This window comes from Lonchura striata, chromosome 26, assembly GCF_046129695.1.
Source record: "Lonchura striata isolate bLonStr1 chromosome 26, bLonStr1.mat, whole genome shotgun sequence".
Classification (NCBI taxonomy): Eukaryota; Metazoa; Chordata; class Aves; order Passeriformes; family Estrildidae; genus Lonchura; species Lonchura striata.
In genome coordinates this window covers 2,905,618-2,975,192 of record NC_134628.1, presented here as the reverse complement: position 1 = coordinate 2,975,192, position 69,575 = coordinate 2,905,618, and the positions used below count along the sequence as shown (strand labels likewise).

At 52.4% G+C, this 69,575-nt stretch overlaps 1 long non-coding RNA gene across 1 annotated transcript; it reads left to right on the top strand.

Annotated features, from left to right (window-relative positions):
• Positions 1 to 35,688: 35,688 nt before the first annotated feature.
• On the top strand, positions 35,689 to 38,244 carry LOC144247530 (uncharacterized). The gene is made up of 2 exons (XR_013341188.1): positions 35,689 to 36,426; positions 37,385 to 38,244. It is a non-coding gene; the product is annotated as an uncharacterized LOC144247530 (long non-coding RNA).
• The last annotated feature ends 31,331 nt before the right edge of the window (positions 38,245 to 69,575 follow it).

Here is a 69,575-nt window from a genome sequence, read left to right as displayed (position 1 = left end):
CTCCCTTGGGTCTATCAGGGCAGCAAAAGTTTGAGGTGGGGACAACTTCGGTGTTGGGTCCATCCTTCGATATAAGGATTTTTTTCAGTCAGGGCCAGGGGCCCCTGGGCACATCCTTTTTCCATTTTCCCTGGGAAAGAAATCTCAGCAGTCCAGGTTACTGATGTCAGTTTGTAGGGCTCCCTTGGGTCTATCAGGGCAGCAAAAGTTTGAGGTGGGGACAACATCGGTGTGGGGTCCATCCTTCGATATAAGGATTCTTTGCAGTCAGGCCCCAGCCCAGGGCCAGGGGCCCCTGGGCACATCCTTTTTCCATTTTCCCTGGGAAAGAAAACTCACCAGTCCAGATTCCTGATGTCAGTTTGTAGGGTTCCCTTGGGTCGATCAGGGCAGCACAAGTTTGAGGTGGGGACAACTTCGGTGTGGGGTCCATCCTTCGATATAAGGATTTTTTGCAGTCAGGGCCAGGGGCCCCTGGGCACATCCTTTTTCCATTTTCCCTGGGAAAGAAAACTCAGCAGTCCAGGTTCCTGATGTCAGTTTGTAGGGCTCCCTTGGGTCTATCAGGGCAGCACAAGTTTGAGGTGGGGACAACTTCGGTGTGGGGTCCATCCTTTGATATAAGGATTCTTTGAAGATAGGCCGCAGCCCAGGGCCAGGGGACCCTGGGCACATCCTTTTTCCATTTTCCCTGGGAAAGAAAACTCAGCAGTCCAGGTTCCTGATGTCAGTTTGTAGGGCTCCCTTGGGTCTATCAGGGCAGCACAAGTTTGAGGTGGGGACATCTTCGGTGTGGGGTCCATCCTTCGATATAAGGATTCTTTGCAGTCAGGCCCGAGCCCAGGGCCAGGGGCCCCTGGGCACATCCTTTTTCCATTTTCCCTGGGAAAGAAAACTCACCAGTCCAGGTTCCTGATGTCAGTTTGTAGGGTTCCCTTGGGTCTATCAGGGCAGCACAAGTTTGAGGTGAGGACAACTTCGGTGTGGGGTCCATCCTTCAATATAAGGATTTTTTGCAGTCAGGGCCAGGGGCCCCTGGGCACATCCTTTTTCCATTTTCCCTGGGAAAGAAAACTCAGCAGTCCAGGTTCCTGATGTCAGTTTGTAGGGTTCCCTTGGGTCTATCAAGGCAGCACAAGTTTGAGGTGGGGACAAATTCGGTGTGGGCTCCATTATTTGATATAAGGATTTTTTTCAGTCAGGGCCAGGGGCCCCTGGGCACATCCTTTTTCCATTTTCCCTGGGAAAGAAATCTCAGCAGTCCAGGTTCCTGATGTCAGTTTGTAGGGCTCCCTTGGGTCTATCAGGGCAGCACACGTTTGAGGTGGGGACAACTTCGGTGTGGGGTCCATCCTTCGATATAAAGATTTTTTGCAGTCAGGGCCAGGGGGCCCTGGGCACATCCTTTTTCCATTTTCCCTGGGAAAGAAAACTCAGCAGTCCAGGTTCCTGATGTCAGTTTGTAGGGCTCCCTTGGGTCTATCAGGGCAGCACAAGTTTCAGGTGAGGACATCTTCGGTGTGGGGTCCATCCTTCAATATAAGGATTCTTTGCAGTGAGGTCCCAGCCCAGGTCCAGGGGTCCCTGGGCACATCCTTTTTCCATTTTCCCTGGGAAAGAAAACTCAGCAGTCCAGGTTCCTGATGTCAGTTTGTAGGGCTCCCTTGGGTCTATCAGGGCAGCAAAAGTTTGAGGTGGGGACAACTTCGGTGTTGGGTCCATCCTTCGATATAAGGATTTTTTTCAGTCAGGGCCAGGGGCCCCTGGGCACATCCTTTTTCCATTTTCCCTGGGAAAGAAATCTCAGCAGTCCAGGTTACTGATGTCAGTTTGTAGGGCTCCCTTGGGTCTATCAGGGCAGCACAAGTTTGAGGTGGGGACATCTTCGGTGTGGGGTCCATCCTTCGATGTAAGGATTCTTTGCAGAGAGGCGCCAGCCCAAGGGCCAGGCGACCCTGGGCACATCCTTTTTCCATTTTCCCTGGGAAAGAAAACTCAGCAGTCCAGGTTCCTGATGTCAGTTTGTAGGGCTCCCTTGGGTCTATCAGGGCAGCACAAGTTTGAGGTGGGGACAACGTCGGTGTGGGGTCCATCCTTCGATATAAAGATTTTTTGCAGTCAGGGCCAGGGGGCCCTGGGCACATCCTTTTTCCATTTTCCCTGGGAAAGAAAACTCAGCAGTCCAGGTTCCTGATGTCAGTTTGTAGGGCTCCCTTGGGTCTATCAGGGCAGCACAAGTTTGAGGTGGGGACAACTTCGGTGTGGGGTCCATCCTTCGATATAAGGATTCTTTGCAGTCAGGGCCAGGAGCCCAGGGCCAGGGGCCCCTGGGCACATCCTTTTTCCATTTTCCCTGGGAAAGAAAACTCAGCAGTCCAGGTTCCTGATGTCAGTTTGTAGGGCTCCCTTGGGTCTATCAGGGCAGCAAAAGTTTGAGGTGGGGACAACATCGGTGTGGGGTCCATCCTTCGATATAAGGATTCTTTGCAGTCAGGCCCCAGCCCAGGGCCAGGGGCCCCTGGGCACATCCTTTTTCCATTTTCCCTGGGAAAGAAAACTCACCAGTCCAGGTTCCGGATGTCAGTTTGTAGGGTTCCCTTGGGTCGATCAGGGCAGCACAAGTTTGAGGTGGGGACAACTTCGGTGTGGGGTCCATCCTTCGATATAAGGATTTTTTGCAGTCAGGGCCAGGGGCCCCTGGGCACATCCTTTTTCCATTTTCCCTGGGAAAGAAAACTCAGCAGTCCAGGTTCCTGATGTCAGTTTGTAGGGCTCCCTTGGGTCTATCAGGGCAGCACAAGTTTGAGGTGGGGACAACTTCGGTGTGGGGTCCATCCTTTGATATAAGGATTCTTTGAAGATAGGCCGCATCCCAGGGCCAGGGGACCCTGGGCACATCCTTTTTCCATTTTCCCTGGGAAAGAAAACTCAGCAGTCCAGGTTCCTGATGTCAGTTTGTAGGGCTCCCTTGGGTCTATCAGGGCAGCACAAGTTTGAGGTGGGGACATCTTCGGTGTGGGGTCCATCCTTCGATATAAGGATTCTTTGCAGTCAGGCCCGAGCCCAGGGCCAGGGGCCCCTGGGCACATCCTTTTTCCATTTTCCCTGGGAAAGAAAACTCAGCAGTCCAGGTTCCTGATGTCAGTTTGTAGGGTTCCCTTGGGTCTATCAGGGCAGCACAAGTTTGAGGTGAGGACAACTTCGGTGTGGGGTCCATCCTTCAATATAAGGATTTTTTGCAGTCAGGGCCAGGGGCCCCTGGGCACATCCTTTTTCCATTTTCCCTGGGAAAGAAAACTCAGCAGTCCAGGTTCCTGATGTCAGTTTGTAGGGTTCCCTTGGGTCTATCAAGGCAGCACAAGTTTGAGGTGGGGACAAATTCGGTGTGGGCTCCATTATTTGATATAAGGATTTTTTTCAGTCAGGGCCAGGGGCCCCTGGGCACATCCTTTTTCCATTTTCCCTGGGAAAGAAATCTCAGCAGTCCAGGTTCCTGATGTCAGTTTGTAGGGCTCCCTTGGGTCTATCAGGGCAGCACACGTTTGAGGTGGGGACAACTTCGGTGTGGGGTCCATCCTTCGATATAAAGATTTTTTGCAGTCAGGGCCAGGGGGCCCTGGGCACATCCTTTTTCCATTTTCCCTGGGAAAGAAAACTCAGCAGTCCAGGTTCCTGATGTCAGTTTGTAGGGCTCCCTTGGGTCTATCAGGGCAGCACAAGTTTCAGGTGAGGACATCTTCGGTGTGGGGTCCATCCTTCAATATAAGGATTCTTTGCAGTGAGGTCCCAGCCCAGGTCCAGGGGTCCCTGGGCACATCCTTTTTCCATTTTCCCTGGGAAAGAAAACTCAGCAGTCCAGGTTCCTGATGTCAGTTTGTAGGGCTCCCTTGGGTCTATCAGGGCAGCAAAAGTTTGAGGTGGGGACAACTTCGGTGTTGGGTCCATCCTTCGATATAAGGATTTTTTTCAGTCAGGGCCAGGGGCCCCTGGGCACATCCTTTTTCCATTTTCCCTGGGAAAGAAATCTCAGCAGTCCAGGTTACTGATGTCAGTTTGTAGGGCTCCCTTGGGTCTATCAGGGCAGCACAAGTTTGAGGTGGGGACATCTTCGGTGTGGGGTCCATCCTTCGATGTAAGGATTCTTTGCAGAGAGGCGCCAGCCCAAGGGCCAGGCGACCCTGGGCACATCCTTTTTCCATTTTCCCTGGGAAAGAAAACTCAGCAGTCCAGGTTCCTGATGTCAGTTTGTAGGGCTCCCTTGGGTCTATCAGGGCAGCACAAGTTTGAGGTGGGGACAACTTCGGTGTGGGGTCCATCCTTCGATATAAGGATTTTTTGCAGTCAGGGCCAGGGGCCCCTGGGCACATCCTTTTTCCATTTTCCCTGGGAAAGAAAACTCAGCAGTCCAGGTTCCTGATGTCAGTTTGTAGGGCTCCCTTGGGTCTATCAGGGCAGCACAAGTTTGAGGTGGGGACAACTTCGGTGTGGGGTCCATCCTTCGATATAAGGATTTTTTGCAGTCAGGGCCAGGGGCCCCTGGGCACATCCTTTTTCCATTTTCCCTGGGAAAGAAAACTCAGCAGTCCAGGTTCCTGATGTCAGTTTGTAGGGCTCCCTTGGGTCTATCAGAGCAGCACAAGTTTGAGGTGGGGACAACTTCGGTGTGGGGTCCATCCTTCGATATAAGGATTTTTTGAAGTCAGGGCCAGGGGCCCCTGGGCACATCCTTTTTCCATTTTCCCTGGGAAAGAAAACTCAGCAGTCCAGGTTTCTGATGTCAGTTTGTAGGGCTCCCTTGGGTTTATCAGGGCAGCACAAGTTTGAGGTGGGGACAACTTCGGTGTGGGGTCCATCCTTCGATATAAGGATTTTTTGCGGTGAGGCCCCAGCCCAGGGCCAGGGAACCCTGGGCACATCCTTTTTCCATTTTCCCTGGGAAAGAAAACTCAGCAGTCCAGGTTCCTGATGTCAGTTTGTAGGGCTCCCTTGGGTCTATCAGGGCAGCACAAGTTTGAGGTGGGGACAACTTCGGTGTGGGGTCCATCCTTCGATATATAGATTTTTTGCAGTCAGGGCCAGGGGGCCCTGGGCACATCCTTTTTCCATTTTCCCTGGAAAAGAAAACTCAGCAGTCCAGGTTCCTGATGTCAGTTTGTAGGGCTCCCTTGGGTCTATCAGGGCAGCACAAGTTTGAGGTGGGGACAAATTCGGTGTGGGCTCCATCATTTGATATAAGGATTTTTTGCAGTCAGGGCCAGGGGCCCCTGGGCACATCCTTTTTCCATTTTCCCTGGGAAAGAAAACTCAGCAGTCCAGGTTCCTGATGTCAGTTTGTAGGGCTCCCTTGGGTCTATCAGGGCAGCACAAGTTTGAGGTGGGGACAACTTCGGTGTGGGGTCCATCCTTCGATATAAGGATTTTTTGCAGTCAGGGCCAGGGGCCCCTGGGCACATCCTTTTTCCATTTTCCCTGGGAAAGAAAACTCAGCAGTCCAGGTTCCTGATGTCAGTTTGTAGGGCTCCCTTGGGTCTATCAGGGCAGCACAAATTTGAGGTGGGGACAACTTCGGTGTGGGGTCCATCCTTCGATATAAGGATTTTTTGTAGTGAGGCCCCAGCCCAGGGCCAGGGAACCCTGGGCACATCCTTTTTCCATTTTCCCTGGGAAAGAAAACTCAGCAGTCCAGGTTCCTGATGTCAGTTTGTAGGGCTCCCTTGGGTCTATCAGGGCAGCACAAGTTTGAGGTGGGGACAACTTCGGTGTGGGGTCCATCCTTCGATATAAGGATTTTTTGCAGTCAGGGCCAGGGGCCCCTGGGCACATCCTTTTTCCATTTTCCCTGGGAAAGAAAACTCAGCAGTCCAGGTTCCTGATGTCAGTTTGTAGGGCTCCCTTGGGTCTATCAGGGCAGCACAAGTTTGAGGTGGGGACAACTTCAGTGTGGGGTCCATCCTTCGGTATAAGGATTCTTTGCAGTGAGGCCCCAGCCCAGGGCCAGGGAACCCTGGGCACATCCTTTTTCCATTTTCCCTGGGAAAGAAAACTCAGCAGTCCAGGTTCCTGATGTCAGTTTGTAGGGTTCCCTTGGGTCTATCAGGGCAGCACAAGTTTGAGGTGAGGACAACTTCGGTGTGGGGTCCATCCTTCAATATAAGGATTTTTTGCAGTCAGGGCCAGGGGCCCCTGGGCACATCCTTTTTCCATTTTCCCTGGGAAAGAAAACTCAGCAGTCCAGGTTCCTGATGTCAGTTTGTAGGGCTCCCTTGGGTCTATCAGGGCAGCAAAAGTTTGAGGTGGGGACATCTTCGGTGTGGGGTCCATCCTTCGATATAAGGATTCTTTGCAGTGAGGTCCCAGCCCAGGTCCAGGGGTCCCTGGGCACATCCTTTTTCCATTTTCCCTGGGAAAGAAAACTCAGCAGTTCAGGTTCCTGATGTCAGTTTGTAGGGCTCCCTTGGGTCTATCAGGGCAGCACAAGTTTGAGGTGGGGACAACTTCGGTGTGGGGTCCATCCTTCAATATAAAGATTTTTTGCAGTCAGGGCCAGGGGCCCCTGGGCACATCCTTTTTCCATTTTCCCTGGGAAAGAAAACTCAGCAGTCCAGGTTCCTGATGTCAGTTTGTAGGGCTCCCTTGGGTCTATCAGGGCAGCACAAATTTGAGGTGGGGACAACTTCGGTGTGGGGTCCATCCTTCGATATAAGGATTTTTTGCAGCCAGGGCTAGGGGCCCCTGGGCACATCCTTTTTCCATTTTCCCTGGGAAAGAAAACTCAGCAGTCCAGGTTCCTGATGTCAGGTTGTAGGGCTCCCTTGGGTCTATCAGGGCAGCACAAGTTTGAGGTGGGGACAACTTCGGTGTGGGGTCCATCCTTCGATAAAAGGAGTTTTTGAAGTCAGGGCCAGGGGCCCCTGGGCACATCCTTTTTCCATTTTCCCTGGGAAAGAAAACTCAGCAGTCCAGGTTCCTGATGTCAGTTTGTAGGGCTCCCTTGGGTCTATCAGGGCAGCACAAGTTTGAGGTGGGGACAACTTCGGTGTGGGGTCCATCCTTCGATATAAGGATTTTTTGCAGTGAGGCCCCAGCCCAGGGCCAGGGAACCCTGGGCACATCCTTTTTCCATTTTCCCTGGGAAAGAAAACTCAGCAGTCCAGTTTCCTGATGTCAGTTTGTAGGGCTCCCTTGGGTCTATCAGGGCAGCACAAGTTTGAGGTGGGGACAAATTCGGTGTGGGCTCCATCCTTCGATATAAGGATTTTTTGCAATGAGGCCCCAGCCTAGGGCCAGGGAACCCTGGGCACCTCCTTTTTCAATTTTCCCTGGGAAAGAAAACTCAGCAGTCCAGGTTCCTGATGTCAGTTTGTAGGGTTCCCTTGGGTCTATCAAGGCAGCACAAGTTTGAGGTGGGGACAAATTCGGTGTGGGCTCCATTATTTGATATAAGGATTTTTTTCAGTCAGGGCCAGGGGCCCCTGGGCACATCCTTTTTCCATTTTCCCTGGGAAAGAAATCTCAGCAGTCCAGGTTCCTGATGTCAGTTTGTAGGGCTCCCTTGGGTCTATCAGGGCAGCACAAGTTTGAGGTGGGGACAACTTCGGTGTGGGGTCCATCCTTCGATATAAAGATTTTTTGCAGTCAGGGCCAGGGGGCCCTGGGCACATCCTTTTTCCATTTTCCCTGGGAAAGAAAACTCAGCAGTCCAGGTTCCTGATGTCAGTTTGTAGGGCTCCCTTGGGTCTATCAGGGTAGCACAAGTTTGAGGTGAGGATATCTTCGGTGTGGGGTCCATCCTTCAATATAAGGATTCTTTGCAGTGAGGTCCCAGCCCAGGTCCAGGGGTCCCTGGGCACATCCTTTTTCCATTTTCCCTGGGAAAGAAAACTCAGCAGTCCAGGTTCCTGATGTCAGTTTGTAGGGCTCCCTTGGGTCTATCAGGGCAGCACAAGTTTGAGGTGGGGACAACTTCGGTGTGGGGTCCATCCTTCAATATAAAGATTTTTTGCAGTCAGGGCCAGGGGCCCCTGGGCACATCCTTTTTCCATTTTCCCTGGGAAAGAAAACTCAGCAGTCCAGGTTCCTGATGTCAGTTTGTAGGGCTCCCTTGGGTCTATCAGGGCAGCACAAGTTTGAGGTGGGGACAACTTCGGTGTGGGTTCCATCCTTCGATATAAGGATTTTTTGCTGTCAGGGCCAGGGGCCCCTGGGCACATCCTTTTTCCATTTTCCCTGGGAAAGAAAACTCAGCAGTCCAGGTTCCTGATGTCAGTTTGTAGGGCTCCCTTGGGTCTATCAGGGCAGCACAAGTTTGAGGTGGGGACAACTTCGGTGTGGGGTCCATCCTTCGATATAAGGATTTTTTGCAGTCAGGGCCAGGGGCCCCTGGGCACATCCTTTTTCCATTTTCCCTGGGAAAGAAAACTCAGCAGTCCAGGTTCCTGATGTCAGTTTGTAGGGCTCCCTTGGGTCTATCAGGGCAGCACAAGTTTGAGGTGGGGACAACTTCGGTGTGGGGTCCATCCTTCGATATAAGGATTTTTTGCAGTGAGGACCCAGCCCAGGGCCAGGGAACCCTGGGCACACCCTTTTTCCATTTTCCCTGGGAAAGAAAACTCACCAGTCCAGATTCCTGATGTCAGTTTGTAGGGTTCCCTTGGGTCGATCAGGGCAGCACAAGTTTGAGGTGGGGACAACTTCGGTGTGGGGTCCATCCTTCGATATAAGGATTTTTTGCAGTCAGGGCCAGGGGCCCCTGGGCACATCCTTTTTCCATTTTCCCTGGGAAAGAAAACTCAGCAGTCCAGGTTCCTGATGTCAGTTTGTAGGGCTCCCTTGGGTCTATCAGGGCAGCACAAGTTTGAGGTGGGGACAACTTCGGTGTGGGGTCCATCCTTTGATATAAGGATTCTTTGAAGATAGGCCGCAGCCCAGGGCCAGGGGACCCTGGGCACATCCTTTTTCCATTTTCCCTGGGAAAGAAAACTCAGCAGTCCAGGTTCCTGATGTCAGTTTGTAGGGCTCCCTTGGGTCTATCAGGGCAGCACAAGTTTGAGGTGGGGACATCTTCGGTGTGGGGTCCATCCTTCGATATAAGGATTCTTTGCAGTCAGGCCCGAGCCCAGGGCCAGGGGCCCCTGGGCACATCCTTTTTCCATTTTCCCTGGGAAAGAAAACTCACCAGTCCAGGTTCCTGATGTCAGTTTGTAGGGTTCCCTTGGGTCTATCAGGGCAGCACAAGTTTGAGGTGAGGACAACTTCGGTGTGGGGTCCATCCTTCAATATAAGGATTTTTTGCAGTCAGGGCCAGGGGCCCCTGGGCACATCCTTTTTCCATTTTCCCTGGGAAAGAAAACTCAGCAGTCCAGGTTCCTGATGTCAGTTTGTAGGGTTCCCTTGGGTCTATCAAGGCAGCACAAGTTTGAGGTGGGGACAAATTCGGTGTGGGCTCCATTATTTGATATAAGGATTTTTTTCAGTCAGGGCCAGGGGCCCCTGGGCACATCCTTTTTCCATTTTCCCTGGGAAAGAAATCTCAGCAGTCCAGGTTCCTGATGTCAGTTTGTAGGGCTCCCTTGGGTCTATCAGGGCAGCACACGTTTGAGGTGGGGACAACTTCGGTGTGGGGTCCATCCTTCGATATAAAGATTTTTTGCAGTCAGGGCCAGGGGGCCCTGGGCACATCCTTTTTCCATTTTCCCTGGGAAAGAAAACTCAGCAGTCCAGGTTCCTGATGTCAGTTTGTAGGGCTCCCTTGGGTCTATCAGGGCAGCACAAGTTTCAGGTGAGGACATCTTCGGTGTGGGGTCCATCCTTCAATATAAGGATTCTTTGCAGTGAGGTCCCAGCCCAGGTCCAGGGGTCCCTGGGCACATCCTTTTTCCATTTTCCCTGGGAAAGAAAACTCAGCAGTCCAGGTTCCTGATGTCAGTTTGTAGGGCTCCCTTGGGTCTATCAGGGCAGCAAAAGTTTGAGGTGGGGACAACTTCGGTGTTGGGTCCATCCTTCGATATAAGGATTTTTTTCAGTCAGGGCCAGGGGCCCCTGGGCACATCCTTTTTCCATTTTCCCTGGGAAAGAAATCTCAGCAGTCCAGGTTACTGATGTCAGTTTGTAGGGCTCCCTTGGGTCTATCAGGGCAGCACAAGTTTGAGGTGGGGACATCTTCGGTGTGGGGTCCATCCTTCGATGTAAGGATTCTTTGCAGAGAGGCGCCAGCCCAAGGGCCAGGCGACCCTGGGCACATCCTTTTTCCATTTTCCCTGGGAAAGAAAACTCAGCAGTCCAGGTTCCTGATGTCAGTTTGTAGGGCTCCCTTGGGTCTATCAGGGCAGCACAAGTTTGAGGTGGGGACAACGTCGGTGTGGGGTCCATCCTTCGATATAAAGATTTTTTGCAGTCAGGGCCAGGGGGCCCTGGGCACATCCTTTTTCCATTTTCCCTGGGAAAGAAAACTCAGCAGTCCAGGTTCCTGATGTCAGTTTGTAGGGCTCCCTTGGGTCTATCAGGGCAGCACAAGTTTGAGGTGGGGACAACTTCGGTGTGGGGTCCATCCTTCGATATAAGGATTCTTTGCAGTCAGGGCCAGGAGCCCAGGGCCAGGGGCCCCTGGGCACATCCTTTTTCCATTTTCCCTGGGAAAGAAAACTCAGCAGTCCAGGTTCCTGATGTCAGTTTGTAGGGCTCCCTTGGGTCTATCAGGGCAGCAAAAGTTTGAGGTGGGGACAACATCGGTGTGGGGTCCATCCTTCGATATAAGGATTCTTTGCAGTCAGGCCCCAGCCCAGGGCCAGGGGCCCCTGGGCACATCCTTTTTCCATTTTCCCTGGGAAAGAAAACTCACCAGTCCAGGTTCCGGATGTCAGTTTGTAGGGTTCCCTTGGGTCGATCAGGGCAGCACAAGTTTGAGGTGGGGACAACTTCGGTGTGGGGTCCATCCTTCGATATAAGGATTTTTTGCAGTCAGGGCCAGGGGCCCCTGGGCACATCCTTTTTCCATTTTCCCTGGGAAAGAAAACTCAGCAGTCCAGGTTCCTGATGTCAGTTTGTAGGGCTCCCTTGGGTCTATCAGGGCAGCACAAGTTTGAGGTGGGGACAACTTCGGTGTGGGGTCCATCCTTTGATATAAGGATTCTTTGAAGATAGGCCGCATCCCAGGGCCAGGGGACCCTGGGCACATCCTTTTTCCATTTTCCCTGGGAAAGAAAACTCAGCAGTCCAGGTTCCTGATGTCAGTTTGTAGGGCTCCCTTGGGTCTATCAGGGCAGCACAAGTTTGAGGTGGGGACATCTTCGGTGTGGGGTCCATCCTTCGATATAAGGATTCTTTGCAGTCAGGCCCGAGCCCAGGGCCAGGGGCCCCTGGGCACATCCTTTTTCCATTTTCCCTGGGAAAGAAAACTCAGCAGTCCAGGTTCCTGATGTCAGTTTGTAGGGTTCCCTTGGGTCTATCAGGGCAGCACAAGTTTGAGGTGAGGACAACTTCGGTGTGGGGTCCATCCTTCAATATAAGGATTTTTTGCAGTCAGGGCCAGGGGCCCCTGGGCACATCCTTTTTCCATTTTCCCTGGGAAAGAAAACTCAGCAGTCCAGGTTCCTGATGTCAGTTTGTAGGGTTCCCTTGGGTCTATCAAGGCAGCACAAGTTTGAGGTGGGGACAAATTCGGTGTGGGCTCCATTATTTGATATAAGGATTTTTTTCAGTCAGGGCCAGGGGCCCCTGGGCACATCCTTTTTCCATTTTCCCTGGGAAAGAAATCTCAGCAGTCCAGGTTCCTGATGTCAGTTTGTAGGGCTCCCTTGGGTCTATCAGGGCAGCACACGTTTGAGGTGGGGACAACTTCGGTGTGGGGTCCATCCTTCGATATAAAGATTTTTTGCAGTCAGGGCCAGGGGGCCCTGGGCACATCCTTTTTCCATTTTCCCTGGGAAAGAAAACTCAGCAGTCCAGGTTCCTGATGTCAGTTTGTAGGGCTCCCTTGGGTCTATCAGGGCAGCACAAGTTTCAGGTGAGGACATCTTCGGTGTGGGGTCCATCCTTCAATATAAGGATTCTTTGCAGTGAGGTCCCAGCCCAGGTCCAGGGGTCCCTGGGCACATCCTTTTTCCATTTTCCCTGGGAAAGAAAACTCAGCAGTCCAGGTTCCTGATGTCAGTTTGTAGGGCTCCCTTGGGTCTATCAGGGCAGCAAAAGTTTGAGGTGGGGACAACTTCGGTGTTGGGTCCATCCTTCGATATAAGGATTTTTTTCAGTCAGGGCCAGGGGCCCCTGGGCACATCCTTTTTCCATTTTCCCTGGGAAAGAAATCTCAGCAGTCCAGGTTACTGATGTCAGTTTGTAGGGCTCCCTTGGGTCTATCAGGGCAGCACAAGTTTGAGGTGGGGACATCTTCGGTGTGGGGTCCATCCTTCGATGTAAGGATTCTTTGCAGAGAGGCGCCAGCCCAAGGGCCAGGCGACCCTGGGCACATCCTTTTTCCATTTTCCCTGGGAAAGAAAACTCAGCAGTCCAGGTTCCTGATGTCAGTTTGTAGGGCTCCCTTGGGTCTATCAGGGCAGCACAAGTTTGAGGTGGGGACAACTTCGGTGTGGGGTCCATCCTTCGATATAAGGATTTTTTGCAGTCAGGGCCAGGGGCCCCTGGGCACATCCTTTTTCCATTTTCCCTGGGAAAGAAAACTCAGCAGTCCAGGTTCCTGATGTCAGTTTGTAGGGCTCCCTTGGGTCTATCAGGGCAGCACAAGTTTGAGGTGGGGACAACTTCGGTGTGGGGTCCATCCTTCGATATAAGGATTTTTTGCAGTCAGGGCCAGGGGCCCCTGGGCACATCCTTTTTCCATTTTCCCTGGGAAAGAAAACTCAGCAGTCCAGGTTCCTGATGTCAGTTTGTAGGGCTCCCTTGGGTCTATCAGAGCAGCACAAGTTTGAGGTGGGGACAACTTCGGTGTGGGGTCCATCCTTCGATATAAGGATTTTTTGAAGTCAGGGCCAGGGGCCCCTGGGCACATCCTTTTTCCATTTTCCCTGGGAAAGAAAACTCAGCAGTCCAGGTTTCTGATGTCAGTTTGTAGGGCTCCCTTGGGTTTATCAGGGCAGCACAAGTTTGAGGTGGGGACAACTTCGGTGTGGGGTCCATCCTTCGATATAAGGATTTTTTGCGGTGAGGCCCCAGCCCAGGGCCAGGGAACCCTGGGCACATCCTTTTTCCATTTTCCCTGGGAAAGAAAACTCAGCAGTCCAGGTTCCTGATGTCAGTTTGTAGGGCTCCCTTGGGTCTATCAGGGCAGCACAAGTTTGAGGTGGGGACAACTTCGGTGTGGGGTCCATCCTTCGATATATAGATTTTTTGCAGTCAGGGCCAGGGGGCCCTGGGCACATCCTTTTTCCATTTTCCCTGGAAAAGAAAACTCAGCAGTCCAGGTTCCTGATGTCAGTTTGTAGGGCTCCCTTGGGTCTATCAGGGCAGCACAAGTTTGAGGTGGGGACAAATTCGGTGTGGGCTCCATCATTTGATATAAGGATTTTTTGCAGTCAGGGCCAGGGGCCCCTGGGCACATCCTTTTTCCATTTTCCCTGGGAAAGAAAACTCAGCAGTCCAGGTTCCTGATGTCAGTTTGTAGGGCTCCCTTGGGTCTATCAGGGCAGCACAAGTTTGAGGTGGGGACAACTTCGGTGTGGGGTCCATCCTTCGATATAAGGATTTTTTGCAGTCAGGGCCAGGGGCCCCTGGGCACATCCTTTTTCCATTTTCCCTGGGAAAGAAAACTCAGCAGTCCAGGTTCCTGATGTCAGTTTGTAGGGCTCCCTTGGGTCTATCAGGGCAGCACAAATTTGAGGTGGGGACAACTTCGGTGTGGGGTCCATCCTTCGATATAAGGATTTTTTGTAGTGAGGCCCCAGCCCAGGGCCAGGGAACCCTGGGCACATCCTTTTTCCATTTTCCCTGGGAAAGAAAACTCAGCAGTCCAGGTTCCTGATGTCAGTTTGTAGGGCTCCCTTGGGTCTATCAGGGCAGCACAAGTTTGAGGTGGGGACAACTTCGGTGTGGGGTCCATCCTTCGATATAAGGATTTTTTGCAGTCAGGGCCAGGGGCCCCTGGGCACATCCTTTTTCCATTTTCCCTGGGAAAGAAAACTCAGCAGTCCAGGTTCCTGATGTCAGTTTGTAGGGCTCCCTTGGGTCTATCAGGGCAGCACAAGTTTGAGGTGGGGACAACTTCAGTGTGGGGTCCATCCTTCGGTATAAGGATTCTTTGCAGTGAGGCCCCAGCCCAGGGCCAGGGAACCCTGGGCACATCCTTTTTCCATTTTCCCTGGGAAAGAAAACTCAGCAGTCCAGGTTCCTGATGTCAGTTTGTAGGGTTCCCTTGGGTCTATCAGGGCAGCACAAGTTTGAGGTGAGGACAACTTCGGTGTGGGGTCCATCCTTCAATATAAGGATTTTTTGCAGTCAGGGCCAGGGGCCCCTGGGCACATCCTTTTTCCATTTTCCCTGGGAAAGAAAACTCAGCAGTCCAGGTTCCTGATGTCAGTTTGTAGGGCTCCCTTGGGTCTATCAGGGCAGCAAAAGTTTGAGGTGGGGACATCTTCGGTGTGGGGTCCATCCTTCGATATAAGGATTCTTTGCAGTGAGGTCCCAGCCCAGGTCCAGGGGTCCCTGGGCACATCCTTTTTCCATTTTCCCTGGGAAAGAAAACTCAGCAGTTCAGGTTCCTGATGTCAGTTTGTAGGGCTCCCTTGGGTCTATCAGGGCAGCACAAGTTTGAGGTGGGGACAACTTCGGTGTGGGGTCCATCCTTCAATATAAAGATTTTTTGCAGTCAGGGCCAGGGGCCCCTGGGCACATCCTTTTTCCATTTTCCCTGGGAAAGAAAACTCAGCAGTCCAGGTTCCTGATGTCAGTTTGTAGGGCTCCCTTGGGTCTATCAGGGCAGCACAAATTTGAGGTGGGGACAACTTCGGTGTGGGGTCCATCCTTCGATATAAGGATTTTTTGCAGCCAGGGCTAGGGGCCCCTGGGCACATCCTTTTTCCATTTTCCCTGGGAAAGAAAACTCAGCAGTCCAGGTTCCTGATGTCAGGTTGTAGGGCTCCCTTGGGTCTATCAGGGCAGCACAAGTTTGAGGTGGGGACAACTTCGGTGTGGGGTCCATCCTTCGATAAAAGGAGTTTTTGAAGTCAGGGCCAGGGGCCCCTGGGCACATCCTTTTTCCATTTTCCCTGGGAAAGAAAACTCAGCAGTCCAGGTTCCTGATGTCAGTTTGTAGGGCTCCCTTGGGTCTATCAGGGCAGCACAAGTTTGAGGTGGGGACAACTTCGGTGTGGGGTCCATCCTTCGATATAAGGATTTTTTGCAGTGAGGCCCCAGCCCAGGGCCAGGGAACCCTGGGCACATCCTTTTTCCATTTTCCCTGGGAAAGAAAACTCAGCAGTCCAGTTTCCTGATGTCAGTTTGTAGGGCTCCCTTGGGTCTATCAGGGCAGCACAAGTTTGAGGTGGGGACAAATTCGGTGTGGGCTCCATCCTTCGATATAAGGATTTTTTGCAATGAGGCCCCAGCCTAGGGCCAGGGAACCCTGGGCACCTCCTTTTTCAATTTTCCCTGGGAAAGAAAACTCAGCAGTCCAGGTTCCTGATGTCAGTTTGTAGGGTTCCCTTGGGTCTATCAAGGCAGCACAAGTTTGAGGTGGGGACAAATTCGGTGTGGGCTCCATTATTTGATATAAGGATTTTTTTCAGTCAGGGCCAGGGGCCCCTGGGCACATCCTTTTTCCATTTTCCCTGGGAAAGAAATCTCAGCAGTCCAGGTTCCTGATGTCAGTTTGTAGGGCTCCCTTGGGTCTATCAGGGCAGCACAAGTTTGAGGTGGGGACAACTTCGGTGTGGGGTCCATCCTTCGATATAAAGATTTTTTGCAGTCAGGGCCAGGGGGCCCTGGGCACATCCTTTTTCCATTTTCCCTGGGAAAGAAAACTCAGCAGTCCAGGTTCCTGATGTCAGTTTGTAGGGCTCCCTTGGGTCTATCAGGGTAGCACAAGTTTGAGGTGAGGATATCTTCGGTGTGGGGTCCATCCTTCAATATAAGGATTCTTTGCAGTGAGGTCCCAGCCCAGGTCCAGGGGTCCCTGGGCACATCCTTTTTCCATTTTCCCTGGGAAAGAAAACTCAGCAGTCCAGGTTCCTGATGTCAGTTTGTAGGGCTCCCTTGGGTCTATCAGGGCAGCACAAGTTTGAGGTGGGGACAACTTCGGTGTGGGGTCCATCCTTCAATATAAAGATTTTTTGCAGTCAGGGCCAGGGGCCCCTGGGCACATCCTTTTTCCATTTTCCCTGGGAAAGAAAACTCAGCAGTCCAGGTTCCTGATGTCAGTTTGTAGGGCTCCCTTGGGTCTATCAGGGCAGCACAAGTTTGAGGTGGGGACAACTTCGGTGTGGGTTCCATCCTTCGATATAAGGATTTTTTGCTGTCAGGGCCAGGGGCCCCTGGGCACATCCTTTTTCCATTTTCCCTGGGAAAGAAAACTCAGCAGTCCAGGTTCCTGATGTCAGTTTGTAGGGCTCCCTTGGGTCTATCAGGGCAGCACAAGTTTGAGGTGGGGACAACTTCGGTGTGGGGTCCATCCTTCGATATAAGGATTTTTTGCAGTCAGGGCCAGGGGCCCCTGGGCACATCCTTTTTCCATTTTCCCTGGGAAAGAAAACTCAGCAGTCCAGGTTCCTGATGTCAGTTTGTAGGGCTCCCTTGGGTCTATCAGGGCAGCACAAGTTTGAGGTGGGGACAACTTCGGTGTGGGGTCCATCCTTCGATATAAGGATTTTTTGCAGTGAGGACCCAGCCCAGGGCCAGGGAACCCTGGGCACACCCTTTTTCCATTTTCCCTGGGAAAGAAAACTCAGCAGTCCAGGTTCCTGATGTCAGTTTGTAGGGCTCCCTTGGGTCTATCAGGGCAGCACAAGTTTGAGGTGGGGACAACTTCGGTGTGGGGTCCATCCTTCGATATAAGGATTTTTTGCAGTCAGGGCCAGGGGCCCCTGGGCACATCCTTTTTCCATTTTCCCTGGGAAAGAAAACTCAGCAGTCCAGGTTCCTGATGTCAGTTTGTAGGGCTCCCTTGGGTCTATCAGGGCAGCACAAGTTTGAGGTGGGGACAACTTCGGTGTGGGGTCCATCCTTCAATATAAGGATTTTTTGAAGTCAGGGCCAGGGGCCCCTGGGCACATCCTTTTTCCATTTTCCCTGGGAAAGAAAACTCAGCAGTCCAGGTTTCTGATGTCAGTTTGTAGGGCTCCCTTGGGTTTATCAGGGCAGCACAAGTTTGAGGTGGGGACAACTTCGGTGTGGGGTCCATCCTTCGATATAAGGATTTTTTGCGGTGAGGCCCCAGCCCAGGGCCAGGGAACCCTGGGCACATCCTTTTTCCATTTTCCCTGGGAAAGAAAACTCAGCAGTCCAGGTTCCTGATGTCAGTTTGTAGGGCTCCCTTGGGTCTATCAGGGCAGCACAAGTTTGAGGTGGGGACAACTTCGGTGTGGGGTCCATCCTTCGATATAAGGATTTTTTGCAGTCAGGGCCAGGGGCCCCTGGGCACATCCTTTTTCCATTTTCCCTGGGAAAGAAAACTCAGCAGTCCAGGTTCCTGATGTCAGTTTGTAGGGCTCCCTTGGGTCTATCAGGGCAGCACAAGTTTGAGGTGGGGACAACTTCGGTGTGGGGTCCATCCTTCGATATAAGGATTCTTTGTAGTGAGGCCCCAGCCCAGGGCCAGGGAAACCTGGGCACATCCTTTTTCCATTTTCCCTGGGAAAGAAAACTCAGCAGTCCAGGTTCCTGATGTCAGTTTGTAGGGCTCCCTTGGGTCTATCAGGGCAGCACAAGTTTGAGGTGGGGACATCTTCGGTGTGGGGTCCATCCTTTGATATAAGGATTCTTTGCAGTGAGGTCCCAGCCCAGGGCCAGGGGTCCCTGGGCACATCCTTTTTCCATTTTCCCTGGGAAAGAAAACTCAGCAGTCCAGGTTCCTGATGTCAGTTTGTAGGGCTCCCTTGGGTCTATCAGGGCAGCACAAGTTTGAGGTGGGGACAACTTCGGTGTGGGGTCCATCCTTCAAAATAAAGATTTTTTGCAGTCAGGGCCAGGGGCCCCTGGGCACATCCTTTTTCCATTTTCCCTGGGAAAGAAAACTCAGCAGTCCAGGTTCCTGATGTCAGTTTGTAGGGCTCCCTTGGGTCTATCAGGGCAGCACAAGTTTGAGGTGGGGACAACTTCGGTGTGGGGTCCATCCTTCGATATAAGGATTTTTTGCAGTCAGGGCCAGGGGCCCCTGGGCACATCCTTTTTCCATTTTCCCTGGGAAAGAAAACTCAGCAGTCCAGGTTCCTGATGTCAGTTTGTAGGGCTCCCTTGGGTCTATCAGGGCAGCACAAGTTTGAGGTGGGGACAACTTCGGTGTGGGGTCCATCCTTCGATATAAGGATTTTTTGCAGTGAGGCCCCAGCCCAGGGCCAGGGAACCCTGGGCACATCCTTTTTCCATTTTCCCTGGGAAAGAAAACTCAGCAGTCCAGGTTCCTGATGTCAGTTTGTAGGGTTCCCTTGGGTCTATCAGGGCAGCACAAGTTTGAGGTGAGGACAACTTCGGTGTGGGGTCCATCCTTCAATATAAGGATTTTTTGCAGTCAGGGCCAGGGGCCCCTGGGCACATCCTTCGGCCATTTTTCCCTGGGAAAGAAAACTCAGCAGTCCAGGTTCCTGATGTCAGTTTGTAGGGCTCCCTTGGGTCTATCAGGGCAGCAAAAGTTTGAGGTGGGGACAATTTCGGTGTTGGGTCCATCCTTCGATATAAGGATTTTTTGCAGTCAGGGCCAGGGGCCCCTGGGCACATCCTTTTTCCATTTTCCCTGGGAAAGAAATCTCAGCAGTCCAGGTTACTGATGTCAGTTTGTAGGGCTCCCTTGGGTCTATCAGGGCAGCACAAGTTTGAGGTGGGGACAACTTCGGTGTGGGGTCCATCCTTCGATATAAGGATTTTTTGCAGTCAGGGCCAGGGGCCCCTGGGCACATCCTTTTTCCATTTTCCCTGGGAAAGAAAACTCAGCAGTCCAGGTTCCTGATGTCAGTTTGTAGGGCTCCCTTGGGTCTATCAGGGCAGCACAAGTTTGAGGTGGGGACAACTTCAGTGTGGGGTCCATCCTTCGATATAAGGATTTTTTGCAGTCAGGGCCAGGGGCCCCTGGGCACATCCTTTTTCCATTTTCCCTGGGAAAGAAAACTCAGCAGTCCAGGTTCCTGATGTCAGTTTGTAGGGCTCCCTTGGGTCTATCAGGGCAGCACAAGTTTGAGGTGGGGACAAATTCGGTGTGGGGTCCATCCTTCGATATAAGGATTTTTTGAAGTCAGGGCCAGGGGCCCCTGGGCACATCCTTTTTCCATTTTCCCTGGGAAAGAAAACTCAGCAGTCCAGGTTTCTGATGTCAGTTTGTAGGGCTCCCTTGGGTTTATCAGGGCAGCACAAGTTTGAGGTGGGGACAACTTCGGTGTGGGGTCCATCCTTCGATATAAGGATTTTTTGCGGTGAGGCCCCAGCCCAGGGCCAGGGAACCCTGGGCACATCCTTTTTCCATTTTCCCTGGGAAAGAAAACTCAGCAGTCCAGGTTCCTGATGTCAGTTTGTAGGGCTCCCTTGGGTCTATCAGGGCAGCACAAGTTTGAGGTGGGGACAACTTCGGTGTGGGGTCCATCCTTCGATATATAGATTTTTTGCAGTCAGGGCCAGGGGGCCCTGGGCACATCCTTTTTCCATTTTCCCTGGGAAAGAAAACTCAGCAGTCCAGGTTCCTGATGTCAGTTTGTAGGGCTCCCTTGGGTCTATCAGGGCAGCACAAGTTTGAGGTGGGGACAAATTCGGTGTGGGCTCCATCATTTGATATAAGGATTTTTTGCAGTCAGGGCCAGGGGCCCCTGGGCACATCCTTTTTCCATTTTCCCTGGGAAAGAAAACTCAGCAGTCCAGGTTCCTGATGTCAGTTTGTAGGGCTCCCTTGGGTCTATCAGGGCAGCACAAGTTTGAGGTGGGGACAACTTCGGTGTGGGGTCCATCCTTCGATATAAGGATTTTTTGCAGTCAGGGCCAGGGGCCCCTGGGCACATCCTTTTTCCATTTTCCCTGGGAAAGAAAACTCAGCAGTCCAGGTTCCTGATGTCAGTTTGTAGGGCTCCCTTGGGTCTATCAGGGCAGCACAAATTTGAGGTGGGGACAACTTCGGTGTGGGGTCCATCCTTCGATATAAGGATTTTTTGTAGTGAGGCCCCAGCCCAGGGCCAGGGAACCCTGGGCACATCCTTTTTCCATTTTCCCTGGGAAAGAAAACTCAGCAGTCCAGGTTCCTGATGTCAGTTTGTAGGGCTCCCTTGGGTCTATCAGGGCAGCACAAGTTTGAGGTGGGGACAACTTCGGTGTGGGGTCCATCCTTCGATATAAGGATTTTTTGCAGTCAGGGCCAGGGGCCCCTGGGCACATCCTTTTTCCATTTTCCCTGGGAAAGAAAACTCAGCAGTCCAGGTTCCTGATGTCAGTTTGTAGGGTTCCCTTGGGTCTATCAGGGCAGCACAAGTTTGAGGTGAGAACAACTTCGGTGTGGGGTCCATCCTTCAATATAAGGATTTTTTGCAGTCAGGGCCAGGGGCCCCTGGGCACATTCTTCGGCCATTTTCCCTGGGAAAGAAAACTCAGCAGTCCAGGTTCCTGATGTCAGTTTGTAGGGCTCCCTTGGGTCTATCAGGGCAGCAAAAGTTTGAGGTGGGGACAATTTCGGTGTTGGGTCCATCCTTCGATATAAGGATTTTTTGCAGTCAGGGCCAGGGGCCCCTGGGCACATCCTTTTTCCATTTTCCCTGGGAAAGAAATCTCAGCAGTCCAGGTTCCTGATGTCAGTTTGTAGGGCTCCCTTGGGTCTATCAGGGCAGCACAAGTTTGAGGTGGGGACATCTTCGGTGTGGGGTCCATCCTTCGATGTAAGGATTCTTTGCAGAGAGGCGCCAGCCCAAGGGCCAGGCGACCCTGGGCACATCCTTTTTCCATTTTCCCTGGGAAAGAAAACTCAGCAGTCCAGGTTCCTGATGTCAGTTTGTAGGGCTCCCTTGGGTCTATCAGGGCAGCACAAGTTTGAGGTGGGGACAACTTCGGTGTGGGGTCCATCCTTCGATATAAAGATTTTTTGCAGTCAGGGCCAGGGGGCCCTGGGCACACCCTTTTTCCATTTTCCCTGGGAAAGAAAACTCAGCAGTCCAGGTTCCTGATGTCAGTTTGTAGGGCTCCCTTGGGTCTATCAGGGCAGCACAAGTTTGAGGTGGGGACAACTTCGGTGTGGGGTCCATCCTTCGATATAAGGATTCTTTGCAGTCAGGGCCAGGAGCCCAGGGCCAGGGGCCCCTGGGCACATCCTTTTTCCATTTTCCCTGGGAAAGAAAACTCAGCAGTCCAGGTTCCTGATGTCAGTTTGTAGGGCTCCCTTGGGTCTATCAGGGCAGCAAAAGTTTGAGGTGGGGACATCTTCGGTGTGGGGTCCATCCTTCGATATAAGGATTCTTTGCAGTGAGGTCCCAGCCCAGGTCCAGGGGTCCCTGGGCACATCCTTTTTCCATTTTCCCTGGGAAAGAAAACTCAGCAGTTCAGGTTCCTGATGTCAGTTTGTAGGGCTCCCTTGGGTCTATCAGGGCAGCACAAGTTTGAGGTGGGGACAACTTCGGTGTGGGGTCCATCCTTCAATATAAAGATTTTTTGCAGTCAGGGCCAGGGGCCCCTGGGCACATCCTTTTTCCATTTTCCCTGGGAAAGAAAACTCAGCAGTCCAGGTTCCTGATGTCAGTTTGTAGGGCTCCCTTGGGTCTATCAGGGCAGCACAAATTTGAGGTGGGGACAACTTCGGTGTGGGGTCCATCCTTCGATATAAGGATTTTTTGCAGCCAGGGCTAGGGGCCCCTGGGCACATCCTTTTTCCATTTTCCCTGGGAAAGAAAACTCAGCAGTCCAGGTTTCTGATGTCAGGTTGTAGGGCTCCCTTGGGTCTATCAGGGCAGCACAAGTTTGAGGTGGGGACAACTTCGGTGTGGGGTCCATCCTTCGATAAAAGGAGTTTTTGAAGTCAGGGCCAGGGGACCCTGGGCACATCCTTTTTCCATTTTCCCTGGGAAAGAAAACTCAGCAGTCCAGGTTCCTGATGTCAGTTTGTAGGGTTCCCTTGGGTCTATCAAGGCAGCACAAGTTTGAGGTGGGGACAAATTCGGTGTGGGCTCCATTATTTGATATAAGGATTTTTTTCAGTCAGGGCCAGGGGCCCCTGGGCACATCCTTTTTCCATTTTCCCTGGGAAAGAAAACTCAGCAGTCCAGGTTCCTGATGTCAGTTTGTAGGGCTCCCTTGGGTCTATCAGGGCAGCACAAGTTTGAGGTGGGGACAACTTCGGTGTGGGGTCCATCCTTCGATATAAGGATTTTTTGCAGTCAGGGCCAGGGGCCCCTGGGCACATCCTTTTTCCATTTTCCCTGGGAAAGAAAACTCAGCAGTCCAGGTTCCTGATGTCAGTTTGTAGGGCTCCCTTGGGTCTATCAGGGCAGCACAAGTTTGAGGTGGGGACAACTTCGGTGTGGGGTCCATCCTTCGATATAAGGATTTTTTGCAGTGAGGACCCAGCCCAGGGCCAGGGAACCCTGGGCACACCCTTTTTCCATTTTCCCTGGGAAAGAAAACTCAGCAGTCCAGGTTCCTGATGTCAGTTTGTAGGGCTCCCTTGGGTCTATCAGGGCAGCACAAGTTTGAGGTGGGGACAACTTCGGTGTGGGGTCCATCCTTCGATATAAGGATTTTTTGCAGTCAGGGCCAGGGGCCCCTGGGCACATCCTTTTTCCATTTTCCCTGGGAAAGAAAACTCAGCAGTCCAGGTTCCTGATGTCAGTTTGTAGGGCTCCCTTGGGTCTATCAGGGCAGCACAAGTTTGAGGTGGGGACAACTTCGGTGTGGGGTCCATCCTTCAATATAAGGATTTTTTGAAGTCAGGGCCAGGGGCCCCTGGGCACATCCTTTTTCCATTTTCCCTGGGAAAGAAAACTCAGCAGTCCAGGTTTCTGATGTCAGTTTGTAGGGCTCCCTTGGGTTTATCAGGGCAGCACAAGTTTGAGGTGGGGACAACTTCGGTGTGGGGTCCATCCTTCGATATAAGGATTTTTTGCGGTGAGGCCCCAGCCCAGGGCCAGGGAACCCTGGGCACATCCTTTTTCCATTTTCCCTGGGAAAGAAAACTCAGCAGTCCAGGTTCCTGATGTCAGTTTGTAGGGCTCCCTTGGGTCTATCAGGGCAGCACAAGTTTGAGGTGGGGACAACTTCGGTGTGGGGTCCATCCTTCGATATAAGGATTTTTTGCAGTCAGGGCCAGGGGCCCCTGGGCACACCCTTTTTCCATTTTCCCTGGGAAAGAAAACTCAGCAGTCCAGGTTCCTGATGTCAGTTTGTAGGGTTCCCTTGCGTCTATCAGGGCAGCACAAGTTTGAGGTGAGGACAACTTCGGTGTGGGGTCCATCCTTCAATATAAGGATTTTTTGCAGTCAGGGCCAGGGGCCCCTGGGCACATCCTTTTTCCATTTTCCCTGGGAAAGAAAACTCAGCAGTCCAGGTTCCTGATGTCAGTTTGTAGGGCTCCCTTGGGTCTATCAGGGCAGCACAAGTTTGAGGTGGGGACATCTTCGGTGTGGGGTCCATCCTTTGATATAAGGATTCTTTGCAGTGAGGTCCCAGCCCAGGGCCAGGGGTCCCTGGGCACATCCTTTTTCCATTTTCCCTGGGAAAGAAAACTCAGCAGTCCAGGTTCCTGATGTCAGTTTGTAGGGCTCCCTTGGGTCTATCAGGGCAGCACAAGTTTGAGGTGGGGACAACTTCGGTGTGGGGTCCATCCTTCAAAATAAAGATTTTTTGCAGTCAGGGCCAGGGGCCCCTGGGCACATCCTTTTTCCATTTTCCCTGGGAAAGAAAACTCAGCAGTCCAGGTTCCTGATGTCAGTTTGTAGGGCTCCCTTGGGTCTATCAGGGCAGCACAAGTTTGAGGTGGGGACAACTTCGGTGTGGGGTCCATCCTTCGATATAAGGATTTTTTGCAGTCAGGGCCAGGGGCCCCTGCGCACATCCTTTTTCCATTTTCCCTGGGAAAGAAAACTCAGCAGTCCAGGTTCCTGATGTCAGTTTGTAGGGCTCCCTTGGGTCTATCAGGGCAGCACAAGTTTGAGGTGGGGACAACTTCGGTGTGGGGTCCATCCTTCGATATAAGGATTTTTTGCAGTGAGGCCCCAGCCCAGGGCCAGGGAACCCTGGGCACATCCTTTTTCCATTTTCCCTGGGAAAGAAAACTCAGCAGTCCAGGTTCCTGATGTCAGTTTGTAGGGTTCCCTTGGGTCTATCAGGGCAGCACAAGTTTGAGGTGAGGACAACTTCGGTGTGGGGTCCATCCTTCAATATAAGGATTTTTTGCAGTCAGGGCCAGGGGCCCCTGGGCACATCCTTCGGCCATTTTTCCCTGGGAAAGAAAACTCAGCAGTCCAGGTTCCTGATGTCAGTTTGTAGGGCTCCCTTGGGTCTATCAGGGCAGCAAAAGTTTGAGGTGGGGACAATTTCGGTGTTGGGTCCATCCTTCGATATAAGGATTTTTTGCAGTCAGGGCCAGGGGCCCCTGGGCACATCCTTTTTCCATTTTCCCTGGGAAAGAAATCTCAGCAGTCCAGGTTACTGATGTCAGTTTGTAGGGCTCCCTTGGGTCTATCAGGGCAGCACAAGTTTGAGGTGGGGACATCTTCGGTGTGGGGTCCATCCTTCGATGTAAGGATTCTTTGCAGAGAGGCGCCGGGCCAAGTTCCAGGGGCCCCTGGGCACATCCTTTTTCCATTTTCCCTGGGAAAGAAAACTCAGCAGTCCAGGTTCCTGATGTCAGTTTGTAGGGCTCCCTTGGGTCTATCAGGGCAGCACAAGTTTGAGGTGGGGACAACTTCGGTGTGGGGTCCATCCTTCGATATAAAGATTTTTTGCAGTCAGGGCCAGGGGGCCCTGGGCACATCCTTTTTCCATTTTCCCTGGAAAAGAAAACTCAGCAGTCCAGGTTCCTGATGTCAGTTTGTAGGGCTCCCTTGGGTCTATCAGGGCAGCACAAGTTTGAGGTGGGGACAACTTCGGTGTGGGGTCCATCCTTCGATATAAGGATTCTTTGCAGTCAGGGCCAGGAGCCCAGGGCCAGGGGCCCCTGGGCACATCCTTTTTCCATTTTCCCTGGGAAAGAAAACTCAGCAGTCCAGGTTCCTGATGTCAGTTTGTAGGGCTCCCTTGGGTCTATCAGGGCAGCACAAGTTTGAGGTGGGGACATCTTGGGTGTGGGGTCCATCCTTCGATATAAGGATTCTTTGCAGTCAGGCCCGAGCCCAGGGCCAGGGGCCCCTGGGCACACCCTTTTTCCATTTTCCCTGGGAAAGAAAACTCAGCAGTCCAGGTTCCTGATGTCAGTTTGTAGGGTTCCCTTGCGTCTATCAGGGCAGCACAAGTTTGAGGTGAGGACAACTTCGGTGTGGGGTCCATCCTTCAATATAAGGATTTTTTGCAGTCAGGGCCAGGGGCCCCTGGGCACATCCTTTTTCCATTTTCCCTGGGAAAGAAAACTCAGCAGTCCAGGTTCCTGATGTCAGTTTGTAGGGCTCCCTTGGGTCTATCAGGGCAGCACAAGTTTGAGGTGGGGACATCTTCGGTGTGGGGTCCATCCTTCGATGTAAGGATTCTTTGCAGAGAGGCGCCAGTCCAAGGGCTAGGCGACCCTGGGCACACCCTTTTTCCATTTTCCCTGGGAAAGAAAACTCAGCAGTCCAGGTTCCTGATGTCAGTTTGTAGGGTTTTCTTGGGTCTATCAGGGCAGCACAAGTTTGAGGTGGGGACAAATTCGGTGTGGGCTCCATTATTTGATATAAGGATTTTTTGCAGTCAGGGCGAGGGCCCCCTGGGCACATCCTTTTTCCATTTTCCCTGGGAAAGAAAACTCAGCAGTCCAGGTTCCTGATGTCAGTTTGTAGGGCTCCCTGGGGTCTATCAGGGCAGCAAAAGTTTGAGGTGGGGACAACTTCGGTGTGGGGTCCATCCTTCGATATAAGGATTTTTTGCAGTCAGGGCCAGGGGCCCAGGGCCAGGGGCCCCTGGGCACATCCTTTTTCCATTTTCCCTGGGAAAGAAAACTCAGCAGTCCAGGTTCCTGATGTCAGTTTGTAGGGTTCCCTTGGGTCTATCAGGGCAGCACAAGTTTGAGGTGGGGACAACTTCGGTCTGGGGTCCATCCTTCGATATAAGGATTTTTTGCAGTGAGGCCCCAGCCCAGGGCCAGGGAACCCTGGGCACATCCTTTTTCCATTTTCCCTGGGAAAGAAAACTCAGCAGTCCAGGTTCCTGATGTCAGTTTGTAGGGTTCCCTTGGGTCTATCAGGGCAGCACAAGTTTGAGGTGAGGACAACTTCGGTGTGGGGTCTATCCTTCAATATAAGGATTTTTTGCAGTCAGGGCCAGGGGCCCCTGGGCACATCCTTTTTCCATTTTCCCTGGGAAAGAAAACTCAGCAGTCCAGGTTCCTGATGTCAGTTTGTAGGGCTCCCTTGGGTCTATCAGGGCAGCACAAGTTTGAGGTGGGGACAACTTCGGTGTGGGGTCCATCCTTCGATATAAGGATTCTTTGCAGGCAGGTCCAGGGGCCCCTGGGCACATCCTTTTTCCATTTTCCCTGGGAAAGAAAACTCAGCAGTACCGGTTCCTGATGTCAGTTTGTAGGGCTCCCTTGGGTCTATCAGGGCAGCACAAGTTTGAGGTGGGGACAACTTCGGTCTGGGCTCCATCCTTCAATATAAGGATTCTTTGCACTCAGTTCCAAGGGACCCTGGGCACATCCTTTTTCCATTTTCCCTGGGAAAGAAAACTCAGCAGTCCAGGTTCCTGATGTCAGGTTGTAGGGCTCCCTTGGGTCTATCAGGGCAGCACAAGTTTGAGGTGGGGGCAGCTTTGGTCTGGGCTCCATCCCTCGATATAAGGATTTTTTGCAGTCAGGGCCAGGGGCCCCTGGGCACATCCTTTTTCCATTTTCCCTGGGAAAGAAAACTCAGCAGTCCCGGTTCCTGATGTCAGTTTGTAGGGCTCCCTTGGGTCTATCAGGGCAGCACAAGTTTGAGGTGGGGACAACTTCAGTGTGGGGTCCATCCTTCTATATACGGATTTTTTGTAGTCAGGGCCAGGGGCCGCTGGGCACATCCTTTGGCCATTTTCCCTGGGAAAGGAAACTCAGCAGTCCCGGTTCCTGATGTCAGTTTGTAGGGCTCCCTTGGGTCTATCAGGGCAGCACAAGTTTGAGGTGGGGACAACTTCGGTGTGGGGTCCATCCTTCGATATAAAGATTCTTTGCAGTCGGGATCCAGCTTAGGGCAGGGGCTCCTGGGCACGTCCTTTGCCATTTTCCCTGGGAAAGAAAACTCAGCAGTCCAGGTTCCTGATGTCAGTTTGTAGGGCTCCCTTGGGTCTATCAGGGCATCACGAGTTTGAGGTGGGTGCTCTTTGGGCCTGGGTTATATTTTTCTATGTTCATATTTCCCGCACTCAGTTGTCCACGCAGGGACGCAAGGTTCTGTGCGCTAATTCCAGATCTTTTCCCTAGGAAAGCACAGTCGCCAGTCTTGGTTCCTGAAGTCAGTTTGCGATTTGTGCTTGGGGTCATCAAGGCAACCCCTCATCGACATGAAAGCAGCTTGGGTCCACAACACATCCTTCTCCATTCAGATTTTCAAGGGGCAACCCTTTTTTCGTGTCCCCTGGCTCTTGGACTCTGTCGCTGGCCCTATTCTGTGTGAAACATGGCTCACTCTCTACACTTCCTGATGTCAGTGTCGAGGAGGTGCTTGTGTCTTCCAGGGCATGGAGAATTCTTGCTGGCAGCAGTTTTTCTCCTGGATAAATCCTGTGCCATTCAGAACAAAAAGATGTAGAAAGTCACTTGGGGCCACAGGCCTTGTGACCCGACCTCTGCCCATTTTCCGTGTAAAACCAACCTCACTCTCCCTGTGTGTTGATGTCTGTTCACTGGAGGCGTGCTGCTCTCCAAAGGCAGTGAGAGTTCCTGGTTTTGGCAGCTGGTGTCTGCGAGAAATCATTCACTGTTTGCAATTTTGGAAGCACAATTCCTGTTTGGCCAGGGGAAAGATTGTTAATTATCTTGGCAATGAAAATCTGGCACCCCGTTGTTTAAGGGTCTGGCAAAGGCCTGCGTAGGGAAGGGAACACCCCACAGGACCTTTCTTCACCTCATCCCCCACTCCTAGGTGTAGCAGCTCCCCGTGTGAGCAGCTGCTTTCAGTACAGCTACCTGGGCACACCTGCACAGGGAGCTGCTAATCCAGAGGGGCTAACAGGGGTATCCCAAGTGTCCCTCCAGGAGCTATGGCTGGAACATCCAGCAGGGACCGGGGAGCAGCTGGACCCACCCGGGCACGGAGCATCCCTTTGAGAAAATGCCGAGGGAAGAGCCCTCTTGCCAAGGGGCAGCACCTGAGCAGGCCGGGCAGCATGTGGGGTTCCACGGGAGAGCTTTCAACTTTCCCCTTTTATTGTGTCAGTCCCTCCTTAGAACCCCCAGACCTTCCACAGCGCTCCCAGAAAAATGAGGGGTTATGGAGAGAAAAGGGGTTTAAATTGTGGGAAAAAGATTCCTTTTCCATTATTTCTTGTGTTCAAATCATGAGGGAATCCATTTCCCCTGCAATTTGTAATGCATGGTGTATTCAATATATATTCAAGTACTTATATAGAAAGATTTTGTTTTTGTTTTTGTTTTTATTTGGTTAGAGGCAGGGCATTAATGGAAAAAATATGAATATACATTTTATTTTGATATCGTTCTAAATATGGAAATATATATTCAATGTATACAGATATATATAAAAATATAAAATAGAAATAAAAATAGTATTAGGAAGAGATAGACTATAAATAACACCATACATCAATCTACATTTAAAATGTAAATTTGACTATAAATGCTAAAAATAGAAATAAATTTAAATGGAGTTTAAATAAAGGGTTTTTTTAAAAGATTTTTACTTGGATAGAGTCAGGTTTTTATTTTAATCAATATAAACCTTTTAGAACTCTAAATCTAACTATAGAAATAGGTAAGCAATCTATTAAGATATGTATAAAAATATAAAATATAATAAAATATAATAAATGGAATAAATGTAAGGAATTATGAAAATACAATTATATATCAATATACATTATAAATCCGAATGTGAATATAAATGTGAAAAATGTAAAAATAAACTCTGTTGAAATGCAGTTTAAGAGGAAAGGTTTTTTCTTTCGGTTCCTATCGGGTCAGAGGCAGGTTTTTTGTTCCGTTCTTTCCCGCGCGGATCTTTGGGGCATTCGCTGCTGACGGCACAGTGCTGCCGCCGTGTGGGCAGAGAGCGGCACTGCAGCCCGCCGCCCGCGGCCGCCATCTTAGGAGTGGCGAGGACGTTGAAATTCGAGGACCCATGTCTGTTTTTTACACTGCCTGAATTGCCCGCACCGCCGGCGCCCCGCAACGGGATTTTCCGCGGCGTTTCTGGTATCGTGCACACGGGCCGTGGGGTCAGCAGCGCCGCAAGCGTGCGGGTTTTTGGCGGGAGCCGACAGGCATCAGCAGAAACGCCTGTCACCATCACGGTCCCCACGGGCCGCCATCTTGTCGCGGACTCACTTGACAAGTGCTGCCGCCTTGTGGACACAGGGCGGTACTGCAGCCCCGCAGCCAGCGCGACCCCAAAACCACCGAGACGGCCCCGGGACCCCCAAAATTCCTTTCGGGACCCCAAAAACACCCCTGGGACCCCCAAAATTCCCTTCGGGACCCAGAACACCCCCTGGGACCCCCAAAATTCCCTTCAGAACCCAGAAAACCCCCCTGGGACCACCAAAATTCCCTTCAGGACCCCGAAAACCCCCCTGGGACCCCCAAAATTCCCAGCAGGGTCCCCGAAATTCATCCTGGGAAGCCCCAAAACTCTTTGAGACCCCAAAATTCCCTTCAAGATGCCAAAATTCCTCATGGGACCCCCCAAAACCCCACTGAGACCCCCAAAATTCCCATCAGGGTCACCAAAATTATTTCTGGGACTCCCAAAAACTTGGTGAGACCCCAAAATTCTTTTCAGGACCCCAAAACCTCACCCAGGACCCAAAAAATTCTACTCCGGACCCCCAAAATTCCTCCCAAAAACCCCCAGAGACCCTCAAAATTCTCCCCAGGACTCCAAAAACCCCCTTGGATGCTCAAAATTCCCTTCGGGACACCAAACCCCCCCCCCGGGACTCCCAAAATTCCATTTGGGCCCCCAAAAACCCCACTGGGACCCCCAAAATTCCCATCAGGGTCCCCAAAATTCCTTCTGGGACCTCCCAAAAACTTCGTGAGACCCCAAAACTTCCTTCAGGACCCCAAAAGTCCTCATGGGACCCTCCAAAAAGTCCCAGAGACCCCAAAATTCTCTTCAGTAACCAAACTCCCTCCTGGGACTCCCAAAATTCTACACGGGACCCCAAAATTCCTCCCAAAAACCGCCTGGGACCCTCAAAATTCTCCCCAGGACTCCAAAACTCCCCCTAGGATGGCCAAAATTCCCTTTGCGACCCCAAAAGCCCCCCTGGGACTCCCAAAATTCCTCCCAAAAACCCCCTGGGATGCCCAAAATTCCCTTTGGGACCACAAAACACACACTTGGACCCCCAAAATTCCCTTCAGGACCCCAAAATTCCTCTTGGGACCCCCCAAAAACTTGGTGAGACCCCCAAAATTCTCTTCAGAACCCCAAACCCCCCCTGGGACCCAAAAAATTCTACCCGGGACCCCCAAAATTCCTCCCAAAAAATCCCTCAAAATTCTCCCCAGGACTCCAAAACCCCCCCTGGAACACCTAAAATTCCCTTTGGGACACCAAAAACCCCCCTCGGGGAACCTAAAAATTCCCATCAGGGTCCCCGAAATATCTCCTGGGACCCCCAAAACTCCTTGAGACCCCCGAAGTTCCCTTCAGGTCCCCAAACCCACCCCCAGAACCCCCAAAATTCTACTCGGGACCCCAGAAATTCCTCCCAAAAAAACCCTGAGACCATCAAAATTCTCCCCAGGACTACAATCCCCCCCCCCCGGGACTCCCAAAATTCCCTTCGGGACCCCAAAACACCCCTGGGATCCCCAGAATTCCCATCAGGGTCCCCGAAATATCTCCTGGGACCCCCCAAAAACTCCCAGAGACTCCAAAATTCCCTTCAGGACCATAAACCCCCCCCCCCCAGGACCCCCAAAATTCTCCCCAGGACTCCAAAACCCCCCATCAGGGTCCCACAAAATTCCCTTCAGGACCCCAAACCCTCCCCAGGACACACAAAATTCTACCCGGGACCCCCAAAATTCCTCCCAAAAAACCCCTGAGACCCCTAAAATTCTCCCCAGGACACCACAAGCCCCCCTGGGACACCCAAAATTCCCATCAGGGTCCCTGAAATTCCTCCTGGGAGACCCAAAACCCCACTGAGACCCCCAAAATTCCCTTCGGGACCCCAAAACCTTCCACCGGGAGCCCCAAAATTCCCATCAGGGTCCCCAAAATTCTTTCTGGGACCCCCCAAAAACTTCGTGAGACCCCAAAATTCACTTCAGGACCCCAAACCCCCCCACCCCCAGGACCCCGAAAATTCTACTCGGGACCCCCAAAATTCCTCCCAAAAACCCCCTGAGACCCTCAAAATTCTCCCCAGGACTCCAAAACCCCCCCTGGGACCCAAAAAAACCTATCAGGGACCCCGAAATTCCACCTGGGACCCGCAAAAACCCCCTGAGACCCCTAAAATTCCCTTCAGGACCCCAACCCACCGCCGTGAGATCCCCAAAATTCTACCCGGGACCCCCAAAATTCCTCCCAAAAAAACCCTGAGACCCTCAAAATTCTCCCCAGGACTCCAAAACTCCCCCTATGACTCCCAAAATTCCCTTCGGGACCTCAAAACTTCCCCCAGGACCCACAAAATTCTACTCGGGACCCCAAAATTCCTCCCCCAAAACCCCCCCTGGGACGCCCAGAATTCCCTTTGGGACCCCAAAACCCCCACTGGGAGCCTCAAAATTCCCTTCAGAACCCCAAACCCTCCCCAGGACCCACAAAATTCTACTCGGGACCCCCAAAATTCCTCCCAAAAAACCCCTGAGACCCTCAAAATTCTCCCCAGGACTCCAAAACCCCCCTTGGGACTCCCAAAATTCCCTTCAGGACCCCAAAATTCCTCCTGGCACCCCCCCAAAACTCCTTGACACCCCAAAATTCCCTTCAGGACCCCAACAGTCCTCATGGAACCCCCCAAAACCCCCTGAGACCCCTAAAAATTCCTATCAGGGTCCCCGAAATTCCTCCTGGGACACCCCAAAAACTTCGTGAGACTCCAAAATTCCCTTCAGGACACCAAAACCTCCCCCAGGACCCTTAAAATTCTAGTCGGGACCCACAAAATTCCTCCCAAAACCCCCTGAGACCCTCAAAATTCTCCCCAGGACTCCAAAACCCCCCCTGGGACTCCCAAAATTCCCTTTGGGACCCCAAAACTTCCACTGGGACCCGCCAAATTCCCATCAGGGTCCCCAAAATTCTTTCTGGGACCCCCCAAAAACTTCGTGAGACCCCAAAATTCCCTTCAGAACCCCAAAACCTCTTCCTGGACCCCCAAAATTCTACCCGGGACCCCCAAAATTCCTCCCAAAAACCCTCCCCAGGACCCCCAAAATTCTCCCCAGGACTCCAATACCCCCCCTGGGACACCCAAAATTCCCTTCAGGACACCAAAACACCCCCTGGGACTTCCAAAATTCCCTTTGGGACCCCAAAACCCCCCCCGGGACCCCCAAAATTTCCATCAGGGTCCTTGAAATTCCTCCTGGGAGACCCAAAACCCCACTGAGACCCCCAAAATTCCCTTTGGGACCCCAAAACCCCCCGCCCGGGAGCCCCAAAATTCTCATCAGGGTCCCCAAAATTCTTTCTGGGACCCCCAAAAACTTCGTGAGACTCCAAAATTCCCTTCAGGACCCCAAACCCACCTCCTGGGACTCCCAAAATTCTCTTCAGGACACCAAAACCCCCCCTGGGACTCCCAAAATTCCCTTTGGGACCACAAACCCCCCCCTGGGACCCCCAAATTTCCCTTCAGGACCCTTGTGGGAACTCATAATGTCTCTCAGACATTTTTAGAGGTTCCAGGCCTTGGTCAGAAGCATTTGGGACCCTGGCAGGCAGCTGCAAACAGCTGTGATTTTGAGTTTGAGCCATGGAATGAGTTACCAACTTTGGAGGTGGAACAAGCACTCACAAAGGGTTAGATAGTATAGTAAAAGTAATTACAAAGTAGAGGGGAAATTTTTTTAGTATTGTACAGGGGGGTTTTAGCACCTGTCCAGGGGGGTTTTCACTTTGTACATGGGGGTCAGGAGTTCTAAGATGGAGGAAAGTGGGCTGATCCTGTTCTTCCTCCTTCTTTTTCCTTACCTCCATGTTCTTGGTGATGTTGGCACTCACAGATTGGTTTAGAGTAGAAAAACACTTGGCAACGTAGGTAGTAGGTACTGGGGAATAATTGTAAACATGTTATACGTAATATATCTTATAAAAGATAGCAGCAGCCCTGGGTGGGGGGAGAGACGAAGAAGACAGCAGATCGAGAGGATGTCAGGGTGTGTGTGTGCCTCTATCCAGGCCGCTGATCAAACAGCTGCAGTCCAAGAACATAATCTGTTAGATAACTAGCAATAAACTGCCTTGAGACCGAACAGCTAAAGCCTGCGGAGTTTTTCTTTGGAAACACGGGTTGGAGGAGGAATTTCACCACCATATGAGACCCCAGAGCAAGGCTGGGGTTCTCACAGACCCCAAATTCCTCCTGGGACCTCCCACAAACTCCCAGAGACCCCCAAAATTCCCTTCGGGACCCCAAACCCCCCCCAGGACCCTCAAAATTCTAGTCGGGACTCCCAAAATTCCTCCCAAAAACCCCCTGAGACCATCAAAATTGCCTTCGGGACTCCAAAACCCCTCCTGGAACGCCCAGAATTCCATTTGGGACCCCAAAAACCCCCCTAGGACCTCCAAAATTCCCATCAGGGTCCCCGAAATCCCTCCTGGGACCCCCCAAGATTACTTGAGACCCCAAATTTCCCTTCAGGACCCCAAAATTTCTACTGGAACCCCCCAAAAACTCCCAGAGACCCCCAAAATTCCCTTCAGAACCCCAAACCCTCCCCAGGACCCACAAAATTCCACTCGGGACCCCCAAAATTCCACCCAAAAACCCCCTAAGACCCTCAAAATTCTCCCCAGGACTCCAAAACTCCCCCTGGGATGGCCAAAATTCCCTTTGGGACCACAAAACACACACTTGGACCCCCAAAATTCCTATCAGGGTCCCCGAAATTCCTCCTGGGACCCCCCAAAACCCCCTGAGACCCCCAAAATTCCCTTCAGGACCCAAACCCTCCCCAGGACCCCCAAAATTCTCTTTGGGACCCCAAAATTCCTCCCAAAAACCTCCTGAGATCTCCAAAATTCTCCCCAGGACTCCAAAACCCCCCCTGGGACGCCCAAAATTCCCTTTGGGACCCCAAACCCCCCCCTGGGACCCCCAAAATTCTCATCAAGGTCCCCAAAATTCCTTCTGGGATCCCCCAAAAACCCCTGAGACCCTAAAATTCCCTTCCAAAACCCAAAACCTCTCCCAGGACCCCCAAAATTCTACTCGGGACCCCCAAAATTTCTCCCAAAAAACCCCTTGGGACCCTCAAAATGTTCCCCAGGACTCCAAAACCCCCCCAGGAGGCCCAAAATTCCCTTCAGGACCCCAAAACCCCCCTGGGACTTCCAAATTTCCCTTTAGGACCCCTGAAATTCCTCCTGGGACCCCAAAAACTCTCTGAGAACCCCCCAAAAACCTCTCCAGGACCTCAAAACCCCCCCGGGACCCCCAAAATTCCCATCAGGATCCCCAAAATTCCTCCTGGGACCCCCCCAAAACTCCCTGAGACCCCAAAATTCCCTTCAGGACCCCCAAACCCCCCATGGGACCCCCAAAATTCCCTTCGGGACCCCAGAACACCCCCTGGACCCCCAAAATTCTACTCGTCACCCCAAAACACCTTCTGGGACCTCCAAATTTCTCTTTAGGACCCCTGAAATTTTTCCTGGGTCCCCAAAAACTCCCTGAGACCCCCCCAAAAACCTCTCCAGGACCTCAAAACACCCCCTGGGACCCCCAAAATTCCCATCAAGGTCCCCAAAATTCCTTCTGGGACCCCCCAAAAACTCTCTGGGACCCCCTAAATTCCCTTCATGACTCCCCAAAAACCCCCTGACACCCCAAAATTCCTCCTGGGATGCTGCAAAGACCTTCCAGAGCCCCCCAGGACCCCCCCAATTTTGGGTCCCCCCCCCAATTCGGGGTTCCCCCCGATTTTTAGGTCCCCAGGCTGGTGGCTCATGAAGACGACCCCGACTCGGACCCCAAACTCCCCCCGGATTCAGCCCTCCATGTGTCCATGGTATCAGAGGCTGGAATTGCAGAGTTGCCACTTTACCCCCAGACGTAATTTTTGATGTGGTTGTGCCACTTGAACAGTATTTGAAATCTGTTTGTGCTCTTGCAGCAGCATTTCCGAACCACAATGGAAATTTAGCCCTTCTGCCTGGGGCTGCTCACAGAATCGTGGAATCCCAGAAGGGTTTGGATGGGAAGGCACCTTTATTTAAAGCTCGTCCCGTTCCACCCCTGCCATGGGCAGGGACACCTTCCACCATGCCAGGGTGCTCCAAGCCCTGTCCAGCCTGGCCTTGGACACTTCCAGGGATCCGGGGGCAGCCACAGCTTCTGTGGGCAACCTGTGCTGGACAGCAGCTTTGAAAGGCAGAGTGAAGTACAGCTGTGATTTTTGTGCTGCCCCTAACTTTGTATTGCCTGGCAAATGTGCCTTTGGGGTTTTTTGGGGTTTTTTGCGGTTTTTTTTTTAGTTTTTTTGGGTGGTTTTTTTTTTTAAATTTTTGTGACTAAAAAGCTACCTTGTGTTCCTGGAATGTTGCATTCTACCTCTGTTGTTTTCCCAGTTAGTCTGGATCCTCTGCTTACATTTTTTCCTTCACTTATTAGATGTCATGGATGTGCTGGCTGTTCTGATGGAGGGCAGTGATGGCTTAGATGAAGGAATTGGGTTCTCTTTAAATGAAGACGTGATTATCCAAACATTTCCCTTCAGTGCTGTTGTCCCTGCTGCATGAGCAGCCAGGAATATGCTGTTGTTTCAGTCTGAAAATGGAACAGGTACAGGGGTTTTTTTATGTTTTATGTGTCATTTCTAGCAGTGGAGTGAAAGCGGCATCATTTCTACCCTCTTGTAATAATTTTTTACCATTTATCATTTTTTACCTTGAGGCATTTTATTATCTTCCCTGCAAGCAGCAGGAGGTGCAGATTCATGGTGCTTTATGCTCAAGAGGGGCATTGAAGCTCTGTAGGTGCTTCTGCCCTTTTTCCCTGACCCTGAAGAGAAGGGACACTGTCCCTGCATGGACAGTCTTGGTCTGGAAGTAGCTGGCCTCAGTAACACAGCGTTTTAAGGGCAGAGCGTGGCGATCAGGAGAGGAAGGTGGTTCCCGTGCCTGTGGGCAGCTCTTCCCGAGAGCAGGGAGAGGGGACTGCCTTGTTAAGTAGGAAGTGGGTGCGTTTCCCAAGGAAAACTTCAGAAATTGAGCTCCAGGGGCAAACACTGTGAGGTTCTACCACCTCCTTGAGGACATCCTTAAAACCACAGGGGCATCAGCAGGGCTTGGAGCAGGACTGGCCAACCCCAGAGCACCTCACGAAGCCCTCTGTGTGTCTGTGGCAGTCGAGTAGCATCTGGGGGGTGCTGAAAGTCCCAGTTCAGACAGAAAATTCTGTTTAACTCGTACACGTTGGCTGGGTGTGTCCCCCCAGTACAGCTCGGTTCTTCTCTGAGGCGGTGCCTGGCAGGGTCTCTCCCTGTTAAGGGCTGGGCGTGTTTTTGGCACAACACAGTGAAGGTGGATTATTTGCTTAAGCAAGAGCTGATGATGTCTGGAGGGTTTTTCAGGTACCTCAGCGGCCAGGAGCATGTGTCTAGGTCACTAGGAACACTTTTTGATCTCGATCAGTTCTTTTCTGCGTGAGGCTCTGTGGGCTGCTGGCAAGGCCCAAAGTAAGGAAGGTTGCCCCAGTGTCCATGCTCATGTCAATAGTTTAATTTATTTGGCTTTTCTAGGAGCAGACATCGTGGAGGACCTTGGTGCTGTTTTCACTGGCCTCCTGCACTCTCCGAGAGAACCCCTTGCTCCCTGCGTGACGTTCCAGCTCTGTGACAAAGCTGCTAAGTATCCTCAGCTCTACCAGTTTAACCAATACTATAGACTCTGGATGCCCAAGCAGTCCCAGGCACCTGTGGTATGGAATCCCTGAAGTCACTGAATTCTTGAGCCAGTATTCCTATAAAATCCTCGCAGTCGACAGAGGTAACATTTCCATCAGAAACAGCGTTTTTATTGAGGAGGTAATTCTGCATCTCTTGTTGATCGTGCTGGGGACACACGTTTGCTCCAGGGCTTTTCTCTGATGACACAAGAGGTCTCTGTGGTGTTTGGGAGGCGATGCCAGGGCTCAGGGCTCATACAGAGACTCCTCACCGGGCACAGCAGAGCCTGGTGTGCGCTGTGGCCTCTGTTTACAGTGCCCGGAGTTCCCCCGGGTGGGTGGAGGATCACAGGCCCCTGGGCTGGGTTTGGTGAGTTTTTCTCAGCTCAGCAGTGTGAACACTCCAGATGCCCCTGGGGACACTGCTGGACAGCATCCATCCACTCTCTCCATCCACTCATTTGTACCCAGGAATGTAGGAAACTCTGACTGGGGACGGGCAGTAGTTCTGAAAATCATGCCCTAGCCTTTTTCTTCAGGAACGAACCAAGCGAGTGCCCTGAAACCAGCGGAGCAGCTGCAGGGGCTGAAGGGAACAGAAAGGGCTCCCCGGCACCTTTTGCCTCCGTTCTCTGCCATTCCCCAAAAGGCGTCGCAGTCCCTGAAGAGGTGTTTGTCATGCAGCCTGCCAAAATAAAGACCTGTAAAATCCTAGCTCTGCCTTTCGTTTAACGTGTTCTTACTTCCTATTTATGTCATCACAGAAAGCAAGGAAAGAATAAATGTGTCTGGTTCCCACTATTGCTCCGTGCAGGCATTTTTAAAGGCTGCTGTACTTCTGTACTCTTTTTCCACTCCAAGCTTGACTTTTCCCCTCCTTTTTTGAGGTCTGCTGCTTTGGGTTTCCCAGGCAGGGCTGGGTTCCTCGGCAGGGGTCTTAGGAGTTGGTGCAGATTCTGCTTTTTCCGAAGGTGTATCAAAGTGTGCCGGCAAAAGGACTGTTTTCTCCAGGGGAAAGCTTTCTCTCAAAGACCATCAATGCATGTATGTGTTTTAATCGTGTAACCAGGTGGATTAAGAAAAGCCGACACCTGTAGCAGATTTTTGTTGGATCTGTGTCTGTGAGAAGTCGGCTGTGTGCTGGAGAGGGAGAGACGCTGTTGGAGAGTGGATACAGTGCCAGGTGTGAGCTGTTAGCATGATGAGGGCTCAGAGCAGGCACAGGTGTGAGCTGTCAGGATGATGACGAGGGGCGGGGTCCCTCGGGGGGGGGGGGGGGGGGGGGGGGGGGGGGGGGGGGGGAGGTTACTTAAGGCCGAGGCTTTGCCCCGGCCTGTTTTCGCATGGAGCTGCTGGAGAAGAGGAGTTTATGGGGAGCTCCCGGGGCTGTCTCATGGAAGGACGGTGAGTGCTTTGGACTTGGTCCGGGGGATCACCTGGACACATCCTTTGCCACTTTCCCTGGGAAAGAAAACTCAGCAGTCCAGGTTCCTGATGTCAGTTTGTAGGGCTCCCTTGGGACTATCAAGGCAGCACAAGGTTGAGGTGAGGACAACTTAGGTGTGGGGACCATCATTTGATATAAGGACTTTTTGCTGTCAGTCCCAGCCCAGTGTGGGGGGCCCCTGGGCACATCCTTTTTCCATTTCCCCTGGGAAAGAAAACTCAGCAGTCCAGGTTCCTGATGTCAGTTTGTAGGGCTCCCTTGGGTCTATCAGGGCAGCACAAGTTTGAGGTGGGGACAACTTCGGTGTGGGGTCCATCCTTCGATATAAGGATTTCTTGTAGTGAGGTTCCTGCCCAGGGCCAGGGGCCCCTGGGCACATCCTTTGGCCATTTTCCCTGGGAAAGAAAACTCAGCAGTCCAGGTTCCTGATGTCAGTTTGTAGGGCTCCCTTGGGTCTATCAGGGTAGCACAAGTTTGAGGTGGGGACACCTTCAATGTGGGGTCCATCCTTCGATATAAGGATTTTTTGTAGTCAGGGCCAGGGGCCCCTGGGCACATCCTTTTTCCATTTTCCCTGGGAAAGAAAACTCAGCAGTCCAGGTTCCTGATGTCAGTTTGTAGGGCTCCCTTGGGTGTATCAGGGCAGCACAAGTTTGAGGTGGGGACAACTTCGGTGTGGGGTCCATCCTTCGATATAAGGATTTCTTGTAGTGAGGTTCCTGCCCAGGGCCAGGGGCCCCTGGGCACATACTTTTTCCATTTTCCCTGGGAAAGAAAACTCAGCAGTCCAGGTTCCTGATGTCAGTTTGTAGGGCTCCCTTGGGTCTATCAGGGCAGCACAAGTTTGAGGTGGGGACAACTTCGGTGTGGGGTCCATCCTTCGATATAAGGATTTTTTGCAGTCAGGGCCAGGGGCCCCTGGGCACATCCTTTTTCCATTTTCCCTGGGAAACAAAACTCACCAGTCCAGGTTCCTGATGTCAGTTTGTAGAGCTCCCTGGGGTCTATCAGGGCAGCACAAGTTTGAGATGGGGACAACTTCGGTGTGGGGTCCATCCTTCGATATAAGGATTTTTTGCAGTCAGGGCCAGGCCCAGGGCCAGGGGCCCCTGGGCACATCCTTTTTCCATTTTCCCTGGGAAAGAAAACTCAGCAGTCCAGGTTCCTGATGTCAGTTTGTAGGGCCCCCTTGGGTCTATCAAGGTAGCACAAGTTGAGGTGGGGACAACTTCGGTGTGGGGTCCATCCTTCGATATAAGGGTTTTTTGCAGTCAGGGCCAGGGGCCCAGGGCCAGGGGCCCCTGGGCACATCCTTTTTCCATTTTCCCTGGGAAAGAAAACTCAGCAGTCCAGGTTCCTGATGTCAGTTTGTAGGGCTCCCTTGGGTCTATCAGGGCAGCACAAGTTTGAGGTGGGGACCGCTTCGGTGTGGGGTCCATCCTTCGATCTAAGGATTTTTTGCAGTCAGGGCCAGGGGCCCCTGGGCACATCCTTTTTCCATTTTCCCTGGGAAAGAAAACTCAGCAGTCCAGGTTGCTGATGTCAGTTTGTAGGGCTCCCTTGGGTCTATCAGGGCAGCACAAGTTTGAGGTGGGGACTGCTTCGGTGTGGGGTCCATCCTTCGTTATAAGGATTCTTTGCAGTCAGGGCCCTGAGCAGGGCCAGGGGACCCTGGGCACATCCTTTGGCCATTTTCCCTGGGAAAGAAAACTCAGCCGTCCAGGTACCTGATGTCAGTTTGTAGGGCTCCCTTGGGTCTATCAGGGCAGCACAAGTTTGAGGTGGGGACAACTTCGGTGTGGGGTCCATCCTTCGATATAAGGATTTCTTGTAGTGAGGTCCCTGCCCAGGGCCAGGGGCCCCTGGGCACATACTTTTTCCATTTTCCCTGGGAAAGAAAACTCAGCAGTCCAGGTTCCTGATGTCAGTTTGTAGGGCTCCCTTCGGTCGATCAGGGCAGCAGAAGTTTGAGGTGGGGACAACTTCGGTGTGGGGTCCATCCTTCGATATAAGGATTTTTTGCAGTCAGGGCCAGGGACCCAGGGCCAGGGGCCCCTGGGCACATCCTTTTTCCATTTTCCCTGGGAAAGAAAACTCAGCAGTCCAGGTTCCTGATGTCAGTTTGTAGGGCTCCCTTGGGTCTATCAGGGCAGCACAAGTTTGAGGTGGGGACAGCTTCGGTGTGGGGTCCATCCTTCGATATAAGGATTTTTTGCAGTCAGGGCCAGGGGCCCCTGGGCACATCCTTTTTCCATTTTCCCTGGGAAAGAAAACTCAGCAGTCCAGGTTCCTGATGTCAGTTTGTAGGGCTCCCTTGGGTCTATCAGGGCAGCACAAGTTTGAGGTGGGGACAGCTTCGGTGTGGGGTCCATCCTTCGATATAAGGATTTTTTGCAGTCAGGGCCAGGGGCCCCTGGGCACATCCTTTTTCCCTTTTCCCTGGTAAAGAAAACTCAGCAGTCCAGGTTCCTGATGTCAGTTTGTAGGGCTCCCTTGGGTCTATCAGGGCAGCACAAGTTTGAGGTGGGGACATCTTTGGTGTGGGGTCCATCCTTCGATATAAGGATTCTTTGCAGTCAGGGCCCTGCCCAGGGCCAGGGGCCCCAGGGCACATCCTTTTTCCATTTTCCCTGGGAAAGAAAACTCAGCAGTCCAGGTTCCTGATGTCAGTTTGTAGGGCTCCCTTCGGTCGATCAGGGCAGCACAAGTTTGAGGTGGGGACAACTTCGGTGTGGGGTCCATCCTTCGATATAAGGATTTTTTGCAGTCAGGGCCAGGGGACCCTGGGCACATCCTTTTTCCATTTTCCCTGGGAAAGAAAACTCAGCAGTCCAGGTTCCTGATGTCAGTTTGTAGGGCTCCCTTGGGTCTATCAGGGCAGCACAAGTTTGAGGTGGGGACAGCTTCGGTCTGGGGTCCATCCTTTGATATAAGGATTTTTTGCAGTCAGGGCCAGGGGCCCCTGGGCACATCCTTTTTCCATTTTCCCTGGGAAAGAAAACTCAGCAGTCCAGGTTCCTGATGTCAGGAAGTAGCGCTCCCTTGGGTGTATCAGGGCAGCACAAGTTTGAGGTGGGGACAACTTCGGTGTGGGGTCCATCCTTTGATATAAGGATTTCTTGTAGTGAGGTTCCTGCCCAGGGCCAGGGGCCCCTGGGCACATACTTTTTCCATTTTCCCTGGGAAAGAAAACTCAGCAGTCCAGGTTCCTGATGTCAGTTTGTAGGGCTCCCTTGGGTCTATCAGGGCAGCACAAGTTTGAGGTGGGGACAACTTCGGTGTGGGGTCCATCCTTCGATATAAGGATTTTTTGCAGTCAGGGCCAGGGGCCCCTGGGCACATCCTTTTTCCATTTTCCCTGGGAAACAAAACTCAGCAGTCCAGGTTCCTGATGTCAGTTTGTAGAGCTCCCTGGGGTCTATCAGGGCAGCACAAGTTTGAGATGGGGACAACTTCGGTGTGGGGTCCATCCTTCGATATAAGGATTTTTTGCAGTCAGGGCCAGGCCCAGGGCCAGGGGCCCCTGGGCACATCCTTTTTCCATTTTCCCTGGGAAAGAAAACTCAGCAGTCCAGGTTCCTGATGTCAGTTTGTAGGGCCCCCTTGGGTCTATCAGGGTAGCACAAGTTTGAGGTGGGGACAACTTCGGTGTGGGGTCCATCCTTCGATATAAGGATTTTTTGCAGTCAGGGCCAGGGGCCAAGGGCTAGGGGCCCCTGGGCACATCCTTTTTCCATTTTCCCTGGGAAAGAAAACTCAGCAGTCCAGGTTCCTGATGTCAGTTTGTAGGGCTCCCTTGGGTCTATCAAGGTAGCACAAGTTGAGGTGGGGACAACTTCGGTGTGGGGTCCATCCTTCGATATAAGGGTTTTTTGCAGTCAGGGCCAGGGGCCCAGGGCCAGGGGCCCCTGGGCACATCCTTTTTCCATTTTCCCTGGGAAAGAAAACTCAGCAGTCCAGGTTCCTGATGTCAGTTTGTAGGGCTCCCTTGGGTCTATCAGGGCAGCACAAGTTTGAGGTGGGGACCGCTTCGGTGTGGGGTCCATCCTTCGATATAAGGATTTTTTGCAGTCAGGGCCAGGGGCCCCTGAGCACATCCTTTTTCCATTTTCCCTGGGAAAGAAAACTCAGCAGTCCAGGTTGCTGATGTCAGTTTGTAGGGCTCCCTTGGGTCTATCAGGGCAGCACAAGTTTGAGGTGGGGACTGCTTCGGTGTGGGGTCCATCCTTCGTTATAAGGATTCTTTGCAGTCAGGTTCCTGAGCAGGGCCAGGGGACCCTGGGCACATCCTTTGGCCATTTTCCCTGGGAAAGAAAACTCAGCCGTCCAGGTACCTGATGTCAGTTTGTAGGCCTCCCTTGGGTCTATCAGGGCAGCACAAGTTTGAGGTGGGGACAACTTCGGTGTGGGGTCCATCCTTCGATATAAGGATTTCTTGTAGTGAGGTCCCTGCCCAGGGCCAGGGGCCCCTGGGCACATACTTTTTCCATTTTCCCTGGGAAAGAAAACTCAGCAGTCCAGGTTCCTGATGTCAGTTTGTAGGGCTCCCTTCGGTCGATCAGGGCAGCAGAAGTTTGAGGTGGGGACAACTTCGGTGTGGGGTCCATCCTTCGATATAAGGATTTTTTGCAGTCAGGGCCAGGGACCCAGGGCCAGGGGCCCCTGGGCACATCCTTTTTCCATTTTCCCTGGGAAACAAAACTCAGCAGTCCAGGTTCCTGATGTCAGTTTGTAGGGCTCCCTTGCGTGTATCAGGGCAGCACAAGTTTGAGGTGGGGACAACTTCGGTGTGGGGTCCATCCTTCAATATAAGGATTTTTTGCAGTCAGGGCCAGGGGCCCCTGGGCACATCCTTTTTCCATTTTCCCTGGGAAAGAAAACTCAGCAGTCCAGGTTCCTGATGTCAGTTTGTAGAGCTCCCTGGGGTCTATCAGGGCAGCACAAGTTTGAGATGGGGACAACTTCGGTGTGGGGTCCATCCTTCGATATAAGGATTTTTTGCAGTCAGGGCCAGGGGCCAAGGACTAGGGGCCCCTGGGCACATTCTTTTTCCATTTTCCCTGGGAAAGAAAACTCAGCAGTCCAGGTTCCTGATGTCAGTTTGTAGGGCTCCCTTGGGTCTATCAAGGTAGCACAAGTTGAGGTGGGGACATCTTTGGTGTGGGGTCCATCCTTCGATATAAGGATTTTTTGTAGTGAGGTCCCTGCCCACGGCCCGGGTCCCCTGGGCACATCCTTTTTCCATTTTCCCTGGGAAAGAAAACTCAGCAGTCCAGGTTCCTGATGTCAGTTTGTAGGGCTCCCTTGGGTCTATCAGGGCAGCACAAGTTTGAGGTGGGGACAACTTCGGTGTGGGGTCCATCCTTCGATATAAGGATTTTTTGCAGTCAGGGCCAGGGGCCCCTGGGCACATCCTTTTTCCATTTTCCCTGGGAAAGAAAACTCAGCAGTCCAGGTTCCTGATGTCAGTTTGTAGGGCTCCCTTGGGTCTATCAAGGTAGCACAAGTTTGAGGTGGGGACAACTTCGGTGTGGGGTCCATCCTTCGATATAAGGATTTTTTGCAGTCAGGGCCAGGGGCCCAGGGCCAGGGGCCCCTGGGCACATCCTTTTTCCATTTTCCCTGGGAAAGAAAACTCAGCAGTCCAGGTTGCTGATGTCAGTTTGTAGGGCTCCCTTGGGTCTATCAGGGCAGCACAAGTTTGACGTGGGGACAGCTTCGGTGTGGGGTCCATCCTTTGATATAAGGATTTTTTGCAGTCAGGGCCAAGGTCCAGGGGACCATGGGCACATCCTTTTTCCATTTTCCCTGGGAAAGAAAACTCAGCAGTCAGGTTCCTGATGTCAGTTTGTAGGGCTCCCTTGGGTCTATCAGGGCAGCACAAGTTTGAGGTGGGGACAACTTCGGTGTGGGGACCATCCTTCGATATAAGGATTCTTTGCAGTCAGGGCCAAGGTCCAGGGGACCATGGGCACATCCTTTTTCCATTTTCCCTGGGAAAGAAAACTCAGCAGTCCAGGTTCCTGATGTCAGTTTGTAGGGCTCCCTTGGGTCTATCAGGGTAGCACAAGTTTGAGGTGGGGACAACTTCGGTGTGGGGTCCATCCTTCGATATAAGGATTTTTTGCAGTCAGGGCCAGGGGCCCCTGGGCACATCCTTTATCCATTTTCCCTGGGAAAGAAAACTCAGCAGTCCAGGTTGCTGATGTCAGTTTGTAGGGCTCCCTTGGGTCTATCAGGGCAGCACAAGTTTGAGGTGGGGACTGCTTCGGTGTGGGGTCCATCCTTCGTTATAAGGATTCTTTGCAGTCAGGGCCCTGAGCAGGGCCAGGGGACCTTGGGCACATCCTTTGGCCATTTTCCCTGAAAAAGAAAACTCAGCCGTCCAGGTACCTGATGTCAGTTTGTAGGGCTCCCTTGGGTCTATCAGGGCAGCACAAGTTTGAGGTGGGGACAACTTCGGTGTGGGGTCCATCCTTCGATATAAGGATTTCTTGTAGTGAGGTCCCTGCCCAGGGCCAGGGGCCCCTGGGCACATACTTTTTCCATTTTCCCTGGGAAAGAAAACTCAGCAGTCCAGGTTCCTGATGTCAGTTTGTAGGGCTCCCTTGGGTCTATCAGGGTAGCCCAAGTTTGAGGTTGCAACAACTTTGGTGTGGGGTCCATCCTTCGATATAAGGATTTTTTGTAGTGAGGTCACAGCCCAGGGCCAGGGGCCCCTGGGCACATCCTTTTTCCATTTTCCCTGGGAAAGAAAACTCAGCAGTCCAGGTTCCTGATGTCAGTTTGTAGGGCTCCCTTGGGTCTATCAGGGCAGCACACGTTAGAGGTGGGGACATCTTTGGTGTGGGATCCATCCTTCGATATAAGGATTTTTTGTAGTGAGGTCCCTGCCCACGGCCAGGGTCCCCTGAGCACATCCTTTTTCCATTTTCCCTGGGAAAGAAAACTCAGCAGTCCAGGTTCCTGATGTCAGTTTGTAGGCCTCCCTTGGGTCGATCAGGGCAGCAGAAGTTTGAGGTGGGGACAACTTCGGTGTGGGGTCCATCCTTCGATATAAGGATTTTTTGCAGTCACGGCCAGGGACCCAGGGCCAGGGGCCCCTGGGCACATCCTTTTTCCATTTTCCCTGGGAAAGAAAACTCAGCAGTCCAGGTTCCTGATGTCAGTTTGTAGGGCTCCCTTGGGTCTATCAGGGCAGCAGAAGTTTGAGGTGAGGACCGCTTCGGTGTGGGGTCCATCCTTTGATATAAGGATTTTTTGCAGTCAGGGCCAGGGGCCCCTGGGCACATCCTTTTTCCATTTTCCCTGGGAAAGAAAACTCAGCAGTCCAGGTTCCTGATGTCAGTTTGTAGGGCTCCCTTGGGTCTATCAAGGTAGCACAAGTTTGAGGTGGGGACAACTTCGCTGTGGGGTCCATCCTTCGATATAAGGGTTTTTTGCAGTCAGGGCCAGGGGCCCAGGGCAAGTGGCCCCTGGGCACATCCTTTTTCCATTTTCCCTGGGAAAGAAAACTCAGCAGTCCAGGTTCCTGATGTCAGTTTGTAGGGCTCCCTTGGGTCTATCAGGGCAGCACAAGTTTGAGGTGGGGACAACTTCGGTGTGGGGTCCATCCTTCGATATAAGGATTCTTTGCAGTCAGGGCCAAGGTCCAGGGGACCATGGGCACATCCTTTTTCCATTTTCCCTGGGAAAGAAAACTCAGCAGTCCAGGTTCCTGATGTCAGTTTGTAGGGCTCCCTTGGGTCTATCAGGGTAGCACACGTTAGAGGTGGGGACATCTTTGGTGTGAGGTCCATCCTTCGATATAAGGATTTTTTGTAGTGAGGTCCCTGCCCACGGCCAGGGTCCCCTGAGCACATCCTTTTTCCATTTTCCCTGGGAAAGAAAACTCAGCAGTCCAGGTTCCTGATGTCAGTTTGTAGGGCTCCCTTGGGTCTATCAGGGCAGCACAAGTTTGAGGTGGGGACAACTTCGGTGTGGGGTCCATCCTTCGATATAAGGATTTTTTGCAGTCAGGGCCAGGGGCCCCTGGGCACATCCTTTTTCCATTTTCCCTGGGAAAGAAAACTCAGCAGTCCAGGTTCCTGATGTCAGTTTGTAGGGCTCCCTTGGGTCTATCAAGGTAGCACAAGTTTGAGGTGGGGACAACTTCGGTGTGGGGTCCATCCTTCGATATAAGGATTTTTTGCAGTCAGGGCCAGGGGCCCAGGGCCAGGGGCCCCTGGGCACATCCATTTTCCATTTTCCCTGGGAAAGAAAACTCAGCAGTCCAGGTTCCTGATGTCAGTTTGTAGGGCTCCCTTGGGTCTATCAGGGCAGCACAAGTTTGACGTGGGGACAGCTTCGGTGTGGGGTCCATCCTTTGATATAAGGATTTTTTGCAGTCAGGGCCAGGGGCCCCTGGGCACATCCTTTTTCCATTTTCCCTGGGAAAGAAAACTCAGCAGTCAGGTTCCTGATGTCAGTTTGTAGGGCTCCCTTGGGTCTATCAGGGCAGCACAAGTTTGAGGTGGGGACAACTTCGGTGTGGGGACCATCCTTCGATATAAGGATTCTTTGCAGTCAGGGCCAAGGTCCAGGGGACCATGGGCACATCCTTTTTCCATTTTCCCTGGGAAAGAAAACTCAGCAGTCCAGGTTCCTGATGTCAGTTTGTAGGGCTCCCTTGGGTCTATCAGGGTAGCACAAGTTTGAGGTGGGGACAACTTCGGTGTGGGGTCCATCCTTCGATATAAGGATTTTTTGCAGTCAGGGCCAGGGGCCCCTGGGCACATCCTTTTTCCATTTTCCCTGGGAAAGAAAACTCAGCAGTCCAGGTTCCTGATGTCAGTTTGTAGGGCTCCCTTGGGTCTATCAAGGTAGCACAAGTTGAGGTGGGGACATCTTTGGTGTGGGGTCCATCCTTCGATATAAGGATTTTTTGTAGTGAGGTCCCTGCCCACGGCCCGGGTCCCCTGGGCACATCCTTTTTCCATTTTCCCTGGGAAAGAAAACTCAGCAGTCCAGGTTCCTGATGTCAGTTTGTAGGGCTCCCTTGGGTCTATCAGGGCAGCACAAGTTTGAGGTGGGGACAACTTCGGTGTGGGGTCCATCCTTCGATATAAGGATTTTTTGCAGTCAGGGCCAGGGGCCCCTGGGCACATCCTTTTTCCATTTTCCCTGGGAAAGAAAACTCAGCAGTCCAGGTTCCTGATGTCAGTTTGTAGGGCTCCCTTGGGTCTATCAAGGTAGCACAAGTTTGAGGTGGGGACAACTTCGGTGTGGGGTCCATCCTTCGATATAAGGATTTTTTGCAGTCAGGGCCAGGGGCCCAGGGCCAGGGGCCCCTGGGCACATCCTTTTTCCATTTTCCCTGGGAAAGAAAACTCAGCAGTCCAGGTTGCTGATGTCAGTTTGTAGGGCTCCCTTGGGTCTATCAGGGCAGCACAAGTTTGACGTGGGGACAGCTTCGGTGTGGGGTCCATCCTTTGATATAAGGATTTTTTGCAGTCAGGGCCAAGGTCCAGGGGACCATGGGCACATCCTTTTTCCATTTTCCCTGGGAAAGAAAACTCAGCAGTCAGGTTCCTGATGTCAGTTTGTAGGGCTCCCTTGGGTCTATCAGGGCAGCACAAGTTTGAGGTGGGGACAACTTCGGTGTGGGGACCATCCTTCGATATAAGGATTCTTTGCAGTCAGGGCCAAGGTCCAGGGGACCATGGGCACATCCTTTTTCCATTTTCCCTGGAAAAGAAAACTCAGCAGTCCAGGTTCCTGATGTCAGTTTGTAGGGCTCCCTTGGGTCTATCAGGGTAGCACAAGTTTGAGGTGGGGACAACTTCGGTGTGGGGTCCATCCTTCGATATAAGGATTTTTTGCAGTCAGGGCCAGGGGCCCCTGGGCACATCCTTTATCCATTTTCCCTGGGAAAGAAAACTCAGCAGTCCAGGTTGCTGATGTCAGTTTGTAGGGCTCCCTTGGGTCTATCAGGGCAGCACAAGTTTGAGGTGGGGACTGCTTCGGTGTGGGGTCCATCCTGCGTTATAAGGATTCTTTGCAGTCAGGGCCCTGAGCAGGGCCAGGGGACCTTGGGCACATCCTTTGGCCATTTTCCCTGAAAAAGAAAACTCAGCCGTCCAGGTACCTGATGTCAGTTTGTAGGGCTCCCTTGGGTCTATCAGGGCAGCACAAGTTTGAGGTGGGGACAACTTCGGTGTGGGGTCCATCCTTCGATATAAGGATTTCTTGTAGTGAGGTCCCTGCCCAGGGCCAGGGGCCCCTGGGCACATACTTTTTCCATTTTCCCTGGGAAAGAAAACTCAGCAGTCCAGGTTCCTGATGTCAGTTTGTAGGGCTCCCTTGGGTCTATCAGGGTAGCCCAAGTTTGAGGTTGCAACAACTTTGGTGTGGGGTCCATCCTTCGATCTAAGGATTTTTTGTAGTGAGGTCACAGCCCAGGGCCAGGGGCCCCTGGGCACATCCTTTTTCCATTTTCCCTGGGAAAGAAAACTCAGCAGTCCAGGTTCCTGATGTCAGTTTGTAGGGCTCCCTTGGGTCTATCAGGGCAGCACACGTTAGAGGTGGGGACATCTTTGGTGTGGGATCCATCCTTCGATATAAGGATTTTTTGTAGTGAGGTCCCTGCCCACGGCCAGGGTCCCCTGAGCACATCCTTTTTCCATTTTCCCTGGGAAAGAAAACTCAGCAGTCCAGGTTCCTGATGTCAGTTTGTAGGCCTCCCTTCGGTCGATCAGGGCAGCAGAAGTTTGAGGTGGGGACAACTTCGGTGTGGGGTCCATCCTTCGATATAAGGATTTTTTGCAGTCACGGCCAGGGACCCAGGGCCAGGGGCCCCTGGGCACATCCTTTTTCCATTTTCCCTGGGAAAGAAAACTCAGCAGTCCAGGTTCCTGATGTCAGTTTGTAGGGCTCCCTTGGGTCTATCAGGGCAGCAGAAGTTTGAGGTGGGGACCGCTTCGGTGTGGGGTCCATCCTTTGATATAAGGATTTTTTGCAGTCAGGGCCAGGGGCCCCTGGGCACATCCTTTTTCCATTTTCCCTGGGAAAGAAAACTCAGCAGTCCAGGTTCCTGATGTCAGTTTGTAGGGCTCCCTTGGGTCTATCAAGGTAGCACAAGTTTGAGGTGGGGACAACTTCGGTGTGGGGTCCATCCTTCGATATAAGGGTTTTTTGCAGTCAGGGCCAGGGGCCCAGGGCAAGTGGCCCCTGGGCACATCCTTTTTCCATTTTCCCTGGGAAAGAAAACTCAGCAGTCCAGGTTCCTGATGTCAGTTTGTAGGGCTCCCTTGGGTCTATCAGGGCAGCACAAGTTTGAGGTGGGGACAACTTCGGTGTGGGGTCCATCCTTCGATATAAGGATTCTTTGCAGTCAGGGCCAAGGTCCAGGGGACCATGGGCACATCCTTTTTCCATTTTCCCTGGGAAAGAAAACTCAGCAGTCCAGGTTCCTGATGTCAGTTTGTAGGGCTCCCTTGGGTCTATCAGGGTAGCACACGTTAGAGGTGGGGACATCTTTGGTGTGAGGTCCATCCTTCGATATAAGGATTTTTTGTAGTGAGGTCCCTGCCCACGGCCAGGGTCCCCTGAGCACATCCTTTTTCCATTTTCCCTGGGAAAGAAAACTCAGCAGTCCAGGTTCCTGATGTCAGTTTGTAGGGCTCCCTTGGGTCTATCAGGGCAGCACAAGTTTGAGGTGGGGACAACTTCGGTGTGGGGTCCATCCTTCGATATAAGGATTTTTTGCAGTCAGGGCCAGGGGCCCCTGGGCACATCCTTTTTCCATTTTCCCTGAGAAAGAAAACTCAGCAGTCCAGGTTCCTGATGTCAGTTTGTAGGGCTCCCTTGGGTCTATCAAGGTAGCACAAGTTTGAGGTGGGGACAACTTCGGTGTGGGGTCCATCCTTCGATATAAGGATTTTTTGCAGTCAGGGCCAGGGGCCCAGGGCCAGGGGCCCCTGGGCACATCCTTTTTCCATTTTCCCTGGGAAAGAAAACTCAGCAGTCCAGGTTCCTGATGTCAGTTTGTAGGGCTCCCTTGGGTCTATCAGGGCAGCACAAGTTTGACGTGGGGACAGCTTCGGTGTGGGGTCCATCCTTTGATATAAGGATTTTTTGCAGTCAGGGCCAGGGGCCCCTGGGCACATCCTTTTTCCATTTTCCCTGGGAAAGAAAACTCAGCAGTCAGGTTCCTGATGTCAGTTTGTAGGGCTCCCTTGGGTCTATCAGGGCAGCACAAGTTTGAGGTGGGGACAACTTCGGTGTGGGGACCATCCTTCGATATAAGGATTCTTTGCAGTCAGGGCCAAGGTCCAGGGGACCATGGGCACATCCTTTTTCCATTTTCCCTGGGAAAGAAAACTCAGCAGTCCAGGTTCCTGATGTCAGTTTGTAGGGCTCCCTTGGGTCTATCAGGGTAGCACAAGTTTGAGGTGGGGACAACTTCGGTGTGGGGTCCATCCTTCGATATAAGGATTTTTTGCAGTCAGGGCCAGGGGCCCCTGGGCACATCCTTTTTCCATTTTCCCTGGGAAAGAAAACTCAGCAGTCCAGGTTGCTGATGTCAGTTTGTAGGGCTCCCTTGGGTCTATCAGGGCAGCACAAGTTTGAGGTGGGGACTGCTTCGGTGTGGGGTCCATCCTTCGTTATAAGGATTCTTTGCAGTCAGGGCCCTTAGCAGGGCCAGGGGACCCTGGGCACATCCTTTTTCCATTTTCCCTGGGAAAGAAAACTCAGCAGTCCAGGTTCCTGATGTCAGTTTGTAGGGCTCCCTTGGGTCTATCAGGGCAGCACAAGTTTGAGGTGGGGACAGCTTCCGTGTGGGGTCCATCCTTCGATATAAGGATTTTTTGCAGTCAGGGCCAGGGGCCCCTGGGCACATCCTTTTTCCATTTTCCCTGCGAAAGAAAACTCAGCAGTCCAGGTTCCTGATGTCAGTTTGTAGGGCTCCCTTGGGTCTATCAGGGCAGCACAAGTTTGAGGTGGGGACAGCTTCGGTGTGGGGTCCATCCTTCGATATAAGGATTTTTTGCAGTCAGGGCCAGGGGCCCAGGGCCAGGGGCCCCTGGGCACATCCTTTTTCCATTTTCCCTGGGAAAGAAAACTCAGCAGTCCAGGTTCCTGATGTCAGTTTGTAGGGCTCCCTTGGGTCTATCAGGGCAGCACACGTTTGAGGTGGGGACATCTTTGGTGTGGGTTCCATCCTTCGATATAAGGATTCTTTGCAGTCAGGGCCCTGCCCAGGGCCAGGGGCCCCTGGGCACATCCTTCTTCCATTTTCCCTGGGAAAGAAAACTCAGCAGTCCAGGTTCCTGATGTCAGTTTGTAGGGCTCCCTTCGGTCGATCAGGGCAGCACAAGTTTGAGGTGGGGACAACTTCGGTGTGGGGTCCATCCTTCGATATAAGGATTTTTTGCAGTCAGGGCCAGGGGCCCAGGGCCAGGGGCCCCTGGGCACATCCTTTTTCCATTTTCCCTGGGAAAGAAAACTCAGCAGTCCAGGTTCCTGATGTCAGTTTGTAGGGCTCCCTTGGGTCTATCAGGGCAGCACAAGTTTGACGTGGGGACAGCTTCGGTGTGGGGTCCATCCTTTGATATAAGGATTTTTTGCAGTCAGGGCCAGGGGCCCCTGGGCACATCCTTTTTCCATTTTCCCTGGGAAAGAAAACTCAGCAGTCAGGTTCCTGATGTCAGTTTGTAGGGCTCCCTTGGGTCTATCAGGGCAGCACAAGTTTGAGGTGGGGACAACTTCGGTGTGGGGACCATCCTTCGATATAAGGATTCTTTGCAGTCAGGGCCAAGGTCCAGGGGACCATGGGCACTTACTTTTTCCATTTTCCCTGGGAAAGAAAACTCAGCAGTCCAGGTTCCTGATGTCAGTTTGTAGGGCTCCCTTGGGTCTATCAGGGTAGCACAAGTTTGAGGTGGGGACAACTTCGGTGTGGGGTCCATCCTTCGATATAAGGATTTTTTGCCGTCAGGGCCAGGGGCCCCTGGGCACATCCTTTTTCCATTTTCCCTGGGAAAGAAAACTCAGCAGTCCAGGTTGCTGATGTCAGTTTGTAGGGCTCCCTTGGGTCTATCAGGGCAGCACAAGTTTGAGGTGGGGACTGCTTCGGTGTGGGGTCCATCCTTCGTTATAAGGATTCTTTGCAGTCAGGGCCCTGAGCAGGGCCAGGGGACCCTGGGCACAACCTTTGGCCATTTTCCCTGGGAAAGAAAACTCAGCCGTCCAGGTACCTGATGTCAGTTTGTAGGGCTCCCTTGGGTCTATCAGGGCAGCACAAGTTTGAGGTGGGGACAACTTCGGTGTGGGGTCCATCCTTCGATATAAGGATTTCTTGTAGTGAGGTCCCTGCCCAGGGCCAGGGGCCCCTGGGCACATACTTTTTCCATTTTCCCTGGGAAAGAAAACTCAGCAGTCCAGGTTCCTGATGTCAGTTTGTAGGGCTCCCTTGGGTCTATCAGGGTAGCCCAAGTTTGAGGTTGCAACAACTTTGGTGTGGGGTCCATCCTTCGATATAAGGATTTCTTGTAGTGAGGTCACAGCCCAGGGCCAGGGGCCCCTGGGCACATCCTTTTTCCATTTTCCCTGGGAAAGAAAACTCAGCAGTCCAGGTTCCTGATGTCAGTTTGTAGGCCTCCCTTCGGTCGATCAGGGCAGCAGAAGTTTGAGGTGGGGACAACTTCGGTGTGGGGTCCATCCTTCGATATAAGGATTTTTTGCAGTCAGGGCCAGGGACCCAGGGCCAGGGGCCCCTGGGCACATCCTTTTTCCATTTTCCCTGGGAAAGAAAACTCAGCAGTCCAGGTTCCTGATGTCAGTTTGTAGGGCTCCCTTGGGTCTATCAGGGCAGCACAAGTTTGAGGTGGGGACAGCTTCGGTGTGGGGTCCATCCTTCGATATAAGGATTTTTTGCAGTCAGGGCCAAGGTCCAGGGGACCATGGGCACATCCTTTTTCCATTTTCCCTGGGAAAGAAAACTCAGCAGTCCAGGTTCCTGATGTCAGTTTGTAGGGCTCCCTTGGGTCTATCAGGGTAGCACAAGTTTGAGGTGGGGACAACTTCGGTGTGGGGTCCATCCTTCGATATAAGGATTTTTTGCAGTCAGGGCCAGGGGCCCCTGGGCACATCCTTTTTCCATTTTCCCTGGGAAAGAAAACTCAGCAGTCCAGGTTCCTGATGTCAGTTTGTAGGGCTCCCTTGGGTCTATCAAGGTAGCACAAGTTGAGGTGGGGACATCTTTGGTGTGGGGTCCATCCTTCGATATAAGGATTTTTTGTAGTGAGGTCCCTGCCCACGGCCCGGGTCCCCTGGGCACATCCTTTTTCCATTTTCCCTGGGAAAGAAAACTCAGCAGTCCAGGTTCCTGATGTCAGTTTGTAGGGCTCCCTTGGGTCTATCAGGGCAGCAGAAGTTTGAGGTGGGGACAACTTCGGTGTGGGGTCCATCCTTCGATATAAGGATTTTTTGCAGTCAGGGCCAGGGGCCCCTGGGCACATCCTTTTTCCATTTTCCCTGGGAAAGAAAACTCAGCAGTCCAGGTTCCTGATGTCAGTTTGTAGGGCTCCCTTGGGTCTATCAAGGTAGCACAAGTTTGAGGTGGGGACAACTTCGGTGTGGGGTCCATCCTTCGATATAAGGATTTTTTGCAGTCAGGGCCAGGGGCCCAGGGCCAGGGGCCCCTGGGCACATCCTTTTTCCATTTTCCCTGGGAAAGAAAACTCAGCAGTCCAGGTTGCTGATGTCAGTTTGTAGGGCTCCCTTGGGTCTATCAGGGCAGCACAAGTTTGACGTGGGGACAGCTTCGGTGTGGGGTCCATCCTTTGATATAAGGATTTTTTGCAGTCAGGGCCAAGGTCCAGGGGACCATGGGCACATCCTTTTTCCATTTTCCCTGGGAAAGAAAACTCAGCAGTCAGGTTCCTGATGTCAGTTTGTAGGGCTCCCTTGGGTCTATCAGGGCAGCACAAGTTTGAGGTGGGGACAACTTCGGTGTGGGGACCATCCTTCGATATAAGGATTCTTTGCAGTCAGGGCCAAGGTCCAGGGGACCATGGGCACATCCTTTTTCCATTTTCCCTGGGAAAGAAAACTCAGCAGTCCAGGTTCCTGATGTCAGTTTGTAGGGCTCCCTTGGGTCTATCAGGGTAGCACAAGTTTGAGGTGGGGACAACTTCGGTGTGGGGTCCATCCTTCGATATAAGGATTTTTTGCAGTCAGGGCCAGGGGCCCCTGGGCACATCCTTTATCCATTTTCCCTGGGAAAGAAAACTCAGCAGTCCAGGTTGCTGATGTCAGTTTGTAGGGCTCCCTTGGGTCTATCAGGGCAGCACAAGTTTGAGGTGGGGACTGCTTCGGTGTGGGGTCCATCCTTCGTTATAAGGATTCTTTGCAGTCAGGGCCCTGAGCAGGGCCAGGGGACCTTGGGCACATCCTTTGGCCATTTTCCCTGAAAAAGAAAACTCAGCCGTCCAGGTACCTGATGTCAGTTTGTAGGGCTCCCTTGGGTCTATCAGGGCAGCACAAGTTTGAGGTGGGGACAACTTCGGTGTGGGGTCCATCCTTCGATATAAGGATTTCTTGTAGTGAGGTTCCTGCCCAGGGCCAGGGGCCCCTGGGCACATACTTTTTCCATTTTCCCTGGGAAAGAAAACTCAGCAGTCCAGGTTCCTGATGTCAGTTTGTAGGGCTCCCTTGGGTCTATCAGGGTAGCCCAAGTTTGAGGTTGCAACAACTTCGGTGTGGGGTCCATCCTTCGATATAAGGATTTTTTGCAGTCAGGTCACAGCCCAGGGCCAGGGGCCCCTGGGCACATCCTTTTTCCATTTTCCCTGGGAAAGAAAACTCAGCAGTCCAGGTTCCTGATGTCAGTTTGTAGGGCTCCCTTGGGTCTATCAGGGCAGCACACGTTAGAGGTGGGGACATCTTTGGTGTGGGATCCATCCTTCGATATAAGGATTTTTTGTAGTGAGGTCCCTGCCCACGGCCAGGGTCCCCTGAGCACATCCTTTTTCCATTTTCCCTGGGAAAGAAAACTCAGCAGTCCAGGTTCCTGATGTCAGTTTGTAGGCCTCCCTTCGGTCGATCAGGGCAGCAGAAGTTTGAGGTGGGGACAACTTCGGTGTGGGGTCCATCCTTCGATATAAGGATTTTTTGCAGTCACGGCCAGGGACCCAGGGCCAGGGGCCCCTGGGCACATCCTTTTTCCATTTTCCCTGGGAAAGAAAACTCAGCAGTCCAGGTTCCTGATGTCAGTTTGTAGGGCTCCCTTGGGTCTATCAGGGCAGCAGAAGTTTGAGGTGGGGACCGCTTCGGTGTGGGGTCCATCCTTTGATATAAGGATTTTTTGCAGTCAGGGCCAGGGGCCCCTGGGCACATCCTTTTTCCATTTTCCCTGGGAAAGAAAACTCAGCAGTCCAGGTTCCTGATGTCAGTTTGTAGGGCTCCCTTGGGTCTATCAAGGTAGCACAAGTTTGAGGTGGGGACAACTTCGGTGTGGGGTCCATCCTTCGATATAAGGGTTTTTTGCAGTCAGGGCCAGGGGCCCAGGGCAAGTGGCCCCTGGGCACATCCTTTTTCCATTTTCCCTGGGAAAGAAAACTCAGCAGTCCAGGTTCCTGATGTCAGTTTGTAGGGCTCCCTTGGGTCTATCAGGGCAGCACAAGTTTGAGGTGGGGACAACTTCGGTGTGGGGTCCATCCTTCGATATAAGGATTCTTTGCAGTCAGGGCCAAGGTCCAGGGGACCATGGGCACATCCTTTTTCCATTTTCCCTGGGAAAGAAAACTCAGCAGTCCAGGTTCCTGATGTCAGTTTGTAGGGCTCCCTTGGGTCTATCAGGGTAGCACACGTTAGAGGTGGGGACATCTTTGGTGTGAGGTCCATCCTTCGATATAAGGATTTTTTGTAGTGAGGTCCCTGCCCACGGCCAGGGTCCCCTGAGCACATCCTTTTTCCATTTTCCCTGGGAAAGAAAACTCAGCAGTCCAGGTTCCTGATGTCAGTTTGTAGGGCTCCCTTGGGTCTATCAGGGCAGCACAAGTTTGAGGTGGGGACAACTTCGGTGTGGGGTCCATCCTTCGATATAAGGATTTTTTGCAGTCAGGGCCAGGGGCCCCTGGGCACATCCTTTTTCCATTTTCCCTGGGAAAGAAAACTCAGCAGTCCAGGTTCCTGATGTCAGTTTGTAGGGCTCCCTTGGGTCTATCAAGGTAGCACAAGTTTGAGGTGGGGACAACTTCGGTGTGGGGTCCATCCTTCGATATAAGGATTTTTTGCAGTCAGGGCCAGGGGCCCAGGGCCAGGGGCCCCTGGGCACATCCTTTTTCCATTTTCCCTGGGAAAGAAAACTCAGCAGTCCAGGTTCCTGATGTCAGTTTGTAGGGCTCCCTTGGGTCTATCAGGGCAGCACAAGTTTGACGTGGGGACAGCTTCGGTGTGGGGTCCATCCTTTGATATAAGGATTTTTTGCAGTCAGGGCCAGGGGCCCCTGGGCACATCCTTTTTCCATTTTCCCTGGGAAAGAAAACTCAGCAGTCAGGTTCCTGATGTCAGTTTGTAGGGCTCCCTTGGGTCTATCAGGGCAGCACAAGTTTGAGGTGGGGACAACTTCGGTGTGGGGACCATCCTTCGATATAAGGATTCTTTGCAGTCAGGGCCAAGGTCCAGGGGACCATGGGCACATCCTTTTTCCATTTTCCCTGGGAAAGAAAACTCAGCAGTCCAGGTTCCTGATGTCAGTTTGTAGGGCTCCCTTGGGTCTATCAGGGTAGCACAAGTTTGAGGTGGGGACAACTTCGGTGTGGGGTCCATCCTTCGATATAAGGATTTTTTGCAGTCAGGGCCAGGGGCCCCTGGGCACATCCTTTTTCCATTTTCCCTGGGAAAGAAAACTCAGCAGTCCAGGTTGCTGATGTCAGTTTGTAGGGCTCCCTTGGGTCTATCAGGGCAGCACAAGTTTGAGGTGGGGACTGCTTCGGTGTGGGGTCCATCCTTCGTTATAAGGATTCTTTGCAGTCAGGGCCCTTAGCAGGGCCAGGGGACCCTGGGCACATCCTTTTTCCATTTTCCCTGGGAAAGAAAACTCAGCAGTCCAGGTTCCTGATGTCAGTTTGTAGGGCTCCCTTGGGTCTATCAGGGCAGCACAAGTTTGAGGTGGGGACAGCTTCCGTGTGGGGTCCATCCTTCGATATAAGGATTTTTTGCAGTCAGGGCCAGGGGCCCCTGGGCACATCCTTTTTCCATTTTCCCTGGGAAAGAAAACTCAGCAGTCCAGGTTCCTGATGTCAGTTTGTAGGGCTCCCTTGGGTCTATCAGGGCAGCACAAGTTTGAGGTGGGGACAGCTTCGGTGTGGGGTCCATCCTTCGATATAAGGATTTTTTGCAGTCAGGGCCAGGGGCCCAGGGCCAGGGGCCCCTGGGCACATCCTTTTTCCATTTTCCCTGGGAAAGAAAACTCAGCAGTCCAGGTTCCTGATGTCAGTTTGTAGGGCTCCCTTGGGTCTATCAGGGCAGCACACGTTTGAGGTGGGGACATCTTTGGTGTGGGTTCCATCCTTCGATATAAGGATTCTTTGCAGTCAGGGCCCTGCCCAGGGCCAGGGGCCCCTGGGCACATCCTTCTTCCATTTTCCCTGGGAAAGAAAACTCAGCAGTCCAGGTTCCTGATGTCAGTTTGTAGGGCTCCCTTCGGTCGATCAGGGCAGCACAAGTTTGAGGTGGGGACAACTTCGGTGTGGGGTCCATCCTTCGATATAAGGATTTTTTGCAGTCAGGGCCAGGGGCCCAGGGCCAGGGGCCCCTGGGCACATCCTTTTTCCATTTTCCCTGGGAAAGAAAACTCAGCAGTCCAGGTTCCTGATGTCAGTTTGTAGGGCTCCCTTGGGTCTATCAGGGCAGCACAAGTTTGACGTGGGGACAGCTTCGGTGTGGGGTCCATCCTTTGATATAAGGATTTTTTGCAGTCAGGGCCAGGGGCCCCTGGGCACATCCTTTTTCCATTTTCCCTGGGAAAGAAAACTCAGCAGTCAGGTTCCTGATGTCAGTTTGTAGGGCTCCCTTGGGTCTATCAGGGCAGCACAAGTTTGAGGTGGGGACAACTTCGGTGTGGGGACCATCCTTCGATATAAGGATTCTTTGCAGTCAGGGCCAAGGTCCAGGGGACCATGGGCACTTACTTTTTCCATTTTCCCTGGGAAAGAAAACTCAGCAGTCCAGGTTCCTGATGTCAGTTTGTAGGGCTCCCTTGGGTCTATCAGGGTAGCACAAGTTTGAGGTGGGGACAACTTCGGTGTGGGGTCCATCCTTCGATATAAGGATTTTTTGCAGTCAGGGCCAGGGGCCCCTGGGCACATCCTTTTTCCATTTTCCCTGGGAAAGAAAACTCAGCAGTCCAGGTTGCTGATGTCAGTTTGTAGGGCTCCCTTGGGTCTATCAGGGCAGCACAAGTTTGAGGTGGGGACTGCTTCGGTGTGGGGTCCATCCTTCGTTATAAGGATTCTTTGCAGTCAGGGCCCTGAGCAGGGCCAGGGGACCCTGGGCACAACCTTTGGCCATTTTCCCTGGGAAAGAAAACTCAGCCGTCCAGGTACCTGATGTCAGTTTGTAGGGCTCCCTTGGGTCTATCAGGGCAGCACAAGTTTGAGGTGGGGACAACTTCGGTGTGGGGTCCATCCTTCGATATAAGGATTTCTTGTAGTGAGGTCCCTGCCCAGGGCCAGGGGCCCCTGGGCACATACTTTTTCCATTTTCCCTGGGAAAGAAAACTCAGCAGTCCAGGTTCCTGATGTCAGTTTGTAGGGCTCCCTTGGGTCTATCAGGGTAGCCCAAGTTTGAGGTTGCAACAACTTTGGTGTGGGGTCCATCCTTCGATATAAGGATTTCTTGTAGTGAGGTCACAGCCCAGGGCCAGGGGCCCCTGGGCACATCCTTTTTCCATTTTCCCTGGGAAAGAAAACTCAGCAGTCCAGGTTCCTGATGTCAGTTTGTAGGCCTCCCTTCGGTCGATCAGGGCAGCAGAAGTTTGAGGTGGGGACAACTTCGGTGTGGGGTCCATCCTTCGATATAAGGATTCTTTGCAGTCACGGCCAGGGACCCAGGGCCAGGGGCCCCTGGGCACATCCTTTTTCCATTTTCCCTGGGAAAGAAAACTCAGCAGTCCAGGTTCCTGATGTCAGTTTGTAGGGCTCCCTTGGGTCTATCAGGGCAGCACAAGTTTGAGGTGGGGACAGCTTCGGTGTGGGGTCCATCCTTCGATATAAGGATTTTTTGCAGTCAGGGCCAGGGGCCCCTGGGCACATCCTTTTTCCATTTTCCCTGGGAAAGAAAACTCAGCAGTCCAGGTTCCTGATGTCAGTTTGTAGGGCTCCCTTGGGTCTATCAGGGCAGCACAAGTTTGAGGTGGGGACAGCTTCGGTGTGGGGTCCATCCTTCGATATAAGGATTTTTTGCAGTCAGGGCCAGGGGCCCCTGGGCACATCCTTTTTCCATTTTCCCTGGGAAAGAAAACTCAGCAGTCAGGTTCCTGATGTCAGTTTGTAGGGCTCCCTTGGGTCTATCAGGGCAGCACAAGTTTGAGGTGGGGACAACTTCGGTGTGGGGACCATCCTTCGATATAAGGATTCTTTGCAGTCAGGGCCAAGGTCCAGGGGACCATGGGCACATCCTTTTTCCATTTTCCCTGGGAAAGAAAACTCAGCAGTCCAGGTTCCTGATGTCAGTTTGTAGGGCTCCCTTGGGTCTATCAGGGTAGCACAAGTTTGAGGTGGGGACAACTTCGGTGTGGGGTCCATCCTTCGATATAAGGATTTTTTGCAGTCAGGGCCAGGGGCCCCTGGGCACATCCTTTTTCCATTTTCCCTGGGAAAGAAAACTCAGCAGTCCAGGTTCCTGATGTCAGTTTGTAGGGCTCCCTTGGGTCTATCAAGGTAGCACAAGTTGAGGTGGGGACATCTTTGGTGTGGGGTCCATCCTTCGATATAAGGATTTTTTGTAGTGAGGTCCCTGCCCACGGCCCGGGTCCCCTGGGCACATCCTTTTTCCATTTTCCCTGGGAAAGAAAACTCAGCAGTCCAGGTTCCTGATGTCAGTTTGTAGGGCTCCCTTGGGTCTATCAGGGCAGCACAAGTTTGAGGTGGGGACAACTTCGGTGTGGGGTCCATCCTTCGATATAAGGATTTTTTGCAGTCAGGGCCAGGGGCCCCTGGGCACATCCTTTTTCCATTTTCCCTGGGAAAGAAAACTCAGCAGTCCAGGTTCCTGATGTCAGTTTGTAGGGCTCCCTTGGGTCTATCAAGGTAGCACAAGTTTGAGGTGGGGACAACTTCGGTGTGGGGTCCATCCTTCGATATAAGGATTTTTTGCAGTCAGGGCCAGGGGCCCAGGGCCAGGGGCCCCTGGGCACATCCTTTTTCCATTTTCCCTGGGAAAGAAAACTCAGCAGTCCAGGTTGCTGATGTCAGTTTGTAGGGCTCCCTTGGGTCTATCAGGGCAGCACAAGTTTGACGTGGGGACAGCTTCGGTGTGGGGTCCATCCTTTGATATAAGGATTTTTTGCAGTCTGGGCCAAGGTCCAGGGGACCATGGGCACATCCTTTTTCCATTTTCCCTGGGAAAGAAAACTCAGCAGTCAGGTTCCTGATGTCAGTTTGTAGGGCTCCCTTGGGTCTATCAGGGCAGCACAAGTTTGAGGTGGGGACAACTTCGGTGTGGGGACCATCCTTCGATATAAGGATTCTTTGCAGTCAGGGCCAAGGTCCAGGGGACCATGGGCACATCCTTTTTCCATTTTCCCTGGGAAAGAAAACTCAGCAGTCCAGGTTCCTGATGTCAGTTTGTAGGGCTCCCTTGGGTCTATCAGGGTAGCACAAGTTTGAGGTGGGGACAACTTCGGTGTGGGGTCCATCCTTCGATATAAGGATTTTTTGCAGTCAGGGCCAGGGGCCCCTGGGCACATCCTTTATCCATTTTCCCTGGGAAAGAAAACTCAGCAGTCCAGGTTGCTGATGTCAGTTTGTAGGGCTCCCTTGGGTCTATCAGGGCAGCACAAGTTTGAGGTGGGGACTGCTTCGGTGTGGGGTCCATCCTTCGTTATAAGGATTCTTTGCAGTCAGGGCCCTGAGCAGGGCCAGGGGACCTTGGGCACATCCTTTGGCCATTTTCCCTGAAAAAGAAAACTCAGCCGTCCAGGTACCTGATGTCAGTTTGTAGGGCTCCCTTGGGTCTATCAGGGCAGCACAAGTTTGAGGTGGGGACAACTTCGGTGTGGGGTCCATCCTTCGATATAAGGATTTCTTGTAGTGAGGTCCCTGCCCAGGGCCAGGGGCCCCTGGGCACATACTTTTTCCATTTTCCCTGGGAAAGAAAACTCAGCAGTCCAGGTTCCTGATGTCAGTTTGTAGGGCTCCCTTGGGTCTATCAGGGTAGCCCAAGTTTGAGGTTGCAACAACTTTGGTGTGGGGTCCATCCTTCGATATAAGGATTTTTTGTAGTGAGGTCACAGCCCAGGGCCAGGGGCCCCTGGGCACATCCTTTTTCCATTTTCCCTGGGAAAGAAAACTCAGCAGTCCAGGTTCCTGATGTCAGTTTGTAGGGCTCCCTTGGGTCTATCAGGGCAGCACACGTTAGAGGTGGGGACATCTTTGGTGTGGGATCCATCCTTCGATATAAGGATTTTTTGTAGTGAGGTCCCTGCCCACGGCCAGGGTCCCCTGAGCACATCCTTTTTCCATTTTCCCTGGGAAAGAAAACTCAGCAGTCCAGGTTCCTGATGTCAGTTTGTAGGCCTCCCTTCGGTCGATCAGGGCAGCAGAAGTTTGAGGTGGGGACAACTTCGGTGTGGGGTCCATCCTTCGATATAAGGATTTTTTGCAGTCACGGCCAGGGACCCAGGGCCAGGGGCCCCTGGGCACATCCTTTTTCCATTTTCCCTGGGAAAGAAAACTCAGCAGTCCAGGTTCCTGATGTCAGTTTGTAGGGCTCCCTTGGGTCTATCAGGGCAGCAGAAGTTTGAGGTGGGGACCGCTTCGGTGTGGGGTCCATCCTTTGATATAAGGATTTTTTGCAGTCAGGGCCAGGGGCCCCTGGGCACATCCTTTTTCCATTTTCCCTGGGAAAGAAAACTCAGCAGTCCAGGTTCCTGATGTCAGTTTGTAGGGCTCCCTTGGGTCTATCAAGGTAGCACAAGTTTGAGGTGGGGACAACTTCGGTGTGGGGTCCATCCTTCGATATAAGGGTTTTTTGCAGTCAGGGCCAGGGGCCCAGGGCAAGTGGCCCCTGGGCACATCCTTTTTCCATTTTCCCTGGGAAAGAAAACTCAGCAGTCCAGGTTCCTGATGTCAGTTTGTAGGGCTCCCTTGGGTCTATCAGGGCAGCACAAGTTTGAGGTGGGGACAACTTCGGTGTGGGGTCCATCCTTCGATATAAGGATTCTTTGCAGTCAGGGCCAAGGTCCAGGGGACCATGGGCACATCCTTTTTCCATTTTCCCTGGGAAAGAAAACTCAGCAGTCCAGGTTCCTGATGTCAGTTTGTAGGGCTCCCTTGGGTCTATCAGGGTAGCACACGTTAGAGGTGGGGACATCTTTGGTGTGAGGTCCATCCTTCGATATAAGGATTTTTTGTAGTGAGGTCCCTGCCCACGGCCAGGGTCCCCTGAGCACATCCTTTTTCCATTTTCCCTGGGAAAGAAAACTCAGCAGTCCAGGTTCCTGATGTCAGTTTGTAGGGCTCCCTTGGGTCTATCAGGGCAGCACAAGTTTGAGGTGGGGACAACTTCGGTGTGGGGTCCATCCTTCGATATAAGGATTTTTTGCAGTCAGGGCCAGGGGCCCCTGGGCACATCCTTTTTCCATTTTCCCTGGGAAAGAAAACTCAGCAGTCCAGGTTCCTGATGTCAGTTTGTAGGGCTCCCTTGGGTCTATCAAGGTAGCACAAGTTTGAGGTGGGGACAACTTCGGTGTGGGGTCCATCCTTCGATATAAGGATTTTTTGCAGTCAGGGCCAGGGGCCCAGGGCCAGGGGCCCCTGGGCACATCCTTTTTCCATTTTCCCTGGGAAAGAAAACTCAGCAGTCCAGGTTCCTGATGTCAGTTTGTAGGGCTCCCTTGGGTCTATCAGGGCAGCACAAGTTTGAGGTGGGGACAGCTTCGGTGTGGGGTCCATCCTTTGATATAAGGATTTTTTGCAGTCAGGGCCAGGGGCCCCTGGGCACATCCTTTTTCCATTTTCCCTGGGAAAGAAAACTCAGCAGTCAGGTTCCTGATGTCAGTTTGTAGGGCTCCCTTGGGTCTATCAGGGCAGCACAAGTTTGAGGTGGGGACAACTTCGGTGTGGGGACCATCCTTCGATATAAGGATTCTTTGCAGTCAGGGCCAAGGTCCAGGGGACCATGGGCACATCCTTTTTCCATTTTCCCTGGGAAAGAAAACTCAGCAGTCCAGGTTCCTGATGTCAGTTTGTAGGGCTCCCTTGGGTCTATCAGGGTAGCACAAGTTTGAGGTGGGGACAACTTCGGTGTGGGGTCCATCCTTCGATATAAGGATTTTTTGCAGTCAGGGCCAGGGGCCCCTGGGCACATCCTTTTTCCATTTTCCCTGGGAAAGAAAACTCAGCAGTCCAGGTTCCTGATGTCAGTTTGTAGGGCTCCCTTGGGTCTATCAGGGCAGCACAAGTTTGACGTGGGGACAGCTTCGGTGTGGGGTCCATCCTTTGATATAAGGATTTTTTGCAGTCAGGGCCAGGGGCCCCTGGGCACATCCTTTTTCCATTTTCCCTGGGAAAGAAAACTCAGCAGTCAGGTTCCTGATGTCAGTTTGTAGGGCTCCCTTGGGTCTATCAGGGCAGCACAAGTTTGAGGTGGGGACAACTTCGGTGTGGGGACCATCCTTCGATATAAGGATTCTTTGCAGTCAGGGCCAAGGTCCAGGGGACCATGGGCACATCCTTTTTCCATTTTCCCTGGGAAAGAAAACTCAGCAGTCCAGGTTCCTGATGTCAGTTTGTAGGGCTCCCTTGGGTCTATCAGGGTAGCACAAGTTTGAGGTGGGGACAACTTCGGTGTGGGGTCCATCCTTCGATATAAGGATTTTTTGCAGTCAGGGCCAGGGGCCCCTGGGCACATCCTTTTTCCATTTTCCCTGGGAAAGAAAACTCAGCAGTCCAGGTTGCTGATGTCAGTTTGTAGGGCTCCCTTGGGTCTATCAGGGCAGCACAAGTTTGAGGTGGGGACTGCTTCGGTGTGGGGTCCATCCTTCGTTATAAGGATTCTTTGCAGTCAGGGCCCTTAGCAGGGCCAGGGGACCCTGGGCACATCCTTTTTCCATTTTCCCTGGGAAAGAAAACTCAGCAGTCCAGGTTCCTGATGTCAGTTTGTAGGGCTCCCTTGGGTCTATCAGGGCAGCACAAGTTTGAGGTGGGGACAGCTTCCGTGTGGGGTCCATCCTTCGATATAAGGATTTTTTGCAGTCAGGGCCAGGGGCCCCTGGGCACATCCTTTTTCCATTTTCCCTGGGAAAGAAAACTCAGCAGTCCAGGTTCCTGATGTCAGTTTGTAGGGCTCCCTTGGGTCTATCAGGGCAGCACAAGTTTGAGGTGGGGACAGCTTCGGTGTGGGGTCCATCCTTCGATATAAGGATTTTTTGCAGTCAGGGCCAGGGGCCCAGGGCCAGGGGCCCCTGGGCACATCCTTTTTCCATTTTCCCTGGGAAAGAAAACTCAGCAGTCCAGGTTCCTGATGTCAGTTTGTAGGGCTCCCTTGGGTCTATCAGGGCAGCACACGTTTGAGGTGGGGACATCTTTGGTGTGGGTTCCATCCTTCGATATAAGGATTCTTTGCAGTCAGGGCCCTGCCCAGGGCCAGGGGCCCCTGGGCACATCCTTCTTCCATTTTCCCTGGGAAAGAAAACTCAGCAGTCCAGGTTCCTGATGTCAGTTTGTAGGGCTCCCTTCGGTCGATCAGGGCAGCACAAGTTTGAGGTGGGGACAACTTCGGTGTGGGGTCCATCCTTCGATATAAGGATTTTTTGCAGTCAGGGCCAGGGGCCCAGGGCCAGGGGCCCCTGGGCACATCCTTTTTCCATTTTCCCTGGGAAAGAAAACTCAGCAGTCCAGGTTCCTGATGTCAGTTTGTAGGGCTCCCTTGGGTCTATCAGGGCAGCACAAGTTTGACGTGGGGACAGCTTCGGTGTGGGGTCCATCCTTTGATATAAGGATTTTTTGCAGTCAGGGCCAGGGGCCCCTGGGCACATCCTTTTTCCATTTTCCCTGGGAAAGAAAACTCAGCAGTCAGGTTCCTGATGTCAGTTTGTAGGGCTCCCTTGGGTCTATCAGGGCAGCACAAGTTTGAGGTGGGGACAACTTCGGTGTGGGGACCATCCTTCGATATAAGGATTCTTTGCAGTCAGGGCCAAGGTCCAGGGGACCATGGGCACTTACTTTTTCCATTTTCCCTGGGAAAGAAAACTCAGCAGTCCAGGTTCCTGATGTCAGTTTGTAGGGCTCCCTTGGGTCTATCAGGGTAGCACAAGTTTGAGGTGGGGACAACTTCGGTGTGGGGTCCATCCTTCGATATAAGGATTTTTTGCAGTCAGGGCCAGGGGCCCCTGGGCACATCCTTTTTCCATTTTCCCTGGGAAAGAAAACTCAGCAGTCCAGGTTGCTGATGTCAGTTTGTAGGGCTCCCTTGGGTCTATCAGGGCAGCACAAGTTTGAGGTGGGGACTGCTTCGGTGTGGGGTCCATCCTTCGTTATAAGGATTCTTTGCAGTCAGGGCCCTGAGCAGGGCCAGGGGACCCTGGGCACAACCTTTGGCCATTTTCCCTGGGAAAGAAAACTCAGCCGTCCAGGTACCTGATGTCAGTTTGTAGGGCTCCCTTGGGTCTATCAGGGCAGCACAAGTTTGAGGTGGGGACAACTTCGGTGTGGGGTCCATCCTTCGATATAAGGATTTCTTGTAGTGAGGTCCCTGCCCAGGGCCAGGGGCCCCTGGGCACATACTTTTTCCATTTTCCCTGGGAAAGAAAACTCAGCAGTCCAGGTTCCTGATGTCAGTTTGTAGGGCTCCCTTGGGTCTATCAGGGTAGCCCAAGTTTGAGGTTGCAACAACTTTGGTGTGGGGTCCATCCTTCGATATAAGGATTTCTTGTAGTGAGGTCACAGCCCAGGGCCAGGGGCCCCTGGGCACATCCTTTTTCCATTTTCCCTGGGAAAGAAAACTCAGCAGTCCAGGTTCCTGATGTCAGTTTGTAGGCCTCCCTTCGGTCGATCAGGGCAGCAGAAGTTTGAGGTGGGGACAACTTCGGTGTGGGGTCCATCCTTCGATATAAGGATTCTTTGCAGTCACGGCCAGGGACCCAGGGCCAGGGGCCCCTGGGCACATCCTTTTTCCATTTTCCCTGGGAAAGAAAACTCAGCAGTCCAGGTTCCTGATGTCAGTTTGTAGGGCTCCCTTGGGTCTATCAGGGCAGCACAAGTTTGAGGTGGGGACAGCTTCGGTGTGGGGTCCATCCTTCGATATAAGGATTTTTTGCAGTCAGGGCCAGGGGCCCCTGGGCACATCCTTTTTCCATTTTCCCTGGGAAAGAAAACTCAGCAGTCCAGGTTCCTGATGTCAGTTTGTAGGGCTCCCTTGGGTCTATCAGGGCAGCACAAGTTTGAGGTGGGGACAGCTTCGGTGTGGGGTCCATCCTTCGATATAAGGATTTTTTGCAGTCAGGGCCAGGGGCCCCTGGGCACATCCTTTTTCCATTTTCCCTGGGAAAGAAAACTCAGCAGTCAGGTTCCTGATGTCAGTTTGTAGGGCTCCCTTGGGTCTATCAGGGCAGCACAAGTTTGAGGTGGGGACAACTTCGGTGTGGGGACCATCCTTCGATATAAGGATTCTTTGCAGTCAGGGCCAAGGTCCAGGGGACCATGGGCACATCCTTTTTCCATTTTCCCTGGGAAAGAAAACTCAGCAGTCCAGGTTCCTGATGTCAGTTTGTAGGGCTCCCTTGGGTCTATCAGGGTAGCACAAGTTTGAGGTGGGGACAACTTCGGTGTGGGGTCCATCCTTCGATATAAGGATTTTTTGCAGTCAGGGCCAGGGGCCCCTGGGCACATCCTTTTTCCATTTTCCCTGGGAAAGAAAACTCAGCAGTCCAGGTTCCTGATGTCAGTTTGTAGGGCTCCCTTGGGTCTATCAAGGTAGCACAAGTTGAGGTGGGGACATCTTTGGTGTGGGGTCCATCCTTCGATATAAGGATTTTTTGTAGTGAGGTCCCTGCCCACGGCCCGGGTCCCCTGGGCACATCCTTTTTCCATTTTCCCTGGGAAAGAAAACTCAGCAGTCCAGGTTCCTGATGTCAGTTTGTAGGGCTCCCTTGGGTCTATCAGGGCAGCACAAGTTTGAGGTGGGGACAACTTCGGTGTGGGGTCCATCCTTCGATATAAGGATTTTTTGCAGTCAGGGCCAGGGGCCCCTGGGCACATCCTTTTTCCATTTTCCCTGGGAAAGAAAACTCAGCAGTCCAGGTTCCTGATGTCAGTTTGTAGGGCTCCCTTGGGTCTATCAAGGTAGCACAAGTTTGAGGTGGGGACAACTTCGGTGTGGGGTCCATCCTTCGATATAAGGATTTTTTGCAGTCAGGGCCAGGGGCCCAGGGCCAGGGGCCCCTGGGCACATCCTTTTTCCATTTTCCCTGGGAAAGAAAACTCAGCAGTCCAGGTTGCTGATGTCAGTTTGTAGGGCTCCCTTGGGTCTATCAGGGCAGCACAAGTTTGACGTGGGGACAGCTTCGGTGTGGGGTCCATCCTTTGATATAAGGATTTTTTGCAGTCTGGGCCAAGGTCCAGGGGACCATGGGCACATCCTTTTTCCATTTTCCCTGGGAAAGAAAACTCAGCAGTCAGGTTCCTGATGTCAGTTTGTAGGGCTCCCTTGGGTCTATCAGGGCAGCACAAGTTTGAGGTGGGGACAACTTCGGTGTGGGGACCATCCTTCGATATAAGGATTCTTTGCAGTCAGGGCCAAGGTCCAGGGGACCATGGGCACATCCTTTTTCCATTTTCCCTGGGAAAGAAAACTCAGCAGTCCAGGTTCCTGATGTCAGTTTGTAGGGCTCCCTTGGGTCTATCAGGGTAGCACAAGTTTGAGGTGGGGACAACTTCGGTGTGGGGTCCATCCTTCGATATAAGGATTTTTTGCAGTCAGGGCCAGGGGCCCCTGGGCACATCCTTTTTCCATTTTCCCTGGGAAAGAAAACTCAGCAGTCCAGGTTGCTGATGTCAGTTTGTAGGGCTCCCTTGGGTCTATCAGGGCAGCACAAGTTTGAGGTGGGGACTGCTTCGGTGTGGGGTCCATCCTTCGTTATAAGGATTCTTTGCAGTCAGGGCCCTGAGCAGGGCCAGGGGACCTTGGGCACATCCTTTGGCCATTTTCCCTGAAAAAGAAAACTCAGCCGTCCAGGTACCTGATGTCAGTTTGTAGGGCTCCCTTGGGTCTATCAGGGCAGCACAAGTTTGAGGTGGGGACAACTTCGGTGTGGGGTCCATCCTTCGATATAAGGATTTCTTGTAGTGAGGTCCCTGCCCAGGGCCAGGGGCCCCTGGGCACATACTTTTTC